Genomic DNA, 62416 nt, shown 5'->3' on the forward strand with positions numbered 1-62416 from the left:
AGAGGCCTCTTTGGAATTATCAGACTTCTGGCTGCATATGGCACCATATGACTCTCTCATGCAATATGCTGAATAAAAGTGCTATGATTTATACATTCAAATGAATATGGTCAAAGTTTGTTTGGTAATTGATTGCAGGTCTTCATATAGTTACAATGAGCTACTGCCTGCCTTGATAAAACTGTCACATTAACATAAAAACACAATTTTATTTGGAGGGAAACATCGGTCAAGAACATAAATGTGAACAGCATGCAAGAGCCAGAATTTTTGAACATTCAAACCAGAAGTATTTTTCTGCTTTCATCTACTCATCTTAACTTCTTGTTGTAGCATCATAACCTAAAAGTATTTAGTTCAACATGTTGCCCACCATGAAGGTGTATACATGATACACTATTCTTTACTCTGTAAAATCTATTATGGCTTTCTGCCAGTGTCAATAAAGTCCCCATAAGCTGCAAGTGAGAAGACTAATGAAATAGTGAAATATTGGTAATACTTTAAGGTTCTATTTGTTAACATTAGATTAACAACATTAGTTAATGTAAATTAACAATGAACAATACTTTTACAGTTGCATTTGTTAACATTAGTCAATGAACTATGAACTAACATGAACTAACAATGAACACATTTTTATTAACTAACATAAAAAAAGATCGAAAAATGCTGTAAAAATATATACGTTGTTCATTGTTTGTTCATGATACCTAATGCATTAACTAATGTTAATGAATGGACCCTTATTGTAAAGTGTTACCAAAATATGATATTTATCAATACAATTTGATGAGGAAATGGCTCAATGTCTTGAGTTCTGGCTGTCCTTCAAGGATGGAACAGTAAATACACAGCTGGAAATACCATACCAAAATTAATTTTAGTGGATCCTTTGAGGTTTATACAAGCCTGATGTGCTGAAAGGCTTTGAATTACAGGAATGTTCCCAAACTAACACGAGCATTTTAAAATCCCTCAAATTTAAAAACTGAGAAATGGCTCTTTAAACATGTTTTGGTGGGGAATGCAAACTCTCTACCCCACTCATGTGCCTTACCTCAAGGGAAACTGTCTTCCATAGTTAAGATTTCAAAAGAAAGAGGCTCAAAAAGGTATTTAAAGGGAAGAAGAGGGACAAATTGTCATAACTTTAGGGTTAAATTAGTTTTCTTACTAGTCAATTCACAGTTTTTCTATTAATAAATACAAAGTTAAGATTGTTTTTAAATAGCATCAAAATGAAGTTAATATGGTATACTCTATGTGTAACGACCATAACAATTAAAATTGCTACAGAGTGAGCTCATAGTTAACTGTTTAAGCACAAAACTAATAAAAAATAAAATAAATAAATAAACAAACATCAATTTGTTGGAATTTGCATTGAATGGAAATGAATATTTTCCCTATGTACAGAATTAGAGTCAAAGGTGCAAATTAGATCTTTTCTTCATAAAATATGTCATAGACATTAAAATTACAAGCAGTTGATGAAATAACTTTTCAGGTCTGATCATAACTGTCAAAAAATCTGACACCATAACTCTGACAGCTGATTACAGTTACATGTGATCAACATTTACAGTATACTGTAATGTTTTTTTTTTTAGCACATAAGAGTTTATAAATCAAAACAACTTAAATATTTTCCAATTATAATTTGCAGTATTGCATGATGTTCTTTAACAATAATAACAAAACAAGGCCTATATGTCACAGGGATACTACAGTATATTGTTTTATTAGCTCTTTTACTGCAGGAGTCGTTGTTGACAGATTTACTGTTTTGTTTTGAAACCTGCAGATTGTCTTTTGACAGAGAAAAACAGAATACATTATGTTCTTCTATAGGTGCTGATAGGTGCGCCCTTCTCAAGAGCTGGAGGGCTTGTCTGATCCCCTGAGGGACCACTGGATATATTTCATTATATTGAATATTACAACATTATACAGAAAATTCATCATATTGAATATTCATTATATTATTCTGTTGCGTCTTTGAGGTTACAATACAAAAATAAGAGTAATGCAAGAAGATTGTGCGATTGCAGTGAGGTAAAAGAGAGGCCAAAAGTGCATATGATGTCAGATGTAATCTGATCTAAATTATAAGTCGAAGGCCTACTTCAAATGTCACTCCTCTGCAGAAATAATTTTATTTCTAACTTGAAATGACTTGAAACTTAACTTGTTGTCTTCCCGTCCTAAGACTGGCATGACTTAATGTTGTTCAGGAACAACCATATCTTGACTCTCATTCTAAATGTAGCAATATAAAAACAGTTTAAGAGGAAAAGGAAACAACATTCACACAGTTCACTAAGAGGCACCTGCATAGACACCTACCCATATCCTGACAATTCAAGTGAAAAATCCTTAAACCCACATGTCATTCCCTCCTTTTAAAATATTTCAGCACTGCGGCTTAGTATGAAAAATAATCTCTAAAGACCTAAACACCCTGGTTCCAGGACACCTTCATAAAATAAAATATATAAGGCATCACATTTCTGTTTGTATACAGGTAAATAGTGACATCAAGCCATTATTATCAGACCTAACTGTTGCACAGTTCACATTAACACTGGCAATTATCAAGTACATCACCCTTTTGTGGGTGTGTGTGTATTTGCCCAAGCTCATGAATCACCACAGCATAGCAACACTGATCCTATTCAACAATAACAATAAAACATTCAAATGTTCCAGTTACCTGAGATTTCTTGTTGAGTCCCTCAAAAGGTTAGAGCCTAGCACACCCTCTTCCTCTTGTAGAAACAGCTGATAAAAGAGAAAAAAATAAAAATAAAAATTGGAGCAACCACACAAACAAAACCCATCCACACAGCTCACTGAACAAGCATCGTAATTACCCCTCTTAACAGGAAAAAGAACAGGAATTTTCTTACACAGTCTCAACATGTGGATCTTCTTTGTCTTGCTTTTGTCACAGACTAGTTAGGGATGAGAGCCCACCTTCACAGGAAGACAGACCATCATAAAACACCAGGTCAAGGATATAAACTCAAGGGGGCTATTTGTGGTGGCTTTTATTGTTCAATTGTGATTGGTGCATGTCTCACTCATTTATCAATGCTGAGCAAGTCAGCACACAGACATGCAGGCTATAAAACACAAAAGCCTCAGGACAATACACCAGGACTGACCCGCAGAGGAGCTATTAGATTTACAGACAAGCATAATGTTTATTGTTTTTTTACTGGACATTATTTCTTCATTAAATCATTTATCTAATTTCCGGTAAATTGTTTAAGAAGTGAATTTACAATATTTTCAAACATCCAAACTAACAATAAGAACATTAAAACACTGCTCAGTATAACTGCATTAGGGAAAAAAGGACTTTGGCAAAGTATTATTATCAGAAAGAAAAGAAAGAAAATTATCAGATCATGCTAACTGTCATAGAATCAGATCTTTTAATTCCCTAAATATTGATTTACATAATCTTTTCCGAACACACATCGCCGTCAAGCTGACTTGTTTATCGTTATATAAAAGTGCCATTTAAAGATTCCATTATATCCCTTAGGCTATTACATATGGATAACGGAGGTGACGTACAGCAAATTCAAATAAATGAAGTATTATGCCTCACTGTTACCCGATCAGGTTTAGTTGTGCCTAAGTGAGATTAGTGTGGAAAATCCCTGAGGTGTGTATTTATGCATTTGTGAAGTGGAGGGTCATGTTGAGTTATGATCAAAAAAGTGGCTTGCGGGGCCTGGGTAGCTTAGCGAGTAAAGACGTCGACTACCACCTCTGGAGTTGTGAGTTCGAATCCAGGGCGTGCTGAGTGACTCCAGCCAGGTCTCCTAAGCAACCAAATTGGCCCAGTTGCTAGGGAGGGTAGAGTCACATGGGGTAAACTCCTCGTGATCACTGTAATGTGGTTTGCTCTCGGTGGGGCACGAAGTCAGTTGTGCGTAGATACCGCGGAGAATAGCATGAAGCCTCCACACGTGCTATGTCTCCGCGGTAATGCGCTCAACAAGCCACGTGATAAGATGCGCGGACTGACAGTCTCAGACGTGGAGGCAACTGAGATTTGTCCTCTGCCACCCGGATTGAGGCGAGTTACTACGCCACCACGAGGACTTAGAGTGCATTGGGAACTGGGCATTCCAAATTGGGGAGAAAAGGGGAGAAAAAAAATAAAAAGTGGCTTACGTCATGGAGTTTCATAAACCTAGAACAGTATATAAATTAGATATTGAATGGCTACTAAACATTTCATGCTGTTCAATTTTAAAAGGAATTGAAACATAACTTATCCATATAGCTTCCTTCCATACCAGAAGTCTTTGCTTACAATTAAACATTGAGAGGGAAGGTGAACCCCACTAAATGTTCCAATGTGATCTCATGAGAATTCATATGTATTCTTACGTAAAGTTTGGTTCTAGCAAATGTACATACTGTTACGTTTGCATAGATATCGAAACGTACAATACTGACGTATTGACAGCATCTAAATGTCATCATTTTACGTATTAACATCTATAGAAACGTATAAATGTTTACATGTACTGTTTGAATTGATTCATATCTTACATTTAATTTATAATCAATAAGATTAGTTAAATGCCATCACATTTATTTAATGCAGTTGATATTATAATATGATATTTTAATGGTTTCATTCAGTTCTGTGTGATTTCTGCTGCCCTATAACATTTTAAAGGATTATATCACTTTAACCAAGACTAAACTTTAACATGTTAAAACTGATAAAAACTCTTGTTTAATCATTTATTAAGCATTTAATTTTATTTTTGTTTGCCATGGGACACAAAAGGAGTTTTCAGAATATGCAAAAAAAAAAAAAAAAAAAAAATAGACAGACTGCTTTCTGTGAAGAACAGACACAAATTCAAGCTGTTTATTCAATGATCTCATTCTCCATCCGCCACAGCGCTGTTGTGCCCGCTGTAACCGTCAACCCATGTTGGTTTCGTTTTCAAAATTCAAAAATTGCCACCTCAAGCATTACCAGTGGTTCTACGCAGTGATGCCGAATGCTCATTGGCTCTCAAGTGTCTCGTGACTGTTGGCGAAATGCCGTATTCTGCAGTGTGTAAGTTTTAATTAGATATGACAGCAGCTGCGTCATTATGGAGTGCATCAGGAGCAGATTTACAGCGATTAATAATTTAAATTCTACTCTCCACATCACACAATGCCATTGTATGTCGTCAGGGAGCACATGGATGCAGCACATTTCCCTTTGGACTACTTTTGTACTAAATGTTGCCATTCTGAATAAATTATTGTGATTAAATGTATTTGTCTGTAACGTGTTTCAAATGCTTAATAAATGGTTATGGTTAGGTTTAGGAGTAGGTATGGGAGTAGGTGTGGGATTAGCGGCTGTAAAACATGTATATAAATGAATATATCTAAAATGATTGCTATCATTGAATCTACTTGTTACATGTTTTTATATTGTTGAAATGTGGTTATATTTTGAGGTTGGGGTAGGTTAAGGGATCTAAAATATCTATAAAACTGTACAAATATATCTATAATCATTTCGTGTATTCAAATATACAGTATTTGTAATGGATTCGTCAATATTTTATGCTTCTAAAGCTGTAAATATGTAAAAATATTTACGTTTTAGATGCTTTGAAATGTCCATATTGTACGTTTTAGTGTCTATCCAAACGTACAAACATGTACTTTTAAATGTAACAAATATTAACATTCAAATAGCTACATATATTAATGAGATCAGGCTGATTGTTCACATATTTTTAAATGATAAATTCTATTTGTCTGTTCATAGAAAACTGAAAAGGCAATGTAGACAACATTTTTGTTGAAAATAATGAAAACAGTAGTAATTGGGGCAAAGATCACATGCTGTAAATGATCAGAGTGAGCTGCACCATTTGGCACCTGCAATGAACCAAGAAAAGTGTTTTAGAAAGGGAACCTGAAGGTCTCCTTCCACTGCAATTTTAAGAGTTCAACAGCCAACCTGGTAAAATTACACGTCTCATATTTCACTTTGAATTTCTTTGTGGCCCTTTCACATGTATTGATTACTTTTTGATACATGACACCTAAAAGCAGCTTAGAAACCCTTAAGAACATCCATTTGCTGTCTCAAAAAATTCTGGCTGTCCTACTCCTTCATGAGTCCACATATATACACATACTTTTAAATGTTCATGATCTGAAGTCATTTGGCCATTAGTCCCAAAAGGGGGGATGTTCACCTCACTATTTCTAAGTTGTTGCATGTAGAACCACCCTCTGCTTTCAAAATTAGTATAGATATTATTTTAATCCTGAGATCACTTTAATATCTCATAGTAACAAGAGTATAATGTTTAAGCTACAGCTTACCTCTGCATTATCAAAGAAGCAGAAGTAGCCCTTCTCTGGGTTCATATGTTGAGAAACTAACCCTTGAGTGTCAACCTCTCTCATTACATGGGGGTGAGAGACTAGGGCCTGTTTAATTGGCCAACTGATTACACCACGTACACACTATCGCTCCCCCCTTACTGCTGCAGACTCTCAGAAGCCTTCCTGTTTTCTGGCCTGCAGGTTCAGAGGGATCAGAGCCCCGGAACAAGGGCTTCCTTTGTGTGCTTCACTGGACTGGGAAATGGAGATGAGTTTGTCCATTTGCCTCCGAGGCCACAGCGAGGGCTGGATGAGGCCCTGGGAGAAAAGTGGGCTCAAGTATCACTAACAGCAGTATTGAGCAGGTGAAGCATAGGGCTCTTAATTGATATCTAAATAGACTAGATGTGAAAAAATCCAGAATGTATTTCATGACTATAGCGCGCTGATGTTATTCAAATGACTGAGTGATTTGACTCACAATAGAGAAAAGAACACTCTTGAAGTTCTTCTTTTGATGGTTTAAGTTTTTGCTCAGTCTAAACTACATTCTCTAACAGACTGAATCTGCAAGGGGTTTTGCTTCCAGGGGTATTGATGGTCCCTCAAAGCACAGTGCCAACAGCATTAATTTTGAATACTTATCCAAAACAGCTCATGTGGCTAGGGCTCCATGATTACAAGAAAAAGAACATGAACAAGGAGTGATGCTTCTTAAAAAAATTCATAAGAAATGAAAATTTAATGAAAATGTTACGGCTTATTTTGAAGCCAATGAAAACAATAGGTACTACACATCTTACATGCTTGGCACCTAACAAGACCAACAAAACAAAACAGGTAAGCCATAAAGTGCATAACACTTCACTTTCCTAAAACATGCTGTTTCTCTAATCAGTAAGATATGAATTACTCCATATTTTGCATTACTGGCCGTTAAAAGTTAGCTTGCAATTGAGAATAAAATTAGCTGATACATGTAAAAGCATAAAGACACATCTAATACTTTCTGACCTCCCATTATCCATTTTATGACAATCATAAAACAGCATGGCTCCTTAGGCAAACAATGTGAAATTTATTTGGTCATGGGAGAATGTAAATCCAGCAGGAGCAAACCAATTAATTGGATTTATAGATGGGCGACTTAATGGTCTTAATAATTTCATTTTGTCAAGTGCTACTCTAGCAGAACCTTTTTATTCATGTTTAATTAACTGGGTAGAGTGCCCTATCTACAGGCACACTAGGATCAGAAGCCCAGACCTAAGCACCTATTACTCTGGCCAGTGCTTTCGTCGAAACTGATTTGTGGTTGTGCAGATCTTATCTCCTGAGATGATGAAAGATTGGCTTTTATTCCAAAGTGCTCTTGTCAAGTTACGATTAAATAGAACCTTTTAGCTGTCTCACCTGGGACTGTTGCCAGGGTAGCTGAATAGAGATGCCTGGACATTTATTCTGTGTGAGAGAGCAGTAATCTCTAGCTCCTCTCTTTGGATTCTCAGGATTTGATGAGGATTGCAGTGCTCTTATTTAAAAGAGTAATGAAATGGAATGCAGCCTGGAATAAGTGGCACGATACTGCAGAGGTCATGGGTAGTTGAGGATAGAAACGAAAAGGTAGAAACAGTGCAGCATAATGTATCCTACTCTGATTGATATACCAGCCCCTGTCAGCAATGAAAGTATGTGCTCAAACTCCAAGAAGGATACCTGATGCTTTTCATAACCAATGTGAACCAACCAGATGCCAAGATGTTTCGGGAAAATTGTACATAGTGAATGATGCACAAACATTCCTCATAAGGTTATATACAAAGAGTTGATTCTAGATCCTCTACTAATGTTTCCTGTCACTTTTGGAGATAAAAGAGTATGTGCCCCTTATCGATGAACCTGGGGACCTCTATTGTTTTCATGACCATGAGGGCAAGACTAGGTGATCCTCCCCTGTCATTCTACTCAGTGACATTGTGATAGTTCTGACAAACAAGATCATAAAGACATCTTTATGGGTCTAAACTAATGAAGAGAAACAGTCCAGTATTGCATAGCAGTCGTAAGTCGCATGTGCCAATCTCCCGTGTGTGCACACAGTCAAATGAAGTACTTTGAAAGGCTAGCATTCAACTGTACACAAACAGTAACATCCTACACCAGGCGCGAACATTCTAAACCGTTTAATTTGGAAACGGGACACCCATATATTGTCGGCGCGACGGACGCGCTGCAACGGACACTTCCAGGTAGACAGCATCATTGATTCTAATGGGATTCTATCGCTTTTGATGCGACGTGACACTCGCATCTAGTGTTGAAGGGTGTAAGCGTTCACATCCAAACCAAAGTATAATTTGGGCTTTAGAACAGCAACTGTTTGCACTACCACAAACAGGCTTCTTAAGTTATTTCACTCATCATCATGTTGTTTCAAAACCTTATGACTTTCTTTATTCTGTAGAATACAAAAGGAGATGTTAGGCAGAATGCTAGGGACAGACAGTCACCATTCACTTTCACTGTATGGAAGAAGCAGTGAAAGTGAATAGTGACTGAGGCTAACATTCTGCCGAACATCTAATTTTGTGTGTGGGTTTGGAACAACATGTGGGTAAGTAGATGACAGAACACTCATTTTTGGGTGAACAGTCCCTTCATACCTGGATGTATTTGTCTAAACATGCCCACAGTAAGGTGCCTAAAAGAGTAGTAGTTAAAAACTGAGGCATAAAATATGAGTCTGTATCTTTTAGAACTGAAACAGCATCTTTGCATCATTCCTTAACTTTAAGATGACATAACTAGGCTCATGTGACACAAGCAAGTACATGTATAGAGATGATGCTCATGACCAACTGTAATTATAGACTATCCTGAGATGAGCACAAATGGCTACAGTAAGCGCTTCAGGGAATAAAAAATACCCTGTATTTAAAGAACATCTAAACACCTATTAAGCAAAAAACTTTGCACATCATCCATAAGGAACGAACCTACACAAAAAAGTGGAAAAACATGTACAGCGAAAACAAGAAGAGAGGACACAAATCTTCCCCTGATTATAAACAAAGAATTTGGAACTTGAAATTATCTTTGTTATGCAAACTTAAAAAATAACACACAAAGGAGTTTCAACATCAACTCAACACAATGCAGTTAAGTTCATTCAACAGCAGCTGCAACCTCTTAAACTTCTATTAAAAAGATCTCTTACCATCTGTCTCCCTTTATATTCCCACAGCAAAACAGACCTTCCGAATCAAAGAGGCATGCAAACAAGGCTTTCACTCTCTATGAAAGTGATAAAAAACCTAATTGGTATAGTGTGGCCACTCTTTAAATTCCACAGTAATTGCTAAAATCAATCAAATATGGAGCCAGTGAATGAACTGACGGGAGGAAAGGGCCAAAACAGTCGAGTCATGTGGCTTTGAGCCAAACTTATGCAGAACATAATAAGCAAGGTTATTGACTAAGAACTTCAAGACAAGGATTCGGTTGTATTTATTGCTGCAAGGAGACAACCTAGTCTCTTGCAATTTCTTTCACGCTGCCTCCTTTAAATTACAATTACTATTCATACAGCCACTGATTGGACTTGTTGATGATATAATTGATATCGATGCTTAATAACAGGCCGGGAAAATTAAGAGACATTCCCCATATTCTAATACATATACTTACCTATTATACATTATGCAAAAGGCAGTGTGTCAAATGAGTAGGATATCCGAATCCTCAGTATTCATAAAACAGTAGACAAAAAATACATAGATGACCTACTGCATCTGCAACTGCACCTGCTGAGATTCTGAAGTGTGTGACAAGTGGACACTTTGCTCTCCTAAAATGCTGTCCGATTCAAAGTGCTAAATTAAAAGAAATGGTAGAAAACCATAAACTGGGCATCTATTTTCAAGTGTAAGTACAATAGATTCCAAGAAAGTTGTTCCTAATAGTTAAATTACAGGTTACTTGTTTAACAATACAACACATTATTTTTGGAGTTGTTGTTAGTACACCATATGGAGTTAATTAACAGAGGTTCGGGACGAGCATGTTCATTTTAATCTGACAAATCCACAGCTCACGAGCAGGAGTATATAAGCCGCTGCTTATCTGCTTCCTGTGACAACTCTCCTGACATGAGTCTTTCCAGCATTCGGCCCCACCCATTTCCCACGAATAGACCCAGGTAGACGGATCATCGGATGCAACTTCCCTGCAAAGCATTCGGCTCCACTAGAACAGCTCTTCCATCCAAACAGTCTCGTTATTCAACAGAAGCTGCCACAGCAGGTCTTTGTTTCTTAGCAGTATTGACGGTTACCATGTTAAGTGTTATATATTTAATATATTTTTTACCCCGTCTGTCTTTCATATGTTCCATTCGACAAAGTAGTTTATAGCGCGAAGTTGCTGCCGCAAACTGGCTGCTGAAAACTGGCTGCTCCTCGCTTTAAAAATGTGAAACTGCTCTCTAGGACTGCTCATGTTCACTTATCTAAACTTTCCACATGGAAAGCAGTGCCAGCTGCCTCCGCGAACGGGTGCCCTTCCGGCTTCATGCCATTAGAATTCAATTTTATTTGAAAGCGAAAGAAACAAAGATTAACTATTCAATCCAACCATCATTTCAACCCCAGCATTTTTAATCAGGTTCTGCCACACAAGTGATGCCTGTCAGCCTCATTACCATGCCACAGCTTGTTTAAAGGGCGTGCTCTATTCAGCGATTGTTTGTCATCTTCTAACATGAATATCACGATTGTTTCTCCCTCCAAAGTGCCCTTCGGAGCATGATTTATTTAATTCTAAACACAGGGGCATCATGCAGCACAGAACTCCCTTCAATCGACCGATAATCTAATGACAAATACTTTTCAAACCAACGCAGACATTTTAACGCAAGCTTGCTGGCGTGCAGCACTCGCTCTGACCATTCCACAGCACACTGCATTTATACACAGCCTCTGTCCAAACAGACACGAGCCGAATTCTGCTCCGCAAGAGGTGGGTCATGCACCGCACTCCAACTCATTCATAATCATTCTGCAACGTGTCTCGCTTCCTCTCAGCATTATTGACATATTTTGACATATATTGTAGAGCAGGGGGCAGTCATACTCCTAAGGAGCGAAAGACCACAAGTGTATCCTTCAGTAATGATTGCAAGTCCATTTCTCCTGCATATCTGCATGCAGTACAGAGCCAAAGCTCTTATTTCTCAGATCATTTTATGCTGTTTTTTCACATTGTTTATTAAGATGTACTGCATTTCCCAGCACATAAATCTCCCACAACACCACAATCATGTTTCCTGTTTCCTCTTTTTAAAACTTGAGGGGCACAGCTCATAAATATATACCCATCTTAAACCGCAATTCAGCAAGGTTTTTTACTCTGCGCCACCCACCATTCGAATGCAGTGTGGGCCCTCCCGTTTGAACGCTATGCAGGCTTTCCCATCGAATTGCAGTGTGGGCTCTCCTGTTCGAATGCAGTGTGAGCCTCAGCGCATTAGTCGCAGGCTCTCCCATTCGAATCGCAGTGTGGGCCCTCCCGTTCGACCGCAATGCAGGCTCTCCTGTTCGATTGCAGTGTGAGATTTCATGTCATTCATTTCGTGGGCTCTCCCGTCCAAAACGCAGTATGAGCTCTCCGGTTCGAGTGCAGTGGTGGTGCAGTAATCTTAAGAGCCTTTTAGCTTTTCCCGTTAACCGTGGCATTGGCATTTTCTTTGCTCATGTTCGAAATGAGCCCAACACACAATAAGGTGTGCCTAAATGTGATAAACTATGTGTGTCCTATTTGATACTGCAGCCACAGTGCCCCACCAGATAATGTGATGCAGCGCCCGCCCACGCTCGATACTGCCTCAGCATTGCCTGCATACTCTCAATAATGCCACAGCATCACCCCTTTCGCATTTTGATACTGCCACAGCAGTGCCCTGCCATGACAAACGTAATAAAGTTGTATTCTTGACTAACCTTTTGCTTCCCTCAAAGCTGCATTTAAACGTAATTGACACGTTTTCCATAACTAACCTTCTGCTTCCCATACAGATGTATATAAAGGTACATATTCCTAACTAATATTTGCTCCCCCTACAGGTAAGTACAAACTAACCTTTGCTTCCCTTACAGGTGTTGATGATTCTAATGAAGTCTTTTGTGCCCTACTTAATACTGCAGCAACTGTGCCCTGCCATGACAAACATAATAAAGTTGTATTCTTAAAAAAAATGTTGGTTTCCTCAAAGCTGCATATGAACGTAATTTACACGTTTTCCACAACTAAACTTTTGCTTCCCTTACAGACGTATATAAAGGTAATACATTTACATATTCCTAACTAACCATTTGCTCCACTACAGGTAAGTACAAACTAACCTTTGCTTCCATTGCAGGTGTTAATAAATCTAATGAAGTCTTTTGTGCCCTACTCGATACCACAGCAACAGTGCCCCACCCATACCAATTGTGTGTACACAGTTGTTAATATTTTCTCCACAGGCGCTTTAAATGTCTAAGTTCCATACTTTCATAGAAGTGCATCTACAGCAATGGAAACACAGCAGCGCTCCCACAGGAGCTCCTTCACTATGCCCCCAAATACTCAATCCACTGCCGCAGCAGTGCTTTAAACTCTGCTCCCGCAGGAGGCCCACTTTACTCTACTGCTGCAGTAGCATTTTACCATGCTTCCGCCGAAGCCTTTTTGTCTTCGCTTCTCAGCAGCTGCAGCTAGCATTACAGGAGATAGCTGTCACCACCTCCTCTTCTCAAAGCACCATATTTCCCTATCTATGGGTAGTCTATTGAGTGAGGCTACCCCTGCAAACAAGCCCTGTTCCTCTCGTTCTCATCTCCCCCGTTCGATTGCTTGCTGGGCTCACCCATTCGAATGCCGTGAGCGCTCTCTCTCTATGGAACAGTCTCCCGTTCGAATAGCAGTGTGAGCCCTCCCTTTCGAAAGCAGCGTGACCAACTTTCATGCCCATTTTCCCCATTCAATTGCTTGTTGGGCTCACCCGTTCGAATGCCGTGAGCGCTCTCTCTCTATAGAGCAGTCTCCCGTTCAAATCGCAGTGTGAGCCCTCCCTTTCGAACACAGTGCGAGCCAACTCTCATTCTCACCTTCCCCATTCGACTGCTTGCTGGGCTTACCCGTTCAAACGCCATGAGCTAAACCTCTCTCTCTTAGAACAGTCTCCCGTTTGAATCGCAGTGTGAGCCCTCCCTTTTGAATGCAGCACGAGCCAACTCTCACTTTCACCTTCCCTGTTTTTATACCGTGAGCCCACCCACTTCTACGATGAGTGGTGGTCTCTCGTTCGAATCGCAGCGTAGCCCTCTCGACCAGCAATCGTACAAGAACGCACCTTCAAATAAATGCTTAAGCACTCCCTCTGTACAGATTTTGGGGGGAAGAACAATTCAGAAGCATCCACCAAGCCAATTTTCCATATAGAATTGTTGCTGGCTTGCTGTCCTAAATAATTCCTGCCATAGTCATGGTACTGTTCTTTCATCTTAATGCCTTTTTGGGGGTAATCAGGACTCGAGTTGAGTCTCGAGCTCCGAGCCTTCCAGTCTTGCTTCAACACAAGATTACATTAACATACGAACTACTGAAACATACAGGTCAAACATGATCATACGGGAACTCAGCAATTCGGCACGTTGTTTCAGAGAGTTGGTACCTTAGGATCGGCCACGTTATGCCGACTAAATGATAGACATCTCCTATCAGACATTTTTGCATCGGCTTTACTTTCCCCAGTGGTGCGACAGGAAGCATCTTGCGTCTGTGTGGATGATCTGAGTATGGATTCCGCATCAAAACCAGGAAGTAATCACATTCGCAATCCGTTATTATGAGGGTGCATTTTTCCCCTCTAACATTACATTTATATGTCACTGAAGGTTAGGTTTAGGCTTGGGGTTTGGGTTGGGGGGTACAGTTAAATATGCAATCCTCTTCACTGTATTACAGCCTGTACAGTTAAAAACAGCTTACTTCACAATTCGCTTTTCACCCAGAAAACGGAACTCATACGTGCCCATACGGCCAATAACACTTACCACTTTGGCCACTGGGGACAGTGTTTCGCATTTCGGTAAGCACAAAGCAATTTCAGCTAAAGAAAATTCAACCTACTGTTTCCGATTTCACTGTGAGATCAGTCTGTACGGGTCACAGGACAATACCCATGTTCTTGGATGTAGTAGTGTGGGAATATTTTACAGAACATACTTTATTAATGTTCGAGAAGTTCTTCATAAAATGCAGCACATTCTCTGAAACAGCATGATCACATGAGACGTCGGCATGTTGCTATTGAGTGTTTCAGTTCCCTGACATCGAACCAATAGTGTGCTGCGTCAACAGCGTCAGAGACCATGGTTCTCATCCTACATTGAAACCAGGAAGTATTTGTGTTCAGTCAGTGTCGAGCATGATTTTGGAGGTTCAATTTTCCCCCTAAGATTACATTTCTACTCCACTGATGATAGGTTTAAGGTTGGGGTTTAGGTTAAGGGGTAGAGTTAATAAAATATGCATTCCTTTTTTTTGTTGGACATTTCACCCAGAAACTGGAGCTTACATATGCCCAAACATTCAAAAACATTTCCTGCTTTGGCCACTAGGGGCAGTAGTTCGAATTTCAGTAAGCACAAACTGAGTTTTTCTCAAGAACTGTCGACCTACTGTACTGTTGCCAAATTCATAGTGAGATCAGTCTGTCTTTAAGTGGGGAATTTTGATGCAACTAGAGTTTAATAAGATACACAAGTTAGCTAAAACAAGTTGTTATTTTGTTTACATCATTTAAATGAGTGAGAGGGTGTTTATACAGTGAACCATTCAAACCTTTTGGGTCAGTGAGGCATACTGCACACCAGGGGTTGAATGACTGGACATGACCTGCTCATCTCTATCTTGTGAGCTCCTCAACACATTGTTAATGACAGTTGGACTCTCGATTGCATGGATACATGCCAGCTGACAGCAGAATCTGATCCCACCCATCCCAGAGTAAGAGTGAGCTTTCACTGACAGACTAATGGAAGCTCTCTCGTATCATTGAGGCTCCCTTTCAGGCTATCTAGATGAGCAGAAGCCACATCAAAGAAGAGAACAATCCTGCCTGTGATCTGCTAGTTTCTTCCAGTTCTACATGAGAGATAAGATGAGTGACATCTGAGGTAAAAAGAGAGGAGGGGCTCTTTTTCACTCTTCAGCACACAGAAAAATTACAGAAGGAGGAAGAATTGTCAGAGGACAAAATGTAAAAGAGTTGGGAGGGGTCGGCCAGAGGTACTGATTATATCAGATTGGTGTGCCAGTACGAACTGAACTGTGAGTGACTTTCAAATTCTCATTCATTTTCTGAGTTTGAAATATGGTAACAAACAGCAGTATGCACAATTTAAATTAGAATTTAAGAAAGAACAATTAAAAATGGAATAAAATTCAAAAAGATTCATATTTCTGCTGTATTTTAACAAATAATTGTAATTTCTTTCAGTATGAAGTAACCAAAAATATGTTATCATACACACAACATATGGGTATTTCCAGAAACAATAGATGATATTACTAATCCATGTTTGAATTGCCACCTATAGATATTTGTGTGTGTGTGTGTGTGTGTGTGTGTGTGTGTGTGTGTGTGTGTGTGTGTGTATATATATTTATTTATTTATTTTTTTTCATTAACCAGGGTGGAAAAACACTTCATTTCCCAGAATTCTCTAATTAACCTAAAACTAAAACATCAACATATGATCAACTGATTCTAATTTCAATGTCAATATTTATTTTTATACAGCTATCTGAAAACAATACGTGGTGGAAATTTTTGTCATTTGATTTTGTGGAGCTATGTGTAAAAGAATGGATGCAATGTTTTGACTGAATTGAATCAATGATTATTTAAATAAAGTCTAATAATATGATAATGTAATAATATAATAACGAATATAATAATAAATAGGCAGAATTTATGTTTTGTCAAAATAAGTTGGACAAACTGAATTCCTATGTTGTGTGACTATGCTGGAAATCTTTGAATTCAGTAAATTCCTCTTCCTGTCATTCCAATTCCAATCAAATATCCTGTGGGTGTGGCCAAATCGATTCAAACCCCAGCTCATGAATTGAAAGGGAGCCAATTCTTAAATTCTGAATTTTTCCCAACTCTGCTCAGTAATGCAAGAATATAAAAGGGTTTTATTGTATTTATTGTGGGTGTGAAGGATGCAGGCGAGTATACTGTATAAATAAGTTTGCAGGCTGGAGAAATACATGTTAGTTGTTCAGCTGCTTAAAGGAACAGCTTCAGATTCCCAGCAGATGTATCATCACCTGGATCCTCTGTACTGTTAGAATGATTTTTGTAGCCTCAAATTTGGTGTAGCAAATCCATTGTCTGCTGCCAGGATCTAAGGATTTGGAAGTGTGGATCTATGGAAATGTTATTGGGCTGTGGAATCTAGAATATAAACTAGTTATGTTTATTAAAGACTCTCATGTGCAGTCAATGAATCACATCCAGAGACTGTCTTAAAGTGCATTGAAAGATCATTTATTTGACTGATCCTTTTCTGTGAATAACCACACAACAGCTGTGTAACTACAATACTGTAAGCACTGTTGTACACCAGCTGCTGACAGAAAAGGTAATTACTGGATAGATGCTTGCCATCTTAAAAAATATGCCGAACAATACTAAACCAGTATTGTTGTTGTTTTCTCAACAGAAAAAAACAACAACAAAAAACATCCTGCTTATATTAAAGTCTTATTTTAATCAAAGGAGTAAGGAAGGGAGGTCTAGAGATGACACATGGGAACACTGTCACAAGGACTATGAGGTCAACAATGAGGTTTTGAGTCAAACATAAGACTGCATGCACACTTGTTAATGTTTTCTGTTGCATTATTTATGTTGGTTTCAAACACCTATATACAAACACCCATACTTGTTTTGCTGTAAATCATTTAAATAAAATAAGCAGAGGTTCTCGTTGTGAAAAATTGCCTCATATAGTGACACATATTACTGCTGCATGGACACAAAAGGTCAACGTGTGTTCAATGAACTCTTCCTTTTTTATAGTCAAGACTTTGTGTCTATATAGAAATAGACTTTGGAAGAAAAGTATCCCTCCATGAGAAATATTAAATGGAGTAAAAAGTGTGACTATTCGGCCCGATTTCACACATTTGAAGCTGTGAATCAATTGTTGTCTCTTTGAAACTCAATCTGAAGTTCATTCATCTCATTCACTGAAGGAAGATCGTTGACGGTTTCGAGAGTGATGAGATTTGGTTCCTTTCAATGTAAATTTTCATTATTCTGTATAATTCCTTATAAGAAAATACTGACAACACAATTTAATGTTTACAAATCAAATAAGAAAGTCACAACTTTGGCATTGCGTTCATTTGCTGATAGACAGAGATGAGCGTTTCAGCTGCAAAACTTCAAAACAAAAGTCAAAGCACACTTACCGTTGGAATGCCTGGTTTAATTTATATTTGCAGAACTCAAATGACACCTCATGTGAAGGTCCAACTGTTCCCTTGCCTGACACACCATCATCTACAGTGCAAGTGAGCACGTTCTAGCTTGATGTGTCACCTCAGGCCACTCGTGTCTTTAATTGGTCAACTGGAGACCGACATCAGGATTCCATCTACTCTAAAAAAAAAAATTGTCTTGCACGCTTGCATTATGCTGCATTCCATTAGACTCATAAAGTCGGATCTTCCAACTTCCTAGTAGGGAAAGTGCAATGGAACGCCACTTGAAGTTGGAATTCCAACTTGGAAACTCGTGTGGAAATTTTAATCTCCGATTTCTCCGAGATGCAGGTGCGTGATGTAACACAAACATGTTGGCACCCAGGGAGATATACAAAGTAATAAACATTAACTTAATAAGTAATATCGATAAATGAGTCAAAGTTCCTACATGATATTAAAGCTTGTTTAACAAACGTTTGCAGAAACAGGTGTATAAAACAAAGTAAATTAAACTCTCTTTTGATAACCGTACACCTGTAGCACAATGCTAGCATTGCAGCATTGTTGATCACTTGGTATTCTAGGAAATGTCTCTGGTTACAGTTAAACACTTGCTGAGCTAATAGGAGCATTGCAGTTTTGTTTCCTTTCACGTCATCTTCCAAGCATCTGGCAATGGAATGCCTTTATGGTCGGAGACTGGAGAAATTAAGCAGGAATATCCCACAACCTGCTTGATTAACACGCAGCATAATTACTGGGGGATCTGAGGTGAGGAAGAGGAAAAACCTGAGGTGAGGAAATCCTGCAGCTGTCACCACCAAAAACTATGTGCCCACCAATCTGGATGTTTCATTATGTTATCCAACAGGAAAGGTTTGGCATTTTAAACCCATCAATCCAATTTAGTAAAGATTCTTTGCTTTGCTTTCAAAGCAAAGCAAGTTAACCCAGTCAGGTTAGAATGAATGTAAACAGAGAAAGACAGAGAAAGAAAGATAGAAATTATGCAGGATACATTCAGTAAACTTTTATTTTTTTCAGTTTCCACAACATCTGATAATAAGAGTCACACTCTAAAACTGAAACCTCGTCATTCACATGTGTGCTTTAATCATGGTATATTGTGACAAACATTCATTTAAAACCCATGTTTGTTGTGCATCCTTACACCTATAAACCAAATAAATTTAACGTTTATTCCATGTTCTCTGATATCTCATTTTCAGGTGCTCCCATGATCACACTGTCTGCTGAGGTAAAGGTTCATAGCATAGAACTTTAAAACACTGATGAACAAGAACCTGAAGACAAACACTCGATGGAGGTCTGTGTGTGTAGTACAATAATTCACCACCATAGAGTTGTGCATGGAGCAACATAGTACAAGAACACTGTACTAGATACAAAAACAATACACCTTGATAAGTCACTGGTGTCTGTTCACTTTACATACACTTCTAAAGAAGAAGAAGAAAAAAGGGGGAATACAGTGATTCTCTAAGAGAGAGTTAATTTGACAGGGGAGGTCATGACCTTAGAGCAATATCAAAAGTAAAATGTACAAATGATAAATAATGGCATAATGATACAAAAGTACATAAATCTAACTTTTATACAGTTTTATTAAATACATACTGTAAGTTGCCTATTATAAATGGAATTAGCTGTAAACTTCTTAACAGGGTCATTTGCTATTTTGATATGAAGCTATAATGTTTCTGACTTTGGCTTTCCTTAAAGGAATTCTCTCTTCATTTACTCATTCTCATGCCATTCCAGATGTGTATGACTTTATTTCTTCTGCAGAACACAAACTAATATTTTTAGAAGAATATCTCAGCTCTGTAGGTCCATACAATGCAAGTGAATGGTGATCTGAACAAAGTGTAATCGAGCTTGAGATCATGATCGTACCTAGAGACTGCAATGGCAACATGTACAGTGAAAAAGGAGTTACATTTTGGTTTGATCTCACCCAAAACTGATTGGATCTCTTCAGAAGACATAAATTCAAAATCAATCAACAAATTCAAATCAGTCAATCAATTCAAATGATTAATGTATATAATAATAAATATAAAAAAATTAACATCCAGTGAAAGTTTTTCCAATCAATAAAGCATTATACATCATTTAAACACTCAGCATTAAGCTCGAAGCAATGTATGTGTTCCTAAACAACATTCCCCAGTCATGTCACTGCATGTTCTCAGTGGCCATTAAGACTAAAACAATTAGTGCCAATTAAGAGAACCGCAGAAAGGCCCTAAAGATACTCCCGGGGGTGTAAAAATTCTTCTAATGTTCTTCTTCCAAGACATTTGATGGAAACTAACCTGGCAACTATGATGACAAATGAGCTGAATTACTATAATCAGAATGTGATAACAATATTGAAGACTTAAAGACAAAGAGGAAGTGTCAGAACATGAAATGAGCAAAAAAATAGCACCTATATGAAATAGCACTTCTATTTAAAAGACACTATCACTTTGTCTCAGAGAATGGGTCTGAGTTTGCCCATTTCTGTGAATGTTTATTCATGGAAGAGTCTACAGATCTCAGATCCCCATTCAGGGCTAATGAATAAATGGAGGGCAGTAGCCGACTTAAAATGGATGAATGTGTGGAGGTCATGGTAAGGACAGCAAGTTAACTTGAGAGTCTTAGTAAAAGATGACAGTAGTTCTTTTTCCTCATTGAAAAGGAAGGACAGCTGAAAAAGATGTACTCTTGATGCCACACATGATTTGAATGGAAAGAACCTTTCATTTTTTTTTACCCTGTAGGAAATGGGAAAAGTTAGACAAATGTTATTTTGATAAGCATCCTGTGCGAAAAAAAGAAATAACTAAAATACTTTCACCATACTAAACACTGGATATAATGACAAAACAGCTTTTCTTCCAGAGATTGCACCATCCCGAATGTGACTAGTCATTTTCATGACAAGGTAAACAATGAAAAAAAAAAAAAAACCTAACCTTAGATCCATAAACTTTGACTACAACTGAGTGAAAGCCAGATGGCACCAGAAACTGTCCATCATTCACTGACTTTCCCAAGGACTCCTGCCATTTGCCAACACAGATCCTTTGTAGCTATTACAACTGTGTTGCTCCATCTTTGTCAAATAGTTGGCACAGTAACTAATGCTACACCACAACTTTCCTACTAAAGTCCCTTGTGGTTCCCAGATGCATCACATGCTACTGAAACCTAATTAGCCGCAGTTTTCTACACTGCCACATTAATCTCAACATATGCCCAAGATAAACACACCATCATGTCCCAACATCAAATTAAGAGGCATGACAAACATGCCTGGGATGGAAAGCAAATCTATTTTTCCTATCACAGTCTTGTCACATGCTCTGTGTGGTAGGAATCCAGAAATTGAGCTCTGAGAGAATTCAGAAAAAATCTTGTGGTCTGGTAAAGTCAGATATGCTGGTATCCCTGAAAAGCTTTATTCATTTATCAGCTGATTTTATCCAAAGCAAAGTGAGATGTCAGATGTCTCACAATATTCAAAAGTAATACATTTCAGTGTTTAATGCATTTAAAACAGAATTCCAAGACATATAAATAGAGTACTTGAAAGTAGCACATTTTTGTAGCAAAGAAGACTTCAATGCTTTACACAGAAACAGTGCACTTACTTGGCTTGTTTTCACTTGGTCCTGTGATGGTACTGCTGCTGTTGTTGCTGCTGGTGCTGATGATGGTGTTGTCGTGGGCTAGAGACACCTCCTCTGACAGTGTGGCCTAGTGAGGCAGAAACCACTGGGTGATGATGTCCAGCACGAATAGGCTTAGCTATAAAAGAAACAGTGCAGTTCAAAAAGAAATATATTTATAACAGATCAATAGCTCCTGAAATAGTTCAAACAGATAGAATCTAATGCAATTGAATATGCACACTTGTAGGGTGCATACAAGTGGTACAGTGTGTAAAATGGGACACTTACTGTAAGTTTTTGTATTTAATATTTCTTTATTTTTTCCTTCTGTATAGTGTCGTGGAGATCTTTAGTTATTTAAAATGGTACTGTGTGAGGGGCTAAACTATTTGGCATAACACAACAGCAATAATACAATAATGGAAAGTGCCACACTTTACCTGTATTCACCCTATATGCATAAATACTTGCATAAGTATGAACTATGCATAGTATATGGAAGACATCTGCAGCAATGCATGCAAATATTTGGTCATCAGGTAACTGGAGACAAAGTATTATTGTTGATAATAAGTATATGGCTCCCCCTACTGCCTATAGTATAACATCAGTTCCTTCTTTTAACAGTATTTTGCACTTTAAACTGGTGTCTACTGAAATGTTATGCAAAAAAAAAAAAAAAAAAAGAGAAGACAAAGCTACTCTATAGAGTGAAACTACAAATACTTCTTGGAAATGTACATGACAGTGTGCAGTATTTGAATGTTAGTCCCAAGAAAGCAAATCCACACACACACACACACACACACACACAAACACACACACACATAAAGGGGATTTTCAGACCAATTTGTGCGGTGTGGTTCCTCCTGGCCTGGTTCTTGGCTCGGATGACCTCCTCAATGCGGCCCACCTCTTTCTGGTACCGCTTACGGTCTTTCATGGCACTTTCTTTCGCCTCTCTCAAAACAGACTCCAAAATCTTCACATGCTCAGTGGTTGCACGTAGGCGCTTCTCAAGTTTAGGCAGCTCACATCTTAAGTCTGCATTATCACGTACCAGCTATAGATACATAGAAATGATAAAATATAGACAGATAAAGAAGAATACAGAAAGAACTGCTATATTTATATAATTTATGGCTCAGAGCCAATACTATTATTCTTATACTACTATTTTAAAGTTGTCAGAAATTCAAAAAACCTGCTTGTGGACTTTAGTGAGCTGTTCCAGGTTGTTCTCCAGGAAAATAATCTTTTGTTTTTGAGCCAGACTTCCCCCTGATTCATCAGTGTCCAGTTCCACACTCTACAAACCAGACAAGTGTAATCAAGCAATGCCATTTATTTTATTTCACATTTAATAGCAACGGCCATTGATTCCATATGAACAGGGCTGAAAGAGTGTTTCCATATTCCTATTAATGTGGTTTTTTAGCATCACTAGCAACAGTTTACTGGCAGCTATTAGCCACAGAATAATAGCACAAATCCCTGCCCGATGAGACTCAGATGACAGTGAGTTCAAAAACAGGAGGGAATACTCAGTGTTTGACAACTCACTTGTCCAGTTCGATCATTGATTTCCTGGATAAAAAGCCTACGCAGATTGTGGAGAGTCTGGAGCTCTTTTGCCTATAGGATAATAAAACGACATGATCATTATCTTAAAAATGTTGTATATTTTATAAGAAGAACAGCTGTCCAGATGCTGAATGTTATGTTGAAGATTGATGAACTACTGTCCACAGAGAGCAAACTCACAACAGTCTCTTCCAGACCCTTTAGATCTTCTTTGGCTTGCTCCTTTTTCTCATTCAACAAACTAATTATAACAAAAGTGATAATACATTTGATCAAAAGATGTCTTTACTAGATGGCATGAATCTACAAGTGCTTTACAAACAAACTCAACTGCATTGAAATGAATCTGTCACTGCTCATTTTAGAGGTTCTTGGAAACTATTCTAAACTTCAGCTTCCATGAGCTAAAGATTGTTATGACTTTATTAATATGAGCAGTATACTCACACAAGCTTCTGTAGCCTCTCATCCTTCTTCTGTTCCTCCTGTTCCAGCTTTTCATAGTCAGACATAAGCTGCTTGTGTTCAAGCTGAAGAGCTTGGTTCATACTGACATCAGATGGGGAATGAGAGGGAATTATTGAATGAATTGAGTCATTCTGGATTAGTTTTGATTAATTTTGACCTATGCTAAGTGGATGTAAAGGAAAAATGGCAAAGTATTCATTTTAAACCTCAATACAAAACATTTAAAATGAATATCATAATAAACAACTATTGAACTGACCACAGTTCAGCAGAAATATACTGTGATAAAGCTCTTACTCCTTCAGCTCATCCAAGATCCTCTGTATCTCTTCGATCTCATCTCGGAGACGAGAGACCTGCTTCTGATGAGCCACTCTGTGGCTTTCCATCTGCTGTTCCAGGGCTTTCTACATACAAATACACAGACCATTTATATATTTCACTATGTAAATTACATTTATATTACACTGTCTGTGGTAAATTTCTAGGGCCAGGGTTTTCCACCAAGTGTCTGGGGACCCATGGTGATCCAAAAAGGTATTGCAGGACATCCACAGATAAGACACAGAAAGCTTTTTTTATGTGCTATACCAAACATTCAATAATGTTTTTCAAAATGGCATTATTTTCCTATTAAAAACCATCCAATGTATCTATACAGTAGATTTCTGTGATCTTGTGATGTGAATTGTCAAAACAAACGAGAAGCATCTAGAGCTTAATATGGATGACAATAAATAGTAATACGTTACTGTGGGTTAGAGGAGAAAATGCCAGAAAACTGTTGTTGCATTGATCACCTTCATCTCCACAGCATCCTGGATTCTGCTCATGTGTTCCTTTTCCTTATCCAGAACTGACACCTTGTGCATCTCTTCTGTATGAACAAAGCAAAAAACCTTTGAGACTTTAATAATATAAAGACAAATCACTGTCAGAAATCATGCTATGCTTCTCCTAGATTTAAATGAAGGCAGAGGCTATTTGCACTAAGTGCAAAAAGTGATAGATGCTATTTACACTAAGTGTAAATAGCAACAAAAAGCATCTTCTTTTCACTAAGTGCAAAAAGTGTTAGATGTTATTTGCACATCGGTGTAAATAGTGGTACTACTTGCACTTTTAATTAAATACTAACATACAGCATAGGAGCATCACTGAAGCATGTTTATTGTGTTTATTTAGAGTCTCACAGACACCCTACACCAACCCCTACCCCTAAACCTAACCCTAACCTTACCTTACAAAAATTAACCATGGCTTTACTACAGTAACCATAGTATCACCGTGGTATCATGTAGTAAAATCATAGAAATAAAAAAATTAAAACATGGTTACTATTTTAACACCATATTACTGTAGAAACCATGGTTAATTGTATTAAAACTACGACTTCCAAAAAACATGGTTACTACAATATTACTATAGTAAAACCATTGTTAATTTTACCCTGATCAAACCTTTCTCTGAACTCAATTTTACAGGAAATATTAAGAGTGGAGACAGGAAACAGAATGGGAAAAACTGGAGCAAAGTGGGAATCGAACCCGGGTCGTCTGTACGAAAAAAACACATCCACAGCATCTTTAAACACCATGGCATTGAAGTGATACTTGGGGGCAAATTTTGTCTTTCATTTTACTGTTTTCATCAGACTATTTGAGTGCAAATAGCAATGCTGTCTGGCAGGTGCAATTTACACCTAGTGCAAATAATCTGGTGCACAGTATTTTTGTGACACAAGCTTTGTTTAGTAAAGTGATTCTCAACCAGGTATACTGAGGAACTGAAGATGGTTCCAGGAGGACTTGGAAAGATTTTAAATTTGCTTGGTTAAACTAGCAATAAAACTGAAATTATGACTTTATTATTATATTAGGATGATATAAGGGCTGTCAAAAGATACAAAATTATTAATCCCGACTATTCTCGAGACATATTGTAGTTAATGCCTAAACACATTCAGTTCCTTTTAAGGAAAGTAAACAAAATGGATAAGTGTTTGGTTTTCTCATACAGTGTATTTCATACTTATTAAGTTTCGAAGATAATTAAATTCTACCATACAAACACTGCAAATGACTTTCTTAGAGAAAGCTTCTTCATTATTGCCCTCAGACCTGTCAACACTTGAGATAGACAAACAAGCTCAGAGGTCTCATTAAAGGGAGAGGTGAGAGGAGAATCAAAGAGTCTGTTTTTCACCCACGGTATCGACTGTTTTTGTTTAAAAGTAAATCTTTGTAATAATAGACGTTTTAATAATTTTAATAATAATGCTAAATGATTTTCAGTATAATCTGAGTGAAAAGAAACACTTCTGATTTGGAGTTGATGAAGAGGAACTTGAGCATTGCTAATGAAGCTGTAGGGGTACACAACACAAATGGTTGAAAAACACTGGCTTTGTAATTATTACAAAAAATGTGTATGTGTATCACACAGACCTTCTGCGTGGAGTTTTGCAAGCTCCTCCATCAGTGAATCATGGCTTTCCTCCAGCTGTCTTTTCTTCTGCTCCATGTTCTGCATGTAGTCTGTAAGGGATTTGATCTTTGCCTGATGCTACAATGCATAAAAGACAAACATACATTCCAATGTCTGATCCTAATAAAGACAACACAAAACTGAGGTTTACATTTGTTTGCATAGCACTTATCTGATCCCATTCAGTCATTTAACACTGAAACAAAGCACAATTGACCTTATCGCAGCAAAAAGGGGTCCATGTTGATCAAACATATTGGCTTTTTTGTTTGTTTTATGAAATGATTCATGTAAATTGGCCAGGTTTGGATGAACTGGAATGCTGAGGATGCCTGAAATCAAAGGCTGAGATGCTGAGATTATCATGCATTAGAAATGAATCAATGAGAAACAGCACCTCAATGAGCTCAATGATGCAACAGTTCTGTTGTGAATGCCTTCTCACTAAAAAGGCAAAAGTGTTCCTTTCTCATCCACCACAAGAGAGAGCTGTGCGCTTCCCTTCAATGCATAAATAAATCATAATGGGTACCTGAGAGATAAGGAGCTGGCAGGAAGCAAGCTCTTTCTCATTGGCCTGCATTTTGCGCACTGTATTGGTCTGTGCACTCTCGAGCTGTTTGCTACGGTTGACCAAAGACTTCACTTCTGACTTCATCTTACTGATAAAGAGACGTGCCATGGTGAATTCCTCTTCCATTCCTCCATTCACCTCTGCCATCTGAGGGAAAATAAAATACATAAATAGGGCTCGAAGTGGAAACCAAGATTTGCTTTTCCATTTGTTAATTATTTGTGGGATCTCAGGCATGATGATTACCCATAAAAAAAAAATGCATAAATTATGTATGGCCTCACACACAGCTATCGTCTTAAAATAGCTATCAAAAGCTATCGTATGGACTTCTAATTTGAAATTTTTTTAATGGTGCTTTTTTGTCCTTTTAAAGCTTGACAGCACTGGTCCCCGTTTATTTTTTTCCAATTTTCCTTTTTGGGTGAACTATTGCTTTATAATTCACCCATTGAAAACCCCTTGGTAGACCAGACTATTAGTGAATATGCTAAAAGAGATGCTAAAATGCCTGACATTGCTCAGATAAGGACAAATGTATGTTGTATGTGTTTGTGTGTGACAGGTGTGTGTTCTTGCAACCTTGTGGTTACTCAAGGCAATAACGCTGCCAATCTCATTGAGGTCTCGGAGCAATAGACTGAGGATCTCTGCTGATCTCTTCTTGTGATGTCCACTCAGTTCCTGCAGGGCAGCGAAATCTCTCTCCACACCAACCAGAGCTGCCTACAGTATAACAACAGGCCAGAATCACTCCACAAGGCTACAAAACCTTCCTCCGTCTCCCACATGAGCTCTTCAGTAGTCATCCTTGTGGTCTGATATATGCATTTTCTCTTTCCATTTACCTCGTTTTACTTACACTTTTCTGCACAAGCTCCTCTGAAAGTTGTTGGTTTGTCTTGCCTTTCTCCTCCACCTCATGGCTCTTCTGGTCATAGTTCACTGCCAGCTCCTCTAAGGCTTGAAGCACCTCTTTGACCTCCTCTTTAGCCGCCTCGTTCTCATGCTGCAAGCGGCACAGGTCTTCTTGGATCTTCTCATAGTCACGGCGTGTGGATGCCAGGAGCTCTGTGTGTGCAGGATGGGTAAGTTTAGACATCAAATGACTGTTGAAAGCTTTTATAATCTTTGGGGATTCATACTTTATGCTTTTCAATAGTATATTATGATCAGGGATAGTTCCATTTTATCATGTTGAAGAACATGCGGCATTACTAACAGTTTATAATGTAATGAAATGTTAATATCAGTCCATAGAAGACATTTGAACTGCTATTTTTGTGGTCAGTTGAATGCTGTACAAAAAGATATTTTAAGAAAATTATCAGCTACAAAAAATAATATTGATGTTGGAATATGGAAATTTTGTGTTTGAGTTTCTAATTGAGTCCAAATGTTCCAAAAGAGAAGAAGCAGAATCAGATACAGGAACCTGCTAAAAAGACCAGCTTAGACTAGCATGCATTTCCATGTTGGTTCAAGCTGGTTTAGTACTGGTCTAGATGGTGGACCATCCATTTACATCCATGCAGTTCACCAGCAAAGCCTAGCTGGTAATGCTGGGCAACCAGCATGGTCTTTTGGTGAAGCTGATTTATCAATGATGTCTTAAACCCATACAACATATGCTGGTGCAACAAGTTCTACTGGTCTTTTCAACAAGGTTGAGTCATTCCCATGGGAACAACATTTTTATTTAAATGGCTATAATTCTACCTGTGTGGTTAGGAGCACATTTCCTAGAACTGATGTTCATTCTACCTGATGGGAATTTCTAAGTAAGCAATGAGATGGTGTGGCTAAATCTACTCATTTTCAACAAATTCTCTCATACATCACTCTGCACGTTCCTCAGTGTAAATTGATATTTATACTAGTTTTGATAAATGTGAGACAGACAGTTCTTTCATGTGTCCAGCAGGATCTGGCTTTTACCAGCAGCCATACATAGTGTAGATAAAGCTGTTTTAAAATTTCAGCTAGCTATTCCATATCTCGTGGCAATGCTCCTCAAATCGTCCTTTTTTCAATTTCAGAGGCATTGCAGGCAAAATATCATGGAATGAGATGTGTGGTATAATAAGTAGTGGAGGGCATGAATGTTGTGCTCTACGGTGCTGCTATTGGAGTCAACTCACTTCATCCTGATCTGCCATCTGCTGCTTTAGGTTCTCTGCCAGCTGACTGTACTGGTTGATCTCATCATCCTGATGGAAAAGAGTGTGTGAGAGAGAGAGAGAGAGAGAGAGAGAGAGAGAGAGGAAGAGGTGCAGCAGGGACAAAAAGAGATTGTAGGGAGTGCACTATCCTCCTGAAACTTCTTACACCACATGTGAGGTATTCATCACCTTGTCATCTAGCTGCTGATACAGTTCATTGATCAGTTCCTCATATTGTGTTTTCTCTGTATCAGAAAGAGGCTCAGGGGGTGGAGCTGATGTGTCAATTATGGGAGCGGCTTCAGAATTCTTGGATTCCTTGCTGTTGAGTTGCTGTTCAACAGGTACAGTCTCACCTGAAGACGTTAAATATGTCAGCCCAACACAACAGCAGTTGTAAGCTTCAAACTTATGAACATCCATCCATTAAAGGGACAGTTCACCCAAAAATGAAAATTCTCTCATCATTTACTCACCCTCATTCCACCCCAGATGTGCATGTCTTTCTTTCTTCTGAAAAACATAAACAAAGATTTTTTAAAGAATATTTTAGCTCTGTTGGTCCTCTCACAATGCAAGTGAATTGTGACCAGAACTTTGAAGGTCCAAAAGGCAGTATAAAAGTAATCCATTAGACTCTGGTGGTTAAATCCATATCCTCTGAAGCGATATGATAGGTGTGGGTGAGAAACAGATCAATATTTAAGTCCTTTTTTAACTGTAAACCTACACTTTTACTTTCACTTCTACATTCTGGTGTGGAAGTGACTTTCACTTTTACATTCAGCCACCTACTGGTTGTGTCTGGTTAAAGGTGGAGATAGATAGGAAAAAATGACTTAAATATTGATCTTTTTCTCACCCACACCTATCATATTGTTCAAAGTTTTTATTCAAAGTTCTGGACACCATTCACTTGCATTGTGAGGACCACCAGAGCAGAGATATTCTTTTAAAAAAAATGTGTTTGTGTTCTGCAGAAGAAAGAAAGTCATACATATCTGATATGGCATTTGAGTGAGTAAATGATGAGAGAATTTTCATTTTTGGAAGAAGTATCCCCATGTTTTGAAAGTTTTACACAGAATGTGTAAAATCTAAGGACAAACAAAATGTTTCTCATTGCTATGGCTTAAACAAAATCCTTTAATCAACAAATCTAAATGGCATAAAAGGCATAACACACTCTTAATTAAATTTTCTTAAACATAACTTAACACCCTTCATGCAGCACCATGCCCCACCACAGTCTTTGCCAGCAAACTGCCAGGAGATGAGGAAGATAGCTTGTATTTAAAGCTGCACTACTTAACTTTGTGACCTCTAGCGACATCTGTGGTTGAAACTTAAAATTGTAAGCAATTTCCAGAAAAATACATTACGTCAGTCGTGTTCTGGCACTGCTCTTCTGGTGGATGAATCTCCCAATTTGAGCTTAACTGGACATCGCCTGTGTGTGATCATGACTGGAGCCGGAGTCATAACGTGCTATTTTCATGTTGATATTATGTTATAAGATTAAACATTTGAAACGGAAATATTACTTGTTTTGATGAAGATAAACAAACCTCTTATATACATATTTGAATGAAATTTACACTTGAATCGCTTTTCTGACACTACACTCAAAGCACTTTTAAACAGAGAACAAGGGACTCTACTCAGCCACCACCAGCTGATCTTAATATGATTATTCAAGTGTTTTATCTAATATTAATGTTTGAACTGTACTACAATTTTCAATTTAAGAGGTTAAACTCATGATATGGCTGATACGAGTTCAATAGAAGACTTTATTATTTTTATACTATATTGTCCAGCCTCAGTTACTACAATAGCATGTCTATGCAATGCACACAATAAACTAAAAACATAAAATGAGGATTCAGTAATGATGGGGATAAAATATATACGTTATTAAACATAAAAATAATAAGCTTAAATATGCAATATAAGTCAATTTCAGAAGTCATACATATTAAACATGTCACAGTACCTTCACTGGACAACATAGATACATCGGGATCGGTTTACACATGAGTAATGTTAGATTCATAAAAGCATGACAAGCAATATTAGCTTCAACAACCCTACCAGAAAACATATCCAAGCATTATAGCAGGTAAACAACTTTGGCAAACAGATAACAGATAAACATCCATCTAGAATGCAATGATGCTGTCCTAAACTGTGTGTGTTACTGACTGAACTGAACAGCGTAGTTAGTTTCTACTGCCAGAACATGAGACTGCCAGTACTTCTTTCTTGTGTGTGCGGACATGACGTAATGACGCAAGGATGAACGTCATAAACCAGAGATGTTGTGCCAAATCGAACCGACAGCTCAAAATACAAATAATCTTTATAGGCTTACTGTAGTGAATTGGGGTAAGGTAAGGACATTGTTTTGAACATTGATTGTTTAGGTAGTCAATCAATAATGGCAACATGTTCATTTTTAACCCAAAAATCTTACATAGTGCAGTTTTAAAACAGCAACAACAACTAATTGGCTCTAGAGTTAGGCTTGCAGTAAACCAGATGATAAAAGCACTGTGTGGAAGCAAAATTGAAACAGCTGCAAACAAAGCCAAAGCCTTAGTAAATCTCTGGGCTTTGCAGTGATGAGATGGGAGAGAATCTTCACCTCAGCATCTGTGTGTTTTATGTGCAAGAGAGAGAGGTGGAGCTGGTCACATTGACAGAAATGAAAATGATTACATTGGAATGAAGGACAGAAAAAGTGATACACACTGAGAGAGTGATGAAAAATGATTCAGAATTCATAGAAGAGAAAGTAAAAGCATCCCTGAGGCTGAATAATATCTGAAAAGATTAAACGCACATATATTCATCTAATTTATACACTGTTGCATTGTTCATATTTACATGTACAAGCTTTCGCTCAAAGACAGGCCTGTCTGTTTAAAGTCATTTTTTGTGTATTATTCCACAATCTGTGGAATCTGTGCTAATTGGTATTTATCATTGCCAATTATTAAGCGTGATTGTCATCAGTACACTTGTACTCTCTAGATGTGGTTTATATGGAAGCCAATTTTTGTCAAGTTCTTAACAATAAATGCAGTATACTGTGGAATAACTTCATTTCCTCTTTGGGAACATCATTATTTCACTTGGGGGAAAAAAATCTATGGCCATTTTTATTACACAATAAACAAACCAAGGAAGAAATAACTGCCTCCTTCCTTATTGTAAAGAGTCATCATCAGACATATCGGAAAAACTCAAAAACAATGCTTTTGTCAACATAGTCACTGGCATCTCTGCAAACTTCACACCAGTAAACAAACCCTTAAGCAGTGTACGACAAACCATTACAGTTGTTTCAAAGCAACTGCTTGAAGCTCTAAGCATCTGACAGATTTGTCAGTCTGTAACAGCAGACACAACAAAGTTATTTTATTTAAAACTGCATCAAACAGGGGCTGAGTTGATGGGTTATCTAACATTGAATCTTATTATGTTTCTCTATTCTCTGTTTACCTTTCCGCCATCGTTTGAGCTCATTTTCTAGCCTCTGGATAATGATTTTCAGACCCCTGGTTTTCTCTTTCTCTTTCTCATATTTTTTCTTCCATTCTTCAGCGGTCATTTCCATGTTAACAGAAACTGTGTTTTTGATGGTTTTGGCTCTGTGTTAAGAAAGAAGAGCAATACTTCTTCAGCCTCATTATATATGGAGGGAGAGCAGCAGATGACGATGGTGGTTCTACAGTTTCCACCCAAAGAGTCCTGAAGAATCCTAGTCATTTTACTATCTCTGTACGGCACATGAGTTTTCTGTGATGAGAAAGATAATGAAGCATTACATAAATTCATATAATGTAAAAGCACAAAGCAAAAGTAGATATGTTTTACTTTGTGCTGTGTATACATGGCCTAGATTATCTACACAGGATGAGCAGCATCTAAAAAATAAAATAATAAAATAAAATAGAGGAAATGATACAAGAAAACTACTGGCCAGATGACCCGGACAAAACACTTACAGTTCCCTCAGCCAGGGCTGAGATGACGTTCCCCAGAGCAGAGAGAGACTTATTGATATTTTTAGCCTCGTCCAACACAGATCCTTCTGCTCCAGTTTTACTGACCTGTAAGAGAGAGAGAGAATATTTTATCTATGCACATAATATATTATTTATCTGCTCAATTTAGTAGCCATGTAAAGACTACCATAATTCCAGCATCCATAATTATGCAAGAGTACCGAATTGCTGCACGCAGAGTACATTAAAAAAATACATTCTTTTACTTTGCTAGAAAACAGAAAGAAAAAAACAAACCAAACAAAATGTCACCTTTTCACTTCCAGCCAGATCCACCAGATAGAGCTTCCCACACAATTTCTTCTCTGTCTCCACATTCTCCTGCTTAATATTAATGAGGAAAATGCTGTGACTGCGGGAGCTATGCTCATTCATATCTGTGGAAAGACAGACACAATATAATATTAGAGGACCATGGGTTAGGATTTAATATTGTAACACACAACCAGGATAATAGCACCATATATTGTTTTTGATAGGCAAGGTTTGATATATTGTAGGAAGGAAGGAAACCAGGTTAAAATATCACTAACTCGTGACAGCCACATGACGATTGGATTTTCCTTCATCGATTACATCCATGACGTCCTCTGGACTGGACACAAAGCGCTCTGTGCAGCCCTGCCCACAGAAAAACATCAAACAACACAAAACATCAAGGTACAGTTTGCTTAATGCTAGGTGACTGAAACTTTAAACAGTCTGCACTGGGCAGTAGGTTAGTCCTACCTTGACAAAGGGCACCCGGTTCTTATCCTCATGTACAGCAAGGTTGGTTTTGGAAACTTTAGAAATAGAACATTTAATTCACACCAAGAAATAAACATTAATTCTATTCAAAAACCATTAGAAGGTGAATGAGACTTTATCTCACCATCAAGTAAGTCTCTGATCTTGTCCAGGTAGATTTCAAAATAAGAGACCTGTGGTAGGGAATGACTTTTAATATGCATGAACAAGAAATAGTGACCCGGTTGTTCCGTGTATGTTGTGCTGGCTAATATGATGGCAATCTTCCACTTAATACTGACACTTATTGTGTGGCTGCAGTATCACACAAAAACAAATGTTTTTGGTTACTGATCCCATTGTAGGAATGCTGTATTTTGACACACATAATTTATTCTGTCCAATAACAGCCCTCCTTACTGAATTAAGGCGAGCAGTATTCGGCTAGTCCTAAGATCTTAATATGTTGGCCCCCTTGAGGTGACCCACACCATGTAGAATAAAATAGCTTTTAAGGACACTGTGTACATAATTTTAAACATATTTTAAACATTCATTTGTGTCATTTTGAATACCTTGATATGGAACTCCAGGTTTTCATCCATAGAGTAGATGTGGTCAAAAATGTCTTGTGTAATACGTGGGATGATACCCATCTGCTGGGGGTTATGAAGCTGTCCCTGTTTGTTTAAATGAGACAAAATGGCATAAAAGGGAGTGATTTTCCTGTCAAAACAAATATTTGATCAGATGCTACTTTTTTCTGCAAAATCATGCAATAGGGTTGTGTTAGAACTAAAAACTGTGTAGCACTATTTTAAAATAACTATATGTTATAATATGTAATATTTAAGCAAACTTGTCTATATTCCCTCTGAAGGATGTATGACCACATCCTGTATGCTAGTTTGCATCTTTCAAAAGTGCAGATGGTACCAGGATCAGTGTTGCCAACTACTTTCAATGAAAACTAGCTAAAGCCTGCTAAAAAAGTCGCTAAAAGTCGCTAGATGACGTCGTATTTGCATTCTGCCTTGTGTCAGCCCTTTACACCTGTTTGCTTCTCTCCTACTTTCTGTGCTCACATACTGTATTTTAATACAGCCGAATTCCCAATAAAGCTGTTCTAATGTACATATTTGTTCTGTTTCTGTTGTCAGACAATGGAACGAGTATGAAACAGTGACTGAAACGCCGGCCATTAAGAATACATGTTAACCAGTAGACACTTCCAAACAATTTCCAAGCTGCTGCTCTGCACTGCTACAATTCTGATTTTATAACATAAGTTAAAGACAATGGCTGTGCTGTGATTTCGGCTATATTTACATGTAAAATGATCACTCAGAAAGAAAGTTTGAAGTGACAGAATGTCTTATTTTTTTCTCTCGCACAGCATATAGCCTCTGTCTGTGTAACAGTGAGTGATAAGCAAGAAAAATAATGGTCAAATTAAATTGTTTAAATTAAAACAAAGGAGGAGCAAACCATTATTGATTGGTCCTTGGCAATTCTGTTTGCACATGTGCAGCTCATTCACATCTGTGTCAGCTGCCGTGCAGTGAACTGAATGTGCTGCTCCTCTGTCTGCCACTCACTGAATAGAGTAGATGCAGAGAGAGGTGTGCCTGCGGCGGGAAAGCAAGACCTCACGCTCGCACGGCAGTATTGGTGACTCTTCTATGGAAAGTAGTTAAGATTTGTCCAAAAAGTCGCTAGATTTGTCGCAAGGTGCTTTTTACAAAAAAAGTCGCTAAAGGGGTCTGAAAAGTCACTAAATCTAGCGACAAAGTCGCTAAGTTGGCAACACTGACCAGGATAGAGATGTAAGTTACAGAGTAATTTATTTTTATGAACTGTGACACCTCAGACAACTTTTTTTTTTTTTTCCAAATGACTGAATTATTTGACTTTATATTCATATCGCTTGTTGAAAGAACTTGCAATTCTGTTTCTAGGGCAACGGCTGCAGTTAAGAGGCATTTTGCAGCCACTGCAGCAGTTTTGCTTTTCAGTCATTTCGTGAAATATGCTGAAAGATATGCATCCTTCTAAAGCATTTTGTGACTAAGCATAGCAAAAATTGATCAGCCCATAAGAACCACATGTGGCAAAAGGTCATTCTGTTTTTGCACGAAAATGTGTGTCCTTCTGAAACATCATCATCTTATGATACAATGGGTTTGCTTATTCACCTCCATAGTGTGAGTCTTTCCTGATGAGGTTTGGCCATTTGCAAAAATGGTCCCATTATATCCTTCTAGCACATCTGAAAAATCAAGACTCATTTCTCAAAAATCAGAAACATAATTCAAAATGCTGACATTCTAAGTTTTAAACATTTAAACATATCTTTACAGGTCTGTTTAATTAATCATTTCTATTGACCATGATTTGCAAAAATATGTAATGAATATACAACCTTTAACAATCTGTTTGGCACAGTTGTCATATACTTGTTCCTGTGTTGTGTTCGGAGAAAGGACTCGGTCAAAGATATACGGTTTGCCCTAAAAAGAAAAGCAGGTCAGTCAGAAACAAATAAGAAACCTTAAAAAAAAATAATCTCTGTCAAAGAATAGCTCATATATCTGATATAGAATAGATGGTTTAGACTTTAACACCACCACAATATCTGATATGAAAGAGACCATCTTTCTGTGTAACAAGTTTCTGTAAATGGATCTGTGGAGTAAATCAGTTCATATACACTAAACATATAAACTCAGCAAATAAATAAATGTCCTCTCACTTTCAACTGCTTTTATTTTCAGCAAACTTAATGTGTAAATATTTGTATGAACATAAAAGATTCAACAACTAAGACATAAACTGAACAATTTTCACAGACATGTGACTAACAGAAATGGAATAATGTGTCCCTGAACAAAGGGGGGGTCAAAATAAAAAGTAACAGTCAGTATCTGGTGTGGCCACCAGCTGCATTAATTACTGTAGTGCATCTCCTCCTCATGGACTGCACCAGATTTGCCAGTTCTTACTGTGAGAAGTTACCCCACTCTTCCACCAAGTTCCTGGACATTTCTGGGGGGAATGGCCCTAACCCTCACCTTCCGATCCAACAGGTCCCAGACATGCTCAATGGGATTGAGATCCAGGCTCTTCGCTGGCCATGGCAGAACACTGATATTCCTGTCTTGCAGGAAATCAGAATAAGCAGTATGGCTGGTGGCACTGACATGCTGGAGGGTCATGTCAGGATGAGCCTGCAGGAAGGGTACCACATGAGTGATTGCCTGCAGTGACAACAAGCTCAGTCCGATGATGCTGTGACACACCGCCCCAGACCATGACGGACCCTCCACCTCCAAATCGATCCCGCTCCAGAGTACAGACCTCGGTGTAACGCTCATTCCTTCAATGATAAACGATCATCACCCCTGGTGAGACAAAATCATGACTTGTCAGTGAAGAGCACATTTTGCCAGTCCTGTCTGGTCCAGCGAAGGTGGTGGTTTGTGCCCATAGGCGACGTTGTTGCCGGTGATGTCTGGTAAGGACTTGCCTTACAACAGGCCTACAAGCCCTCAGTCCAGCCTCTCTCAGCCTATTGCTGACAGTCTGAGCACTGATGGAGGGATTGTGCATTCCTGGTGTAACTCGGGCAGTTGTTGTTGCCATCCTGTACCTGTCCCACAGGTGTGATATTCGGATGTACTGATCCTGTGCAGGTGTTGTTACACGTGGTCTGCCACTGTGAGGACAATCAGCTGTCCTTCCTGTCTCCCTGTAGCGCTGTCTTAGGCATCTCACAGTACAGACATTGCAATTTATTACCCTGGCCACATCTGCGGTCATCATGCCTCCATGCAGCATACCTAAGGCATTTTCACGCAGATGAGCAGGGACCCTGGGCATCTTTCTTTTGGTGTTTTTCAGAGTCAGAAGAAAGGTCTCTTTAGTGTCCTACGTTTTTATAACTGTGACCTTAATTGCCTACTGTCTGCGAGCTGTTAGTGTCTTAACAACCTTTCCACAGGTGCATGTTCATTAATTGTTTATGGTTCATTGAACAAGCATGGAAAACATTGTTTAAACACTTTACAATGAAGATCTGTAAAGTTATTTGGATTTTTACAAAATTATCTTTAAAATACAGTGTCCTGAAAAAGGGACGTTTCTTTATTTGCTGAGTTTATATATATATATATATATATATATACTGTATATATACACTGATCAGCCACAACATTAAAACCACCTGCCTAATATTGTGTAGGTCCCCCTCGTGCCACCAAAACAGCGCCAACCTGCATCTCAGAATAGCATTCTGAGATGCTATTCTTCTCACCACAATTGTACAGAGTGGTTATTTGAGTTACCGTAGACTTTGTCAGTTCGAACTAGTCTGGCCATTCTCTGTTGACCTCTCTCATCAATAAGGCATTTCCATCCACAGAACTGCCACTCACTGGATGTTTTTTGTTTTTGGCACCATTCTGAGTAAATTCTAGAGACTGTTGTGTGTAAAAATCCCAGGAGATCAGCAGTTACATGAATACTCAACCCAGCCTGTCTGGCACCAACAATTATCCATGCAATTATCTAATCAGCCAATCGTGTGGCAGCAGTGCAGTGCATAAAATCATGCAGACACGGGTCAGGAGCTTCAGTTATTGTTCACATCAACCATCAAAATGGGGAAAAAATTTTATCTCAACTAATTTGGACCGTGGCATGATTGTTAGTGCCAGATGGGCTAGTTTGAGTATGAAATGTCATACTACACAAGAGAAAAACAAATACAGACAACTGCAAGGGTTTATTTTATCAACATGCATGTGACACTGTGTGTGTCTAAACAAATCTCCCAGTAAATATTCCACTAATACACCCCAGCTCTTCCCCACCAGCCATGACCCCTAAAACGGCACCTCTGTCACTACGGCAACAAAAATTAATTGCAGGAGCCCTGGGCCTCTTTGTGGCTTTGCATGTATAATAGGATGTTATCACCTAAATTAAACACTGCTGACCAGACAACCCCCATAAAGCAAAACGTCAAATCCAAGATATTGAAAACTGCAAATCAGTAACAAACGCAATTTATCACTAACTGTTGTATAAATCTCACTGCAATTGTTTGTACATACACACATGCCATGCACAGTATATTTTAAACTAATAGCTTTGCTGATTTTCATATGTTCTTTAAAAAGAGAAAAGAAAGATAGGTTCAATTGTGGCTATGTTTGAAAATGGAGAGAAGAAAATAACTAATTCATTAGTAGATTCTCCCATTATTTCTGAGGGGAAAAACACATAATTTAACAATCTTTTACAGTATTAGTTAGCATAATCTTTGCTTGGACAAATCTAGACAGACAGACAGACAGAGAGACAGACAGATAATAATAATAATAATAATAATAATAATAATACATTTTATTTATTAAGCGCCTTTCCCACAGCTCAAGGTCACTTTACAATAGAATGACTTCATAACAACTAAATATGCATAAACAGAGTGACAACTCAGAAACAAACAGTAATCACAACAAACAAAACATTAAGAGGTAGAAAAAAAGTACTGCGAGAATAGATACGCATTCAGCTGAGGCTTGAAAGCCGAGATGGAAGAAATTATACAGAGCTCTAAAGAGAGTGAGTTCCATAGTTTTGGTGCCATGACACTAAAGGATCTACCACCCATAGAGGGTAAGATGAAATCTGGGGACAGCAAGAAGTTGAGAACCAGAGGACCTGAGGGAACACATCAGTTGGTAAGGCTGCAGTAATTCAGAGAGATAGTGGGGTGCAAGGCCATTGAAGCATTTAAAGGTTACTAGAAGGATCTTGTAATGGATTCGAGAAGAAACCGGCAACCAGTGTAAGTCACAGAGAATAGGAGTAATATGGGCAGTATGATTGCTGTGAGTGACAATGTGTACTGCAGAGTTTGAGTTTAGCATGTAAGCCAATCAAAAGGGAATTACAATAATCAAGGCGAGTGGATATAAAAGCATGGACCAGATTTTCAGTGTCTTTCTGACTTAATGAATGGTTTTTGAAGGTTTGAAAAGCACCCCATCAATGGAAATACTCATATTTGAATTTTTTACAAGAGCTGGTAAACCAAATAACATAACCTCAGTCTTATACATGCTGAATTTAAGACAATTGTTTTGTAACCAGGTCTTAATTTCATTGAGACAATCATTAAGTGAGCATAGTGGGAGCACAGCTTCAGAAAGAGCTGAAATATAGATTTGCCATAACGGATAATATGACCAAGGGGCAGCATATAAATATTGAAAAGCAAAGGGCCAAAAACAGAACCCTGCAGCACTCCAAAATTAACAGAGACATTGTGAGATTTAAATTTCTTAATAGAAATAAAACATCATCTATCGGTGAGATAGGACTTAAACCAAGAGAAGGCTGTGTCAGTGACTCCAATAGAAGAGAGTCGAGAGAGAAGTATGTCATGATAAACTGTATCAAATGCAGCACTCAGGTCCAGCAAGATTAGAAAACCAAGACACTCGGAGTCAGCAGCTAAAAGCAGGCCATTGCTAATTTTCAAAAGTGCAGTTACTGTGCTATGGAAAGAGTGGAAACAAGATTGAATCAAGTCATAGAAATTGTTAGTACGCAGATGTGATTGCAGCTGCAAAGCAACAACTCTTTCCAATATTTTTGATACAAAAGGGAGATTAGAAACAGGCCTAAAGTTGTTCAAATCAAAATGATCCAAGCCAGGTTTCTTTATTATAGGGGTAACAGCAGCAGTTTTCAGATCTTTCGAAACAGAGGCAGATGAAAGACAGCAGTTTTTTAAATATGAGATAGGAGCCGAAATAATAGACGTACAGCTTTTAATAAGGGAGTAGGCGCAGGTAGTTAAACATTAACAGCAATTAATTTACATAATATCATCCGGATCAACAGACACTATCACACCTAAAGCTAAATGTCTGGCATTAGGATCAGCAGGCTGAGTTGAGCCTTCAGGGTACCACTGAGAGGAATTTACATTAGAAACAGAAGGCTAATACCTGCTATGCTCGATTTTGTGTGCCGATTTGGCATGGTAAAGACGATTACCATCTGAATAAGTGAGATAATATGGGCCATTGTGTTTGCACAAGGGATTTCTGGAGGTTTACTGTAAAACATAAAAACCATCAGTGTCTCACTGTGTTGATGCTCCAGCATGATACAGTATTTATAACAAGTCACACCCACGCACAGATACTCTGCATTCCAGATATCAAATGCTCTTTCCTCTGATCAGCCTATACAAAATAACAAATATTCTGTAAAAAGCTAAAAAAAGGCTTTGATCCACAATCAGTGGTGTACCTTCCAAAGTAGCCACAAATAATGACATTCCTATAAGTGAAAGCCTTTGCAAATGCTGACAAGCACAATGGAATGAAATATTTCCTCTAGTCCACACATTTCGATATAGGCATCTCTTTTCACCCACCTTTTGCATTCCGCATCCTGTAAAAATGAAAAAAAAAAAAAAAAAAAAAAAAAAAAAAAAATATATATATTATATATATATATTTCCCCCTATAATCTTGTTTTAATATACAATAAAAAAATAATTACAAGTAATAAAATCTGCTAAAAACATAGCAGTAATAATCTATTGTAAATTAACATGTTCTTCAGTATTGAAATGTCATAAAAAAAAAAAATGAAAAAATTAAAAAATAAGTGTAGAATGCAATAAGTTCATCCAGCAAGAAAATTCTTCTGGTATGAAACTGAATTAGAAACACAAATGAAATTACAGTATGTGAGATATGCAGGGAAAGATTATGACTAGCAAGGGTCCTGGGGCCAATTTTCTTTTAGCAAATATTTTAAGTTCATCAAACACTTTAAATATTGATGAATTTAACAAATACAGTAGGCTCCTACAGTATCTATGCAAGGGTTTGGTGAAATTCGGCAAAGAGTTCAGGCAGCTCTGGCTCATGCTGATATATCTTTTCTAACTCATCTGAATGATGGGGTGCATTCCTATTTCCTTCAAAGACTTTACCCTCCATTGTGAGAGCTTTGAAGGGCTAAAGGTTGTGGGGCTCAAAAATAGAGGTCATTTGGTCATTTTTTGTGAAATTCTGTTGGAACGACCCTACAGCTTGGCTACCATTATATTCTTCCATCGAAAAGCCCTGCTAAGGCATCATTTAAGCCTTTTCAAAGTGTCGAAAAATTCCCTAGACTACATTGCATTGACTGAATATTTAAATGAGATACGAGTCTGTTTTGGAATGTTTGTAATTTCAAACCTCAGCCCTTTAAAGGTGCTGCAAGTGATTAAGTGTTCTGAAGCTTTCATGTGACTGAGCCGTTGAATTAGCTATGCCCCCTCATTTCAAAACCCCACCCTCCAAAGATAATTTTGAGACCAAAACCCAGCAAAACAGCAGCATTGTTTGTTCCTGTGGCTGTCAAATTCAACAGTGGCACAATAATGGCCTCAACTGACAAACATTATGAATCATAGCCTAAATCATCCGCTTCAAATACAACACTATGAGAACGAGCAAAATGATTGACAGGTGGGAAGCGTCAATGCTCGTGACTCGCGGACACATTTTTGTTTGCTGTTTACAAAGTCTACAGGTGCATCTCAATAAATTAGAATGTCGTGGAAAAGTTCATTTATTTCAGTAATTCAACTCAAATTGTGAAACTCGTGTATTAAATAAATTCAATGCACACAGACTGAAGTAGTTTAAGTCTTTGGTTCTTTTAATTGTGATGATTTTGGCTCACATTTAACAAAAACCCACCAATTCACTATCTCAAAAAATTAGAATACATCATAAGACCAATAAAAAAACATTTTAGTGAATTGTTGGCCTTCTGGAAAGTATGTTCATTTACTGTATATGTACTCAATACTTGGTAGGGGCTCATTTTGCTTTAATTACTGCCTCAATTCGGCGTGGCATGGAGGTGATCAGTTTGTGGCACTGCTGAGGTGGTATGGAAGCCCAGGTTTCTTTGACAGTGGCCTTCAGCTCATCTGCATTTTTTGGTCTCTTGTTTCTCATTTTCCTCTTGACAATACCCCATAGATTCTCTGTGGGGTTCAGGTCTGGTGAGTTTGCTGGCCAGTCAAGCACACCAACACCATGGTCATTTAACCAACTTTTTGTGCTTTTGGCAGTGTGGGCAGGTGCCAAATCCTGCTGGAAAATGAAATCAGCATCTTTAAAAAGCTGGTCAGCAGAAGGAAGCATGAAGTGCTCCAAAATTTCTTGGTAAACGGGTGCAGTGACTTTGGTTTTCAAAAAACACAATGGACCAACACCAGCAGATGACATTGCACCCCAAATCATCACAGACTGTGGAAACTTAACAATGGACTTCAAGCAACTTGGGCTATGAGCTTCTCCACCCTTCCTCCAGACTCTAGGACCTTGGTTTCCAAATGAAATACAAAACTTGCTCTCATCTGAAAAGAGGACTTTGGACCACTGGGCAACAGTCCAGTTCTTCTTCTCCTTAGCCCAGGTAAGACGCCTCTGACGTTGTCTGTGGTTCAGGAGTGGCTTAACAAGAGGAATATGACAACTGTAGCCAAATTCCTTGACATGTCTGTGTGTGGTGGCTCTTGATGCCTTGACCCCAGCCTCAGTCCATTCCTTGTGAAGTTCACCCAAATTCTTGAATCGATTTTGCTTGACAATCCTCATAAGGCTGCAGTTCTCTCGGTTGGTTGTGCATCTTTTTCTTCCACACTTTTTCCTTCCACTCAACTTTCTGTTAACATGCTTGGATACAGCACTCTGTGAACAGCCAGCTTCTTTGGCAATGAATGTTTGTGGCTTACCCTCCTTGTGAAGTGTGTCAATGATTGTCTTCTGGACAACTGTCAGATCAGCAGTCTTCCCCATGATTATATAGCCTAGTGAACCAAACTGAGAGACCATTTTGAAGGCTCAGGAAAGCTTTGCAGGTGTTTTGAGTTGATTAGCTGATTGGCATGTCACCATATTCTAATTTGTTGAGATAGTGAATTGGTGGGTTTTTGTTAAATGTGAGCCAAAATCATCACAATTAAAAGAACCAAAGACTTAAACTACTTCAGTCTGTGTGCATTGAATTTATTTAATACACGAGTTTCACAATTTGAGTAGAATTACTGAAATAAATGAACTTTTCCACGACATTCTAATTTATTGAGATGCACATGTACAGCTGTCACAGGGACAGGTGAGATATCTCATGACACTTAATACATTAATATGTTTAAGGGAGTAGGAACATTTTTTGCATACTGAAAAAAATCACTTACAGCACCTTTAATCTGCTTAAAGATGCTCTCTTTCTTTCTTTCTTTCTTTCTTTCTTACTGTTAAACCTGTAAAAATGTCTAACTTCAAGCATTTAAAACTATTTTAAACTTTCAGACAAGTTTTTGTCATACCAACATTATATTTTGTCTGAACAAACGTTACGTATCTAGTTTAAACAGTACTTTTGAACCACACAAAGTAAATATCAATATTTTGTTTTCCCCAAACACCTAAGCCAAGTTATTTTTTGTAATGTAGGGCAAACATGCAGTTGTAGCAATGAAGAGTATAATAAATGTTTTTGTTCGACAGCTCTTTTATACAAAGAATAAAGCTTAACCATATAAAGCCTAACATATGAAAAAATAGTCAGAAAATTATATTTATACCTGTTTAAAACTATTTTTTCTATAAAATAATTACATTTAAAGCATGTTGCTTGAATTCAATAAATACTCATTTTGAAATATCAATAAAAATATAAATGTTATTGTTAATTTTACTTTATCAAAATCAGCAAAGATTTCACATAAAAAATATGAGTGCATTAAAAATATGAAGGTAGCTATTTTGGAAAGTATTTTGCATGGCCTTCTACTTCCAGAAGAGCATGGAAACTTTCACCAGGTGGTGTTATAAGATAAAGAGTTGCTCAAAAAATTTAATTAGAGACAGGAAGGCAAAAGGGTCCTATAAGAGGGCTGGGGGCCCTCATATTCATAGGGCCCTGTTGAGGGGGCCTTTTATAAGCTGTGGGGCCCAGATATTTAAGCATATACAGACATTTGTTTTCAAAGTTGATGGGTCACGAGACCTTGCATCCCAGGCCCCCCTGGGCCCCTGGTAGTCAAGGGCCCCAGGGCACTGGCCCCATTGGCCAGTTTTCGCCTATGAGATATGTGACAAATTTCCTGCCAATATATATATATTGTTATGAGGCAGAGAAACACTGAAAAGATTAACATTTCCAAGATTTGTTATGTCTACTGCTATTATTTACTTTGATGTTACTTTGATTATCTTTCAACATTGTCGCATGCGCTATGTGCACTTGTGCAATAGGGCGTATTGACATTATGAAACTCAATGTAGAACTAAATGAATTTTCACAGCCAATGTGAAAATGATTTCATGCTTTTGTATCTGGCACCATTATTATTATTGATTGGGTAGCCAAATCAAGAAACACCATGATTAAAAAAATACAGAATTCAGAATTCATACTCTAATACAGAGTGTAGACTCTATCCTTGAGGTAAAATAAAGGAAAACCTGTTCTATAGACTATAAGTGAGAGGACTGATTGTCGCAAAAACAAGTAAAAATGCTTAGAAAACGCAATAAAGCAATAAAAGTAACTCAAAATGCAACTAATGAAAATAAATTATGGGTTGTCTACACAGAAAACAAAAACTAAAAATGTGAATCATGTGGTAATATCTAAATTAACTGGATTAATGATGTAAGTCTTTAACAATATTATTTTATATCACTGAGTCAACCTGAATACATTACACAAACAAAATTCATTTTAAAGGCTAGGTCTTGTAGAAATAGCTTCTTAAGGTAACAATGGTTACTATTTTTTTTTTATTTTTATTTTTTTTTTTTACAGTGAACAAACAAAAACCAAAGACAGAGAGAAGCTATACGAGCAAGTCAGATGAAGTTCTGACTAATGTGATGCACCATATTTATGCATATTCTGTTATCGAAGTGTAGTATGAACTTTTAGAACCAAAACGTAAAGGGAATAGGATAAATGATCAACATAAATGAATAAATAAAGGTATACCTTACTATGTAATACATTAGTATATGTAGCTATATGAGATTATCTCATGCACAATGAACGAATTGGGAGATCGTGAAGGCATCTTACCGAAATAACGACGGTGTCTTCTTTGAATTTCGGTATGTATTTGTCACCTCTATTGATTTCCGACTCGTTAAGTGGCCTGAATCTGCACATCACCTTCACGCAACATTCAGCTGCATCCACCATCATGTATAATACAAATTGATGTAATCCAACGAAACTTTTTCTCTTGTCAAAAGATCTTGGCACCCGGCACGCACTTTGCAGTGGGATGCATCAATCAAACAATCTTAATGGCTTGCCAGTTGTTTAGCCAGTAACTCCCATTGTCAAGTGAAAGAAGCTTAAAACAACCTCAAATAAAAGATACAACTCCTGCAGACGTTATTAAATGTCATTTATAATCACCTATAGGCCTTTCGTCAAATGCTAAGCCTATAAGGTCGTTTTAGTTGACGGTAGATGTTTGGAGCTAAAGCAGAGTCCACCTTCAAGCCCTGGATGAGCATCAGCACTGGACAGTTCCACCTTCTGTTTGACGAGAGTCTGATGGGCCGGTCCTTTTGCAGTACAACAGCGCCTTTCCGCACAGCTGTGCGGCAATGCAAAACAATTCAATAAAACCATGAAAAGGTATTGGCACCATTGTCGTGCGTCATGCTAAATTTAATTGAGAATTTTCTTTCAGATTTCATTTAGATTACTGAGTTTGGATTGAGATAGCAAACAGGATGCAGCGTTGTAATTCGAACACTCCATTTAAAATAGTAGAATTAAAATATAATTAAATTAAAAGAAATTCTAATAGGCCTCACTGCCTACTGCCTGGTTATTCATTTTCAGTATGAATTATCCATAAACATGTTATCATACACACACCATATGCTGATTTCCAGAAACATTCCACAATATTATTCAATGTTTAAAATGGCACATATTTGTATTTAATTTATAAATCATTAGCCAATAGCTATATGATAAATTCACTTTCATTTTATGGACCATGGTTGAAGAATACTTCCCAAAATGCTCTAATTTACTAAATATGATATATAATTAACAAATTAAAATGTTGATGTATCTGTTTATTTTTATGAAGTTATCTAAAAACAATGCGGTTGGCATTCTGTGGTGCTGTGTGACAAAATAACAATCTGATTGGATCGCTGAGTTAATTGTTTTCACAGTATTGATCTTTAAGAGAAATATGTTTAAATAATAATTAAAAATAATAAAACGAATAATAATTCGAAAATATGTATAATTATAGTTATATCAGGGAATTTGAAATGATTTGTCACAATTAATGATTTAATTATCTATGATTGCTGTAAAATTGTGTTAAACTGATAAAATTGCTCTTTTGTGAGACTGTGTTGAATTTCTTTGAATTGCAGTTCAGTAAATTTGTCTTCTTGTCATTCCAATTTAACAGTCTGTGAGGTGTAGTCACTTCAATCAATAATCAAACTCATGAATTTAAGGGGAGCCAAATGTTAAATTCAGTTTTCCCCCAACACTGATTGGCAAAAACAAAGAAAATAAACGTTTAAAGTGTATAACATTTTGAAATGGGAATAGCAGACACTATGATAGAAAAAAATCAAGAAATCAAGTGAACAAGCAACTATAAAACGTCTAAGCATGTATAAACACACACACACGCACACACGCACGCACACACACACACACAAAACAATATGGTATTCAAATAGTCAGATTTGTATAATATAGAAATTTTGATACAACTGAAAATAGTTCTAATACGTAATTCAAAGAAGTTCATAAATGCATTTTTTAATTTGTAATCCGCCTCTTCTGTTTTTTTATTGTCTATTGCCTTATCAATTTCCCACTGGACACCCAATCTGCTGCCATTTATTGCCCATTACTGAATATCCATAATTTAATTATGTTGTTTTTAAATAAAAAATGTATTCATAAATTTCACAATTTAATTTGTGTTGATTTATAGATTTCTGAACCAAAGATATTAAAGCAAACAGACTGTCTATGAGATGGTTTCACTGACACTGTCTTAGTGTGAAATTGTTTTGTTTCTTATTTAGTTAATGTTCTTCATGTCAGGCCTTGCAAATGTTTAGTGCTTACTTTTGAATCGTGGTTTTTAGATCTTTCATGCATCTTGCCATTGCTTCACTTTAACCTTTGAAGCATTTTATGCTATGGACTAATTCATGTAGCTGTAGTTTTATTAAATGCAAAACCAACAATTACAATGTTAGTGTGTACCAGTACTACTGAAAAAGATAGTAAAGAATCAGATCACATAAGTGGATGATAAAAAAATGATCCTTTGATACAGCAGAATAAAGGGCTGTAATGCTGCTCTATAAAGGCTGTTGCATGGTGAAGGTCTATCTGTGCAGTTGTGTGTCCCACAGAATGGCGACCAAGACATGAGATGCAAAGAGGTTGCAGAAGAGAACTCTGCATACTGAGATATTAGGTCATGGTGTACAATATGATGTAACATATTTGAATTAAATAATTGATATTTATGATATTTCAATAGCACTGAAAGTGATGTGTGTGATTTAGTCTAAAATTATTTTGAGCAAATAGAGTTTAGAGTTCAACATGAACAGCACACTATTCACTGTGTTGTTTATTTACATAAACTCAGCAAAAAAGAAACGTCCTCTCACTTTCAACTGCTTTTATTTTCAGCAAACTTAACATGTGTAAATATTTGTATGAACATAAAAAGATTCAACAACTAAGACATAAACTGAACAAGTTTCACAGATATGTGACTAACAGAAATGGTGATGATCAGCTGTCCTTCCTGTCTCCCTGTAGCACTGTCTTAGGCGTCTCACAGTACGGACATTGCAATTTATTGCCCTGGCCACATCTGCAGTCCTCATGCCTCCATGCAGCATGCCTAATGCACATTCACGCAGATTAGCAGGGACCCTGGGCATCTTTCTTTTGGTGTTTTTCAGAGTCAGTAGAAAGGTCTCTTTTGTGTCCTAAGTTTTTATAACTGTGACCTTAATTGCCTACTGTCTGTAAGCTGATAGTGTCTTAACGACCGTTCCACAGGTGCATGTTCATTAATTGATTATTTTTCATTGAACAAGCATGGAAAACATTGTTTAAACCCTTTACAATAAAGATCTGTAAAGTTATTTGGATTTTTACAAAATTACCTTTAAATTACAGTGTCCTAAAAAAGGGACATTTCTTTTTTTGCTGAGTTTATTTGTTTATGTTGCATCAGCTCTCCTCTAAGAGAAACACGCAAGTTTTTTTTAATGTTGTTAGAGGATTCCACTCTTCAGATTGTTGGCCTATAGCTGAAAATCATGAGTTCTGCTTCATTATTATTTTGTTGTATGTTTACTAAGCTGCTTACAGTACATTGGATAATGTAACATCTACAAGTCTTCATGATGTAATACAAAATGTCTGATACACACAGACAAATCTGAGGATTTTTGATAGAAAGTAGTATAATAACCAAGTGCTTCTAAGGACATTTCTGCATACTTCCACTTTTGAAACCAAAACAAAGGTCTGGCAGTGAGTTTAATGTTTTCATGCCAAAGCCGCTGTCTCCTTGGCAACAGGCTGTAAACTCAAAGCTGCTTCAGTCAGAAAGACGCAATAAGGACAAAGCACTGACCCTTAAAAAGACGTAAACAAAGGAACTGTTTGCTAATTTAACTGAACCATTTCAATCCAGAAACACTGGACAACAAACTGATGGCTCAGGTGAGCCTTTCTGGCTTAATTTAAACGACAGCAAGAGGCTTTTCATTAATTCTAATTATGTAAACCTTGATTTAACATATAATATACATGTAATTATGTATATGAGACATAAATCATAAACACAAAACCACATGGAAGACGAATAGTTCTTTTTCACGAAGAGCTGAGCATACTTCGTACTAAAGAGGCAAGATATTCATTACCATAAGTGAACAAGACCTGGAGATATTTTCTACCTCCACTAGTTTTTGTGTTGTGGATCTACAAGAACACTGGAGCATGAGGACACATGACAGAAGCAGATTTGTGTAGCTGATGTTGAAGGAAGGTCTGACTTCACTCCTGGGACGAAATTGACCTACCTGATGATTCACAGGGCTCCACTCTACTTATTAGTGCCTGCCAGAGGGGACTAACTATGGTATGAGGCTCCAGAGGTGATATGATCATGATTTTTGAAAAGCTAGAAGCCGATAGGTGACTTTTGTGTAGTGAAGCTAATAGGGGTGTAAAGTATTGATTGACTTTGGATAATGACTTTCCACTAGTTCCTGTTTCATGAATGCATTAGCTTTATCATGCAATATCATAAACCCTGGATGTAAGGCCAAGTAATAATTCATGAGCAGTTCATTTGATTTTTACATTGTTGAAACTTCTTTTAACATACATTCTGAACTCAGGTGACACATTTCTTTCTGGAAAGAGGAGCAGATCCTACACTGTGTAACAATAGCAACCAGACAGCGCTTCATGTTAGTCAGCCAGCGTTCCAGGGGTAGTTGCTGTTGGCCCTGATAAGAGATTTACCCCATCAACTGCAGCTCTCAGAGGCAGCCTGGAGGGGAGACCTCTGCTGTCTATGGGACCTGATGGTGAGCGGCTTAGGCTTCAACTTTTACTTGCCATTGACTGTTTGAAATGTGATATCAACACCAGGTTCAGACAAAACAGGCCAGACTCATTAGGGAGTTCTCTGATGGATTAGTATTGGCCATCTATCATGATGAGAGAACAATGTATTTTTCCCTAGTCTTACCTTTGTTGTGTGTTACAGGTCCATTCAGACTTGTTGGACCTAAATAAACAGAACAGAGATGGACTGACCCCTCTGATGCTGGCTGTAAGGAATGTGGATCTTTCTGAAGGACTGGAGATGCCATGGACATATCAAGCAGTAAAGTGGTGAAGGAACTTATGTCTCTTTCAGTGTAAGAAAACCAATTTTACTTGATTTGGTAATATCACATATTACTATGAAAGCATTCTGAAAATCTTGTCCTTCTTGGATCTGTGACATAGAGGTATTTGAAAGTCATTGAGTGAAATGGACATGAAGATCAAGAGAGAGCATGTGATTTAGAAGGCCTGTTTCATGACAAATCTTCAATTATTCACCTGCTCTTCTTTCCAATGACACAAAGATCATTGACAAAAGAGGTCTAACTGCTTTGTGGTACGTCTCTCAGATTAGGAGCTCTATGGTTAGCTTACTGGTTTTCCTCCCTTGTGAGTGTTTCCATTTTGTATTTTGATTTAATAAACATTTACTTTTTTGGCCAAGCAGGCCGGGAGGATCTTTGAGCTCCACCAGGAGGACAAGTTGTTGAGGGAGTATGCTTTGGAGTTTTTAGTACTGTCCTCAGGCCTTGGTTTCAATCAGGTTTGCCTTATTGATCTCTTTACGGTAGGCCTGGTTAAACCCATCAGATCTTGTATTCTCGAAGGGGTTGCAGGGGAAGTCTTTCCGAGGCCATTCAACTGGCCTTCAAATGGGAGGAATTAATTTCAGCCTGTGCCTCGGAGGACTTCCGTTCTTCATCCCAGCCCGAGAACAGCGATACTCCCTCACTGGCGGTGGATGCAGCAGCCGCTCCTTCCATGTGGAGGAGGAAGTGATGGAATTCCACACCTGAGCCCGTTGCTGACCACCAGGAGGCAGAGGCGGCCATTGCTGACTGCCAGGAGGTGGCCAAACCTGCTGCTGACCATGGGGAGGGGTCAGAGTCCACAGCAGGGCTTCCCACAGCTCGTAGGAGGAGGAAGAGATGAGATCTTAAGCCAGAGTCTGCCAACGTCCCATCTCCTTCATCAGCGGCCATCCCCCAGTCTGACCCCTCACAAGCGGCCAACGTCCAGTTCCCTTGTGGCCGTTGATGAGCCTGTCCAGTCCTCTGTGGTCGTCGTTCTGTCTGACCCCCACCACCAGCGACTGCCGCTTTGTCTGACCCATGTTCAGCAGCCGCCGCTCAGTTTGTCCAGTTCCCTGTCCCCAGCGCTCCACCAGTCCAGTCCCCAGCAGCTGCCAACGCCCAGTCGGAGCCCTTTGCCAGCCACCGCCAATAGAGTTCCCAGTGGCCATCATCGCTCTGTCTGACCCAGTCAAATGCCCAGCGGCCACAAGGACCTCATCTTCTGCCCAGTGGCCATATACGTCCAGTCTGCCTTGCTTCCTGCGATTGCCAAAAACCAGTCTGTCCAGTTCCCAGCGGCCACTAACGTCCAGTCAGGCCCTTTTCAGGTCTCCATGGCTGCCTCTGACCCCATCTGCACAGCGACTGCCTCTGACCTCACCTTCTGCCCAGCGGCTGCCACTGATCCCATCTGCCCAGTGGCTGAGGATTATCCTGCGCAGACCCCAGCTGCTTAGAACTTGCCCTGGTCTCTGGATTCCCCTCCGGCTTCGCCTTTGGCATCCTGTTCTGCCTGGCTTCTCTGGTCCTCCTACAACACTGCCCAGACCATCCCCCCCCACCCGATGTCCCACACCCACCCTTTCTAGTCTGTCATCTGCCCTTCGGCTGGGCCCATTCCATTCCATTCCCTGGTCTCCCCCACCCCCTCCTCGATCTGTCTTCTGCCCTCCTGGTCCCCTGCCCACTCCTTGGTTCAGTCCATCGCTTCTGCCTGGTGTGGACACCAAAAGGCGTCTGTTGAGGGGGGAAGGGGTTACTGTCGTGTGTGTCCTGGTTGTACTCCCAACTCCGCCCCCTAGTTTCCTCTGGCCTCAACCCTAATCTAATCCTCGTTATGTTGATTGTCTGCACCTGTTCCTCATGTGTTCCGTCTGTATATATCTTGCTCCCTTTCCTCTTGTGTTTGGATAATTTTGTATGCCATGTTGAGTCAGTTGGTCTGTGTCAGTTCTTTGATTGGTATGTTTTGTTTCTGTTTTACCTTACTGGTTTTCCTGCCCTTGTGTATTTTTGTTTCCTGTGTGTTTGATTTAGTAAAGATTTACTTTTTTGTTTGTGTCCCATTTCCTGCAAGACTCGTGACACCTGTTCTAGGTTTTCTGCAGTATTTTTCTCTTCGAAAAATAAATGTCGAAACATTGTTAGAATGTTCTATAAAAGTGTTTTGAAAATTTGACACCATCTGGGTATCCTGTAGATCCATTTGTTATATAATGTATGTGCTGGGTCACTAAAGACCCGAGGTAATGTTTGATGAAACTCATGCATTTAAGGGTTAATGTGGTGTCTCCCCACAGAAGACCCTTTTGCATTGTGTGGGAAAAAAGTAGACAAACTTAATTTTATGACTGTTAACATTATAAGATAATGAAAGCCTTCAAAGCATTCTATTTGGCTGAGCCTTAGTCACTGTATTCTGGCATCACAGCTGGCTAATGATGGTTTTAGCTGATTGAATGGATTATCTCCAGATGTTCAGTAGCGAACAGGTGAATTAGTCAAGTGTGATTCTGTGAGGTGTTTAGGGTAGTATAAAGCTCATGGCTTATATTTTTCTGTTTTATTGCTTGGTGCATGCCAGCTTTATTATTAAACTTTTTAAGAATAGCTTATAATGAACATTCTTAATTCAATGTGTCTCTAATGCACTGCAATCAAAATTACTTAATGAACTGTTGTGTTTTACAGACAGAATTTTCTGAAATTGGCCAAATTGAGGGGAGGGGAGGTAGGTTCCTTCCTGAAGGACACTGACTCTCTGTGGCCTTCAAAACATCCCTTTGGCAACCTTTTCCACAGACACATACACACATCCCTCAAAGGATCCATGACAATGGAAGGGGTTTGTCCAACTCTGCTTTTTAGGCTTTTCTGTTCCTTAGCCAGACTACACAGAGGAGTCAACAGAGAACCTTCACTCACTGACACTCAGATAAGGATTATTCCATGACTCAGAGCAACCATAAAACTGACTTTTAGTAAGGTTGAGAAAGGTATTTATATAGATTTATTATATATTTCTCTGTGTATATCTATAAAGTATATTTTGTTTACATCTCTGATTGGCTAAACAGAGGTGTTTATGTGTTGATGTTAAAAGGCTTAATGCTGCTAAGACCATTTTTATAATTAGCATTTTTCCATTTCTTTTTTCAATTAAATGTTTTTTATTTACCGTAATATATTGCTCTTGGTACATGATTGGAGAATTTTTTTTGTTCATTTGTACTGGGTTTTGTGCCTATGCATACTGGATAGTAGATGTTGAGAAATACTACGTTGCTGTGCACTCTCTATTATGACCATGGGGGTAATTCATCTCTGTTGTATGACTGTGGAGATGGCTTCACATGGCCTTTTTCACACAAAGTGTATTTGTCTGTGTGCGTGTGCACAGATTACAGGATTTGCTGTGAGGGTTCTATGGAGCCAAAGACAGACATCAAACACCAAGGCAGAGATGAGAAGAAACGAAGCAGGCTAGCCAGCTGATCATACAGTATATACACCCACTCATCACTTCTTCAAACTAAATGAGCATTCAAATAAACAAAGAGAGCCAATCACAAATGAATTCAGTGCCTCCCTCTCATTTTTAAACAAAGACTGTACAGAGGAATACCGTTACAGGATCATAACACTGGAGTTCCAGGGTATACCATTATCTATACAGAAAGAGAGAGAAAATGAGATTTGTCTCTGCCCCTTTCTACTCAGCATATTTTACAGAAAACATAACTAATTTGTAAATGCTTTGAAAAATGAAGTAATACATTTATTTTTCACCCAGTCTGACTTCATCCTTGCCCAGCCTGTGGGACAGCCAAAAAATGCTGGGACAAGTTAAGGTACCATCATTCTTAATTCCTCCTCGAAACCTGTTCTTCCTGCTCGTCATTTCACTCAGTTTAGTAAATCTGCACCAACGCTGTGAGCTGCTGCAAGCTTGGGATAATATTTATAACAGTATGTCTATACTTGTTTACTGTGAAAGAACACTCTTGTATTTAAAAATGTACAAACAGATGTACAAACATAAATATCAAACAGACATGAGTCTCTGTTCGGACTGGATTAGTTTTCCAGACAAAAGACACAAGCAACATAATTGTTACTGCGGACAACTGTAATGTTTACTGTTCAGCAATTCTGTCAATTATTAGCATAATTGGTCATGTATGTATTTGGAGATGCATATGCTAGGCTAGCAACTGCAGAATAAATCATTCCTAAAATTGCCACAAGCCTTAATGAGAGGTTTGCATTTATTATTATTTTTATTGCATCTTCGGTCTATGCATCTCCACATGATCCATACTTAAAACAGTCTGAAAATATCGGGGAAACTCTTTTCTCACAGGAGACTAGGTAATATTTACCCTTATATCAATTCACGTGGGACTAGTGTAACCTGGGGTTATTTTTAACAGGTGTTTTATGGAAGGTAAGGAATGCTGTAACCTGCCAGCGCAGGAAGGCAAAGTCCAGAAAAATTACTGATATGACCGGTTCACATGGGATTAAAATCACGGAGAAGCTCGAGTAATTATTATATTACACCATATCCCCATATAAAAATAATCCTAATCGAATAACATATAAACGCGCAAACATTTATTACATAGAAAGTGGTTTAAAAGATTGCAGTGGGAAACAAACAAGCACAATAAGTCATTTGAACTATACATAGTATATACATCAGCTGAAATGTAAATGGGAACACAGGTGGGGCAGTCACACAAGGCTTTTTACATGCTAATTTTTTTCGGACAATGCAACGGAGCAGGAAATGATGTCAGGCTGGAGAGCTTCTGGTTTTAGTAATAATATAAAACAAATATTAAATTTAACATTTTAAAATACAGTATACCATCTAATCACTTCCCAGAAACAATAAAAACACGCAGCTTTGAAATTTGTATCCTTTCAGTTCAGCCAAGCGGTCAGTGTGTGATGTTTCGATTTTCTATTTGTCATGCGTCCTCACGTCATGCAGATTCTCAGTTCAGATTTCACCAAACTTGAACTTTGGTACACAGCGTCGTATGAAATTTCTTCACATGAGCTTGCATTTCTGGTCTATTGTGTTCGGATGCGTTTGTGTGAATGGGAGTGAATGGAGCTCTAAGTGTAGTGTGACCACCCCTTTAGAGAACTGTACATGCACCATAGCATTACTTCAGACTGGGGTTTCATCCAAAAATCTCAGTGACCACTGCAGGTGGAGGAGATTGCGTTGAACTGCCAGTAGGCAGAAAGGTGGCTAAATATCATTGAGCATCAAGGAGATAATGTGCAGAAATCATCACAAAGGGCAGGCATGTAATGATTTTTATTTTCTTCAATAAACTACAGGGCTCAGAGGTGGTGAACAGTGGATGAAGATATTAGACAAAAGGTAAGAACATATAGTACTTATTTGAAATATTTAAATAAATGCAAACATACACTACCGGTCAAAAGTTTTGAAACACTTACTCATTCTTTATTATAATTCTTTTTTCTTTTTTTTTCACATTTAGAATAATAGTAAAGTCATCAAAACTATGGAATAACATAAATGGAACTATGGGAATTATGTTGTGACTAAACAAAATCCAAAATAAATCAAAACTGTGTTATATGTGCCTAGAATTTGCAGACATGTACTCTTGACATTTTCACAACCAAATTCTTGAGGAATCACCCTGGGATGCTTTTTAAACAGTACTGAAGGAGTTCCCATCTAAGTTGGGCACTTATTGGATGCTTTTCTTTATTATTTGGTCCAAGTCATCAATTTCAACAACGTCTTTATTTTTTTTTATTACATTTTAGTTTTATAATGAAATAAATTAATATGGTGGCACAATTATATTTTTGTCTACAAAACTAATTTCAAACATTTAAGCATACGCCTTCAGATCAAAAGATTTTTAAGATCATGAGAAACATTTCAGTCGTGTTTCAAAACTTTTGACTGGTAGTGTATGTCTGAGCATCTCCTTCAATACAATTTTCATTGCTGATGTGATTACCAGACTTCACCACCTACTCTGTGCTCAAGGACACCTAAACATCTAGCTCCGCTAGACAGTAGATTTAAGGATGGCTCTGCGCTTTCAAAACTTGAGCACCCACTACCCTTAAAAAAACTAGCATCTCTCCCCTCACCGAGTCCAGACGAAGAGCATAAAGGATCTCCAGGACGTTTTCCAAAAGATCCAAAGGCATCAAAGCAGGCGGTGAGGAGAGCAATTCCTGCAGCAGTAGTAGCCAAGAAGAGAAGGAGAATGATCCCCAAGAGACACACAAGATATTTGGGGACTGAATTTGGAATTGGAGTCCCATTTGGATTTCCAGAATTTCATCAGTTTTGGACTTATCACAAAAGAGACAGACAATGTAAATTCAGATGATAGGAAAGATGACACACCTTTCGGATCATTCGAGGTTGAGGCTGAAAAGAGACATGAGTCTTATGAAACAACTGAAAACTCAGAAGGTCTTGAGAAAAAGTCTCAAAATATTGACAATCACAACAGGTCTCGACATTAAGCATTGCCATGTGCTTGTCCTCTGGACAAGTAAATTGGTCATTCACTTGTCTGAGTAAAATTGACTTGTCCGGATTGAAAAAAGGACATTTAAGTTACATGCTCAAGTACCATGTCAAAGTTTATGTTGTATATTTTTCAAAAATGAAAATTTCATTATCAGAAATATAAACTGCACTGGGAGGAGACTATTGTCATAAGGTAATTATTTTTTGTTACGTAAAGTAGTTAAATAAAGAAAAGCCTCCATCGCCACCATTAACAGCAGGGATGCTCATAGTTCTGTGGAATGAGATCTACTTTTTCATCATGTTATTGCAGCAAGATCTACCATGTACAATAAAGGCTATACATTATCACAATACCAAAATTTCAGTAGTTGGTAGTGAAATTTGACGATTCTCAATACCAGCTTCAAAACCACAACAAATAATAACACTAATTAATATGTTAATTATGGAAGAATGGTTTCAAGTTCTTAAGTCATTATTCAAGACTAGTAAACAGTCAGTAACAAAATAACAATAAAAACAGCAATGAATAGAAAATAGTAGAACAAAAAATACAAATTAAGAAAATTCAGTGATTTTTTAACAGCTTTAAAAGTTTTTAACAGCTGTAGGCTACCAAGTATTCAAGCAAACATTCAAAATGAAATGCAACATAAAACTACTACTGGTCTTCACTGTATGATTATAATACATTCATACTTTTTAAAGCTACTAAAGTTACTCAGTCAAGAGCAGTGAGTGTTTTCTCGTTTTCTTGTTATGGTTGTTTGATTATAATGACACACTAGACAGCAGCAGGTCTATTAGCTTACATTTATACTTACAAATCCGACATTTTAATACAAATCCACTTTTTTCTCTGCTGTTTACGTTCTCTTTAGACATCAGTCTCTCTGTTTACATGAATACCTCACCAAGACGGGCATTTTGGCGGAATTTTGAAATGTATTTGACGGTGCGCATTAGCGTGAGCATTTTCAGAACACACGCGAATGTTCAGCACACACACATACGCCGCCTGTCAATCAAACAGGGCGCAGCTGTTACTAGATCACTAGAGAATTATTAAATGACATGCTCTTGATTACTTTCAACAGCAAAATAAGAATATGAACTTTCTAATAAGTGATGCAGGCCTAGGCTATCACAAATATAGCTGGTTATTTTTTTGTTATTGACGTTTTAATCAGTCTGCTTGTCCGGTCGGGCAAGTAAAATTCTCTGTCACTTGCCCCTTGAAAAACCCACTTTTCCCGGACAAGCGTTAATATCGAGCCCTGCAGGAAATCCTGCACTGCTTCTGATGGACCCAGCAATATAGCCAGAGAAATCCAACCTCTAGTCAAAGACAGAGGGTCCTGTTTAATGGAAGGTGAGAAGCACCTCACCAATGTGGACATAAGTGGAGTAGATCTAATTCCACATAACAAGAACAAAATGGTTAAGATGATCAAACGAAAGGACAGAAAAGGCTAAATATCTTGTCACATGAATCAGTCATTCAACATTCTGGCACACAGAAATCAGAGTACTCTTAATACCACAAGAAACGGGATAAATTCACCCACTTATTCAAAGGCAAAACTTAGAGAAAGCAATCCCACAAGGGAGATGAAGGTCCAGCAATCTATGAAATGTTTGCGGCTCCTGTTTATGAGAATCTTAGAGCCGGCAAGTCTTATGAGAAAACCAGACAGGTCCATACAGTATTTCAAGTTAAAACACAAATCATTGGAAAACAGTGGAGGTTAACAGAAGGAAACAAGCTCAATAAGGGAGATACAGTCGAGCTAAATGCAGGCAACTCAAAAGGAGGGATAATGTCCCAAATGGGATGAAAAACCATCCAGCTCCTTCAGAGATTAGTGCCATGTTTTTGAAACTTCTGATGGGACTATCCAGCAGATGCAATCCAAAATACCTGTTATTGAGGGTGATTGGAGGGAAATTTTAATCTCAGTTATAAATAGACAATATAGTTCCATACTGTCAGTGATTGAAGAAGTACTATAAAACTCTTCATCTAAAACAAACATTAACAAACTAAATAATCCAACAAGGACTCATCTCATTAAGGATGTAATACAACAAAAGCCACAGACTCCAACTGACTCAAGTGCCATGAGTAAACACATTTCTATCACAGCCATTGATCAATACATGAACAGTATCACCTGCATTCCAGAGGTTTCTTTATGAGGTGAGTGATGGAACTCTTGCAGATGACTTGCTGCAGTCTTTGGCAGAGGAGTTGATGTCACTGGAGGGAATAGATGCTGAAACACTTAAGACAGAAAAGGAAGACAGCAGGGAGATCAGAAATGACTTGCCCTCTAAATTCAAGAAACTATTAAATGAGGTAAAATGCTAACACAACAATATCTTCTACTTGTACATAGCTTGTCACTTAGAAATACACAATACTGTACCTTTATAAAATATCCTAGACCTAATCACATTATGTTTGTGTTGTCCACTAGGGTGTTTCCTCCAATAAACTGCATTATACTAACGGATCCTGCTCAGATAATGCTATCACATGGATAGAAGGAGAAGTTCTAGGCAAAGGAGCTTATGGAACAGTAGGTGTTTAAATGCAACTCCATCAAAGCAATTAAGTCCTAACTTAATACTGATAGAATGGGGACTTCCAGTTGGAGTAGTTGCATTTCCACTCTCCCCCACATATTAAGCTTACATTTCTAGCCCAACAATATACTGTATGTGAACGATAGTTTGTTGAATGGTTTATTATTAAAGCTGCTTATAAATATGAACATGACCTAAAATTCAAAGCTGAGTCCCAAATTGGATACTTCTTTACTATTCTAGTGCGAGTAGTGTGTTCACACTAGATGAGTCAAGTCAAATGCAGAAATTATTGACCAAAGTCTTCAAGCCCTACAGACAAAATCCCTGTATTTTGGGCATAAAATATTGTCTTTTAAAAATTAGATTTATAAAATATTCTCCAACCCCAATAATCATGGGTGCAAATGAAAAAAAAGTGTTTCTCATTTTGTTCTATATCTTTATGACACAGGTGTATTGTGGGCTTACCAGTAAAGGTCAGCTGATTGCAGTAAAACAGGTGACATTGGACGCTTCAAATTCAGAGATGGCAGAAAAAGAGTATGCTCACCTGGAAAGAGAGGTGGATCTTCTTAAGAACCTTCATCACACTAACATTGTTGGGTTCTTCGGCACAGCTCTGTGTGAGAACATTGGAAGCATCTTCATGGAGTATGTTCCAGGTGGTTCTATCTCCAGTATACTGAACATATTTGGAACCTTACCAGCAAAAGGTTTTGCCCTCTACACCCAACAGATTCTGGAGGGGGTTGCCTATCTTCATGCTAATAGAGTCATCCATAGGGATCTGAAGGGGAACAACATCATGCTTATGGCCACTGAGGTTGTCAAGCTAATTGACTTTGGTTGTGCTCGCCGTCTAAGTTGTCTAACTGGAAGCAAGAGTGAACTTTTGAAGTCTGTGCATGGTATTCCATACTGGATGGCACCAGAGGTGATAAGTGAGGCCAGTCATGGATGAAAATCAGACATTTGGAGCATTGGCTGCACTGTGTTTGAAATGGCCACAGGAAAGCCACCCCTAGCACACATGACCAAGACTGCATTTTACATTGGGGCTTGAAAGGGCTTGATGCCTTCTCTATATGATGACTTTTCTATACCTGCTAAGGGCTTTGTCCAGGCTTGCTTAACCAGGTAAACCTTTAAAAAAAAAAAAAAGTTTATATACAGTATGATTTTATATACTATATAGGAAAAATGTTGGTGAATGGAATGCTCCACCATGGAGAAATATATATATATATATACACACACTCACTGGCCATTTTATTAGGTACACCTGTAGACCTACTTATTCATGCGATTATCTAATCAGCCAATCATTTGGCAGCAGTGTAATGTATAAAATTTGCAGATACGGGTCAGGAGCTTCAGTTAATGTTCACATCAACCATCAGAGTGGGTAAAAATGTGATTGCAGTGATTTAGACTGTGGCATGATTATTGGTGCCAGATGGGCTTGCTTAAGTATTTCTGTGATCTCCTGGGATTTTCACACACAACAGTTTCTAGTGTATAGAGAATGGTGCGAAAAACAAAAAAAACATCTAGCGAGTGGCAGTTCTGTTGGCGAAAACAGCTTGTTAATGACAGAGGTCAGAGGAGAATGGCCAGACTGGTCCAAGCTGACAGTAACCAAAATAACCACACGTTACAACAGTGCTATGCAGAAAGCATTTCTGAACATACATCAAACAATGAGGCTGATGGGCTACGGCAGCAGAAGACCCCTCCAGGTACCACTACTGTCAACTAAGAACAGGAAACTGAGGCTGCAGTGGGCACAGGTTCACCAAAACTGCACAGTGATGATTGGAAAAACATTGCCTAGTCTGACAAATCTCAATTTCTGCTGCGACATGCAGATGGTAGGCCCACTGCAGCCTCAGCTTTCTGATCTTGGTTAACAGATGTGTAACCCCACGTGGTCTTATGCTGTTGTGGCCCATCCCCCTCAAGGTTCGACATATGCATTCAGAGATGCTATTCCGCTCACTACAATTGTACAGGTTATCTGAGTTACCGTAGCCATTCTGTCAGCTCAAACCAGTCTAGCCATTCTCCATTGATCTCTCTCATCAACAAGGCATTTCCGTCCACAGAACTGCCGTACACTGGATGTCTTCTGTTTTTGGAACCATTCTGAGTAAATTCTAGAGACTGTTGTGAGTGAAAATCCCAGGAGATCAGCAGTTACAGAAATACTAAAACCAGCACATCTGGCACCAATAATCATGCCATGGGTGAAATCACTGAGATCACATTTTTTCCCCCATTCTAATGGAGGATGTGAACATTAGCTGAAGCCCTGACCCGTATCTGCATGATTTTATGCACTGCTGCCACACAATTGGCTGATTAGATAATCACATGAATAAGTAGTCGGTGAGTGCATATAAACTCAGCAAAAAAAGAAACGTCCCTTTTTCAGGACGCTGTATTTTAAAAGATAATTTTGTAAAAATCCAAATAACTTTACAGATCTTTATTTTAAAGGGTTTAAACAATGTTTTCCATGCTTGTTCAATGAAACAAACAATT

The 62416-nt window shown here is 38.1% G+C and overlaps 1 protein-coding gene and 2 long non-coding RNA genes across 3 annotated transcripts; 1 reads left to right on the top strand and 2 right to left on the bottom strand.

Annotated features, from left to right (window-relative positions):
- Nucleotides 1–18947: 18947 nt before the first annotated feature.
- On the bottom strand, nucleotides 18948–46156 carry LOC127448447 (kinesin heavy chain-like). Its single transcript, XM_051710967.1, is given in 26 exon segments — nucleotides 18948–20711; nucleotides 21591–21747; nucleotides 22458–22674; nucleotides 22816–22920; nucleotides 23175–23246; nucleotides 23376–23436; nucleotides 23643–23744; nucleotides 23961–24070; nucleotides 24464–24540; nucleotides 26111–26228; nucleotides 26683–26871; nucleotides 27307–27450; nucleotides 27587–27793; nucleotides 28866–28934; nucleotides 29076–29242; nucleotides 32394–32570; nucleotides 32573–32690; nucleotides 32900–33004; nucleotides 33212–33336; nucleotides 33493–33580; nucleotides 33689–33744; nucleotides 33834–33882; nucleotides 34264–34368; nucleotides 35884–35957; nucleotides 36111–36198; nucleotides 45860–46156. Coding segments are annotated over 25 exon segments (2895 nt in total). The 5' UTR covers nucleotides 45986–46156; the 3' UTR covers nucleotides 18948–20711; nucleotides 21591–21601.
- Nucleotides 46157–54523: 8367 nt separating this feature from the next.
- Nucleotides 54524–56878, top strand: LOC127448537 (uncharacterized). Its single transcript, XR_007898547.1, has 3 exons — nucleotides 54524–54581; nucleotides 56089–56131; nucleotides 56754–56878. It is a non-coding gene; the product is annotated as an uncharacterized LOC127448537 (long non-coding RNA).
- LOC127448536 (uncharacterized) lies at nucleotides 56051–59582 on the bottom strand. The gene is made up of 2 exons (XR_007898546.1): nucleotides 59455–59582; nucleotides 56051–59201 (listed from the first exon to the last, which is right to left on the bottom strand). It is a non-coding gene; the product is annotated as an uncharacterized LOC127448536 (long non-coding RNA).
- Between the last annotated feature and the right edge of the window lie 2834 nt (nucleotides 59583–62416).

This window comes from Myxocyprinus asiaticus, chromosome 11, assembly GCF_019703515.2.
Source record: "Myxocyprinus asiaticus isolate MX2 ecotype Aquarium Trade chromosome 11, UBuf_Myxa_2, whole genome shotgun sequence".
NCBI classification, from domain to species: Eukaryota; Metazoa; Chordata; class Actinopteri; order Cypriniformes; family Catostomidae; genus Myxocyprinus; species Myxocyprinus asiaticus.